The 67,907-nt window shown below is 53.6% G+C and overlaps 1 protein-coding gene and 22 non-coding genes across 23 annotated transcripts; 13 read left to right on the top strand and 10 right to left on the bottom strand.

The window, feature by feature from the left end:
- Positions 1-12,533: 12,533 nt before the first annotated feature.
- Positions 12,534-12,604, bottom strand: TRNAS-CGA. Its single transcript has one exon. It is a non-coding gene; the product is annotated as a tRNA-Ser (tRNA).
- Positions 12,605-12,938: 334 nt separating this feature from the next.
- LOC120375705 (DNA-directed RNA polymerases I, II, and III subunit RPABC2-like) lies at positions 12,939-13,355 on the top strand. Its single transcript, XM_039496536.1, has one exon. The coding sequence runs from the start codon at positions 12,939-12,941 to the stop codon at positions 13,320-13,322; it is 384 nt and encodes a 127-aa protein (XP_039352470.1). The 3' UTR covers positions 13,323-13,355.
- Positions 13,356-14,444: 1,089 nt separating this feature from the next.
- Positions 14,445-14,517, top strand: TRNAN-GUU. Its single transcript has one exon. It is a non-coding gene; the product is annotated as a tRNA-Asn (tRNA).
- A 766-nt stretch (positions 14,518-15,283) lies between these two features.
- Positions 15,284-15,355, bottom strand: TRNAM-CAU. The gene has a single exon. It is a non-coding gene; the product is annotated as a tRNA-Met (tRNA).
- A 1,595-nt stretch (positions 15,356-16,950) lies between these two features.
- Positions 16,951-17,024, top strand: TRNAN-GUU. The gene has a single exon. It is a non-coding gene; the product is annotated as a tRNA-Asn (tRNA).
- A 2,415-nt stretch (positions 17,025-19,439) lies between these two features.
- On the top strand, positions 19,440-19,513 carry TRNAN-GUU. The gene has a single exon. It is a non-coding gene; the product is annotated as a tRNA-Asn (tRNA).
- Positions 19,514-21,934: 2,421 nt separating this feature from the next.
- TRNAN-GUU lies at positions 21,935-22,007 on the top strand. Its single transcript has one exon. It is a non-coding gene; the product is annotated as a tRNA-Asn (tRNA).
- A 769-nt stretch (positions 22,008-22,776) lies between these two features.
- TRNAM-CAU lies at positions 22,777-22,848 on the bottom strand. The gene has a single exon. It is a non-coding gene; the product is annotated as a tRNA-Met (tRNA).
- A 4,060-nt stretch (positions 22,849-26,908) lies between these two features.
- On the top strand, positions 26,909-26,984 carry TRNAN-GUU. Its single transcript has one exon. It is a non-coding gene; the product is annotated as a tRNA-Asn (tRNA).
- A 3,236-nt stretch (positions 26,985-30,220) lies between these two features.
- TRNAM-CAU lies at positions 30,221-30,292 on the bottom strand. The gene has a single exon. It is a non-coding gene; the product is annotated as a tRNA-Met (tRNA).
- Positions 30,293-31,873: 1,581 nt separating this feature from the next.
- Positions 31,874-31,947, top strand: TRNAN-GUU. The gene has a single exon. It is a non-coding gene; the product is annotated as a tRNA-Asn (tRNA).
- A 771-nt stretch (positions 31,948-32,718) lies between these two features.
- TRNAM-CAU lies at positions 32,719-32,790 on the bottom strand. The gene has a single exon. It is a non-coding gene; the product is annotated as a tRNA-Met (tRNA).
- A 1,576-nt stretch (positions 32,791-34,366) lies between these two features.
- On the top strand, positions 34,367-34,440 carry TRNAN-GUU. Its single transcript has one exon. It is a non-coding gene; the product is annotated as a tRNA-Asn (tRNA).
- A 766-nt stretch (positions 34,441-35,206) lies between these two features.
- TRNAM-CAU lies at positions 35,207-35,278 on the bottom strand. Its single transcript has one exon. It is a non-coding gene; the product is annotated as a tRNA-Met (tRNA).
- A 1,570-nt stretch (positions 35,279-36,848) lies between these two features.
- On the top strand, positions 36,849-36,922 carry TRNAN-GUU. Its single transcript has one exon. It is a non-coding gene; the product is annotated as a tRNA-Asn (tRNA).
- Positions 36,923-37,691: 769 nt separating this feature from the next.
- TRNAM-CAU lies at positions 37,692-37,763 on the bottom strand. The gene has a single exon. It is a non-coding gene; the product is annotated as a tRNA-Met (tRNA).
- A 1,571-nt stretch (positions 37,764-39,334) lies between these two features.
- TRNAN-GUU lies at positions 39,335-39,408 on the top strand. The gene has a single exon. It is a non-coding gene; the product is annotated as a tRNA-Asn (tRNA).
- Positions 39,409-41,808: 2,400 nt separating this feature from the next.
- On the top strand, positions 41,809-41,882 carry TRNAN-GUU. Its single transcript has one exon. It is a non-coding gene; the product is annotated as a tRNA-Asn (tRNA).
- A 770-nt stretch (positions 41,883-42,652) lies between these two features.
- Positions 42,653-42,724, bottom strand: TRNAM-CAU. The gene has a single exon. It is a non-coding gene; the product is annotated as a tRNA-Met (tRNA).
- Positions 42,725-44,290: 1,566 nt separating this feature from the next.
- Positions 44,291-44,364, top strand: TRNAN-GUU. The gene has a single exon. It is a non-coding gene; the product is annotated as a tRNA-Asn (tRNA).
- Positions 44,365-45,137: 773 nt separating this feature from the next.
- TRNAM-CAU lies at positions 45,138-45,209 on the bottom strand. Its single transcript has one exon. It is a non-coding gene; the product is annotated as a tRNA-Met (tRNA).
- Positions 45,210-46,531: 1,322 nt separating this feature from the next.
- On the top strand, positions 46,532-46,605 carry TRNAN-GUU. The gene has a single exon. It is a non-coding gene; the product is annotated as a tRNA-Asn (tRNA).
- A 763-nt stretch (positions 46,606-47,368) lies between these two features.
- TRNAM-CAU lies at positions 47,369-47,440 on the bottom strand. The gene has a single exon. It is a non-coding gene; the product is annotated as a tRNA-Met (tRNA).
- Positions 47,441-67,907: the final 20,467 nt, after the last annotated feature.

Consider the following 67,907-nt stretch of genomic DNA (forward strand, 5'->3'; position numbering starts at 1 on the left):
GGAGTGAGGTGCACCAGAAGAGCTGTGAGTCTGCAGGTCTGGACTGGTATAGTAGGGGCTGTGGGTCGGGAGTGAGGGGCACCAGCAGAGCTGTGAATCTGCAGGTCAGGACTGGGATAGCGGGGGCTGCGGGTCGGGAGTGAGGGGCACCAGTAGAGCTCTGAGTCTGCAGGTCAGGACTGGGATAGCAGGGGCTGCGGGTCGGGAGTGAGGGGCACCGGCAGAGGTGAGGGTCTGGAGGTCAGGATTGGGATAGCGGGGGCTGCGGGTCAGGAGTGAGGGGCACCAGCAGAGCTGTGGGTCTGGAGGTCAGGACTGGGATAGCAGGGGCTGTGGGTCGGGAGTGAGGGGCACCTTATCACCAGGAACTGCTCCCGGCCAGGCACCATACCCCATTCACACGCCTTTGGTCACTATGCAGCTCAGTGGCAATCACTGCCCCGAAGTGACTCCGGCGCAGGCACCCACAGCACGAACTCCCCACACCGGATTCTGTCCATTCATTCATGCCCGTCACCCCAACCGGGGTATGGGCCGCCAACAACAGATCTCCATAGTCTTCTATCCTGGGCCATTCGCTCTAGCTGGTTCCAGGTATAGCCCATTTTTTTGCTATCAACCTGAAGGTCGCGTCGCCAGGTATTTCTTGGGCGGCCTCTTTTCCGCTTGCCTTGGGGGTTCCACTGCAGTGCCTGTCTGGTGATGTTGGTTGGCTGCTTGCGTAGTGTATGTCCTATCCAGCCCCACCTTCTCCTTCTAATTTCTTCCTCTGCTGGGAGTTGATGGGTCCTCTCCAAGAGGTGGATGTTACTGATGGTGTCTGGCCAGCGGATCTGGAGAATCCTTCTGAGGCAGCTATTAATGAAGGTCTGGATCTTCCTGGTGGTTGTTTTGGTTGTCCTCCAGGTTTCAGCTCCATACAGTAAGACTGATTTCACGTTGGAGTTGAACAGTCGAATCTTTATTGCCAAAGACAGCTCTCTGGAGCTCCAGATGTTCTTGAGCTGTAAGAAGGCTGCTCTTGCCTTACCAATCCTTACTTTGATGTCTGCGTCTGTGCCACCCTGCTGGTCGATGATGCTACCTAGGTAGGTGAAGGACTGCACTTCTTCCAGGGGGCTTCCATTCAGTGTGACTGGGTCGTTGCTGATGGAATTGATCCTAAGGATCTTGGTCTTGTCCTTGTGGATGTTGAGGCCAACCTGTGATGACGTGGCTGCCACTACGTTGGTCTTCTCTTGCATCTGCTGTTTACTGTGCGAAAGGAGTGCAAGGTCGTCGGCAAAGTCCAGGTCATCAAGCTGGGTCCACAATGACCATTGGATTCCATTCCTACACTTGTAAGTGGATGTCTTCATAATCCAATCGATGACGAGAAGAAAGAGAAGTGGTGACAACAAGCATCCTTGTCTGACTCCGGTTCGCACCTGGAAGCTGTTTGTGAGCTGCCCTCCATGGATCACTCTACAGTGTATGCCGTTGTATGAATTCTTGATCAGGTTGACCACCTTTGCTGGGATGCCATAGTGCCGAAGGAGGATTCTGTCCACACGCAGAGAATTCTCTCCGCCGGGCTCCTTCGGTTCCTCTCGCTGCTCCCCGTCCTGCCGCCAGACACTGCTCATCTGCATAGCCCCGCCCATGGACACGTGACACCTCCTGTCATTTTGATCTCAAGTGAATGAGTCGCCTGCGGGGAGTGAGCCCGTCACCGCACGTCACAGCCGCTGGGCGGGGATTGTCTGTGAGCCCCGCGCTGGGGGCGGGGCTTCAGGGAGAGACCCCGCCCCATAGACAGCCTGGGGCAGGGAGATATTGGGGAAAGGGATGAGGGGATGGGGGGAGAAGGGGGGAGGGAGAGACCCACCCCCATAGACCTGCAGGGGCAGGGGATATTGGGGGCAGGAGGGGAGAAGGGGGATTGGCAGAGACCCAGCCTGGGGTGCAGGAGAAATGGGGTGGGGTGGAGGGAGACATGTCGGGTGGGGGTGGGTGTGTGTGAAATGTTGGTCCAGGGAATCTGAGTCACTCCCAGGACATCGTGCAGGGGGGAGCACAGGGGCAGGGAGAGAGCCCCAGCCCCTGCCCCTGCCCCACAGAGCCCCAGAGGGATATTGGGGGCAGGGGAGGGGATGGAGGGGGGAGAGACCCAGCCCCATAGACCCCTAGAGGCAGCGGGATATGGGGCGGGGTAGGAGAGGGGATGGCAGAGAAGACACCCATCTCCATAGACAGGAAATTAGGGGAGAAGGGGGGTGGGAGGGATCCCGCCCTATAGACCTGCAGGGGCAGGGAGATATTGGGGGCAGGAGGGGAGAAGGGGGGTTGGCAGAGACCCAGCCTGGGTGCAGGGAAATGGGCTGGTTTGGAGGGAACTGGGGAGGAGAAGAGACACAGGGCAGGACACACCTTGGGACAGGGAAACTGACTCACTCCGAATACACGCGGAGCAGGGCAGGGCGGGGGCAGATCATGCTGGTCCCAGGGTAATTTCGGGGGGTTCTGATTCCCCACTCAGCCGGGGGGCTCCCCTCTGGGCTGAGGAGCCCTGGGGTGGGCGGGTGCAGGGGCTGGGTGTGTGTGTGTCAGGCTGGGGGAGCTGCCTGGGCAGAGGGGCTGGAACTGGGGGCGGCTCCAGGCACCAGCACACCCAGCGCGTGGTTGGGGGGGGCAAACTGCAGGGGGGGGGGCTCTGCTGGTCACCGCGAGGGCAGCAGGCACCCCAGCCCCTCCCCCACTCTGCCCCCCTCCCCTCCCAGAGCTGGGGGAAAACCCAGGAGTCCTGGCCCCCAGCCCTGCCCCAGCCCTGCCCCTGCCCCTCCCCCGTATTTCCGTATGGCTCCATCCAACAGCCCCGCCCCGCGAGTGGGGAGAGACGAGGCCAAGGGAGAAGCAGGCGGGGGGGGGGCCGCTGGGGGCGCGGGGCTGCGGGGGGGGGCCGAGACCCCGGGACACGCGAGTGCGGGTCAGGAGCCGGAGGGGGCGGGGCCGGGGCTCTCTGGGGGGCGGGGCGGGATGAGGAGTTGCGTTGGGGGGGAGGTGTCAGGTTGACCCAGGGACCCGCCCTCACCTGGGCTGGAGAGGACGGAGGCGCCCCGGGGCAGGCTGGGAGTTGTAGTTCCTGGCTCGTCTCAGAGCGGAAGTGACGGTCGGTTGCTCAGACAACGCCCCCTCCCGGTGCACTCTGGGAAGCGTAGTTCTCTCTCTCTCTCTCTCTCACACGCGGCCTCTATTGGAGGAGGGGCCGTAACTCGTCACTTCGCCGCGCCCCTCCCCGCTCCCTGATTGGCGGAGAGAGCGCGGGACAGAGACTCGGCGCGTGGGAGGCCCGGTTCCTCGCCCGAGGCCGCTGCCCCCGCCCGGGCGCGCGCTGCGGCCGTTGGGATTCGAATCCCGCTGGCGGCCGGGGGTCTGCGCGGCTCAGTCCCCGCGGGCGGCACCGGAGTGGGGGGGACGCGGCTCAGGGGCGGGGCCAGTCCAAGGGGCGCTGAGGTGGGACGGCAAGTGGCGGCTCCGCACTTGGCGCCGGGGGCTCAGATCCCAGTTCCAGGCGCCAGGCCCAGCCCCTGCCCCGGGAGCAGCCCCGGGCCCGTGGGATCCGGGCTGGGGGGGTGCCCAGGGCAGAGGCAGCGCGGAGTGAAAGGGCTTCACCCCCCCCCAGCTGGGCCTGGGGGGCTGCAGTGGGGGGGGGCTGAGCAGCCCCACAAGCGGCAGCCTGGGGCCGCGGGGCCCCTCAGCCCCCCCACAACCTCCCCGTGGTGCCCTGGTGTGGCAGTGCCCTATTGGTATCTCCCTCCCCCTATCCCCACACCATTGTGGTAGTGGCCACTTCAGGCAGTGGCCTGTTTATCATCCCCCCACACCACCACCACCACCACCATTGCAGCAGTGCCCCCTGGTGGCCATGTGCAGCAGTGCCCTGCATGTATCCCCCCCAACCATTGTTGGGTATCACCTCACCTGCCTTGTCTCCCTGGTATTCTGGCCAGTGTCCAACTTCCCCTTCGCTCTTAGTCCTCAAACCTCCTCCAAGCAACCCCCCCCCCCAGTCCCTTAAGATGCCAAACCTCCCCTGGAGCCCAACCCTGGGGGGGGGGCACCCCACCTGAAAACCCTACGGCACCATGGGAGTGGTCGTGTCCACTGCCTCCATCTCCCCCCAGCCAGGACGGGCCCCACAGCACCATGGGAGTGGTCGTGTCTCCTGCTTCCATTTCCTGACAGCCGCTGCCAGGCCCGGCCCAGACTTCCCATTTCTGGTGCGAGTCCCGAAGCAGATGCTGCCATGAGGCGGTGCTGGGAAGGGTGGTGCTGGTGTCAGGAGAAAGCAGGAGGAGTAGGTGGGGTCTGTGCTCCTGCGGGGAGGTGCTGCCCTTGCCTGCCCACCCAACAAGCGTTACACGCAGGAGCCTTCGTGCCCTGCGTGTTCAGATCCCTCCCATCGCCAGCTTTAAACTCCGCTGCTCAGTTCTAAGCTTTGGCCACACGGGGGCAACCCAGAACTCAGCCAACGCCTCCCGTTGCTGGTTGCGTTTCCCGCTCCTCGTGGCAGGTTCACACCCTGCAGGCAGATCTCTGAATCGGAGCCGAACCGTTCCCCAAATCCAGCGCTTTAGCAGCAGCTTTGCTAGGAAAGCGCTGACGTCCCCAAGTAAAGTAAGAGCCAAAGCGCTGTGTCCAGGATCTTCTCTTGGGCCCCTCACCGTGGTGTCTGTCAGGCGCAAGGAGAAACCAGGGAAATGTTTTCATGGCGTTTAAGGGCAGAAGGGGCCATTAGCTCAGCTAGTCTGACCCCCGAATAACACAGAATTACACCATGACACGTATTGATCCCACAGACCTTAGACAGATCAAAGCGTTTCAGCCCTCAGGAAGGAGGCTAAACTGGGTACCAGAGGCAGCGAACAAGGGGCCCCCAAGGCAATGGCAGGGAGCTGACGAGGTGAAATATGCCCAGATGATCCCAGCAGGCGACCCACCCCCATGCTGCAGATGTGGGAGTCCCTGTTCCTCCTGCCCTTAAGAATCTCTGGTGGTAAGTGGGTCCCCCCAGTTCCCCAGGTAAGAGTCCTCCATGTGGTTTCCCTGGCTTCACCTCCAAATAAGAACATTGTGTGGAGGGAGTGGGAGGAAGGTTGTCTGGCAGATATGTAAAGGGGGACTGTGTCTCCCTGTCTGGCCCAGGCTCCTGGGAGGAAGTGATCTCAGTGTGTCTGGCTGTCTCCATTCTTCCCGCCCATAAGAATCCCTGGTGTGTGGGTGCACCCTAGACCATTAATGATCTCTGGTGGGTGGGTGTCTCTCTCCCCTAGTCAGGATCTCTGGGGCGTGCCTGTATAAAAGGAGACTTTGACTCACCCAGGCTGGGCTGCCATCATGGAACAGACCAGGTCCTTCTGTGGAGGGTTTGCGTTCCTCCAAGGACGTGATCTCAGTGTGTGTGGGTGTCCCTGTCCCTTCAACCCTTAACAATCCCTGGTGCGTGGGTGCGCTGGGTCCCATTACAATCCCCTCTGTCTTACCCCCCATGAGGGATCCGGTGGCTGTGGGTGTTCTCCACACTACCGGGGGTGTCTGGTTCCCCTGTCCCTCCTGGTTAATAGTGGAGTGTGTGGGTATCCCCCCCGCCCGTTAAGGATCCGTGTTGTGCGGATGCCCCCGTTCTTCTCATTAAGAATGGTGCAACGGAGCATATGGGTGTGTCCCCCACCCCATGAACTAGCTCCCGTGTGTGGTTCCCCTACCCCCGTCCAGGCTCTGTGGTGTGTGGGTGTCGCTGTTCCTCTTTTCAAGATCTGTGTTGCAGGGGGCGTCCCTCCCCGCAAGTCAGAAGCCCCAGCGTGTGGGTGCTCCCATCCCCCCAGCCAGGCTCTGCGGGGGGGGGGGGTGTCTAAAAGGAGACCATGTCTCACCGAGGCTACGCTGCAGGGGTTACTCACAGGGACAATCAGACTAGTGATCAGCATGGGAGTTTTGACCTGCTCCATTTCCGACCTGGGTCGGTTCACCCCTCCTTAGGCAACCTGGAGACCCCAAGTTTCCCTGGGATCACCATAGTGATGCTGAACTTAGTGCGGACAACCGATCGGCACAGCCCCCTGCAGCCCAGAACTCCTGAACTCAAGCGATCCGCCAGCCTCAGCCTCCCCAGGTGCTGGGATCACAGGCACCAGCCACAGGGCCTGGCTTGTGTTATGGCCTGGCTTGTGTTCTAGCCTGGCAGCTGGAGCTTTAAACTCTGCTTGTGAGCTCTGTGCCTTGGCCAGACGGGGACAGCCTGGAACTGGGAAATGCTCCTGCTTCCCCCGCCCCCGTCTCATGTCGAGCTGCAGGCGCCGCTGTCCTCCCAGGTAAGATCCCGGATGTTTCGGTGCCCCCATCCCCTGTCCAGGTGTCCGGGTACCTCTGCCCCCCAGACAGAATCCTGGGTGTGTGGGTGTCCGTCCCTCTGCAGAGGATCCCGGAGTGTGGATGCCCTTGTCCCCCGCTACAAGATCCTGGGTGTGTGGGTGCCACTCTCCCTCCCAGTAGATCTCTGGTGGGTGGGTCCCCAGGGTGTGAGTGCTCCCATCCCCCAATACAGGCTGGGGGGGGGGGTAAAACTGGCTCTCCCTGTCCTGCCCAGGCGGTGCTACAGCAGCTGTTCACAGGGGCAGCAACCCCACTGTCACCCTGCAGCTTTAACCTGCTCCAGGGGTGACCTGCTTCCCCCTCCTTTGGGAGCCCGGGGACCCCGAACTTCCCAGAGTCACCTGATCGATGCTGAGCTGAGTTGTCCCTTGTGCAAAGCAGGGGGCCAAATTCCATGGAAACAATGGATAAGCAGGGGGCCCTAGGCACATCCAGCCCTGGCCGTGAGATGTTCCCTCCCCTTTTCTTTATGCCCCTGTTGTTATTTCATGGATTGTCTGGGATGGGGGAAAAGCTGAGTTCACTCCAGGTGGAGGGGGGAAGAACCCTGAAAATCTCAGGCCCCAACTCCTGCTACGAGGATCACTGAGGTGCTGGGAATCTGCATGGGAAAGGGACAGTGTGAATTGTCAAGGTGGGGAATGAATATCAATCTACAACAAGATCCACCTAATTAATCACTGACACAGGCTAATCCTGCCGCAGATAGAAGGGAAACTGGGAGTGATTCTTTGCTGTTCAGCCATGGAAACAGTGACCCAATTGCACCGCAGTGAATGTGCTGGGGAAAGCTGGACTTTACAGGGAGGTGGAAAGAGCAGATCCTAGAAACACCTGGAGCTCCCCACAGCACTTCTGCCACCGGGGTCAGGTGTTGAGCGACTCACAGCGCCCCTCCCTTCCCATTACATTCCAGGAGGGGGTGGCAGCACCCCCACCCAATGCAGGGAAGAGGGCTGAGTGTATCTCTGCACCCTGAGCCCAGGGCACCCACTCTCTCTGCCCCACACATCGAATCTGGCCCTGCAGCAGAGTGACCCCTAAGAACCAGCAACTTGCAGGACAGCAGATTTGGCCTCAGAGCAGGGAATGTGTCCCTCATGCTGCTTTTAGGTCACTAGGTGCTCTGGAAACAGGAGGGCTCTAAGTGTAACCTATAGCACAAATGGCCCATCTGGGGATGTAGCTTAGTTGTAGAGCACATGCTTTGCATGTATGAGATCCTAGGTTCAATCCTAGCATCTCTAGGTTCTTTTCACCCTGCTGCTTTGCTCATGCCCTGCAGGAGTTTCAATCCTGCTCAGTGAGGGGCTAGTGCCAATTGCATGGAAGGTCTGGGGGGGTTTCTGCTCCTAAGTCTCCTCTGCACATTTAAGATTCCCACCTGCTGTGCTGCTTGGGACAAGGGTAGATGAGAAGGAGAATCCTCCAGCACTGGAGGGAAAGGTCCCATCTGCACAGACTGAGAGGCAAAGACTAGACTTATTTCTTGTCTGGGCCCAATCTTTTCACCTGCTATAGCCCTTGTTCCAGCTCAGGTGGTAGCTAGGGGATGTCTCATGACTGCAGCCACATTTGTTCAGTTCCACCCTCTTATAGAGCTTTGGTACAAGGCAGGAATCTTTTGTCTCTCTCCTGGGGAAAAGCCCCAGGATTAAGATGGATTCCTGTACCAGGTGACATGGTCACATGTCCCGTGAGACACACACCCCCCCCCAAGCCTTCATTCTTCCTGGCCTGACTCACAGATGGTGACGGACAGAGCCATCTCCAGTAAATTGTCCTGGTTAATGGGCCATCAAGAGTCCAAACCACTATTAATGGCCCACACTTTGCATCATTACAACAGGACCTCAGAGTTATAGTTCATATTTCTAATTTCAGATCCAAGAATGATCGGTTCATACAAATAGGATGAACACACACCGTAGATTATAAGCTTTGTAATGATACCTTACAAGAGACCTTTTGCATGAAGCATTGTCCAGTCACTTTATATTCACACTCATTAGCATACTTTCATAAAATCCTATGGAGTGCAACTTCACAGCAGGGAAAGGGTTTTACTGTGGCACCTGGGAGCAGTTGAGTTTCATGTTCAGGCTGTGGTATGAGTTCCTTCACGTTTCTCGTAAGCACACAGGGACCTTCGCGGGTGCTCTCGATACAGGAATGGCCCAGATATGATAAAGTGATGGGAATTGCATTTTCCCCTTTTATTTCTGTATTTCCAATGACATTTCTGTTTGTGATTTCATTTTGCTTTGTATAACTGTGTTTTCTCCTGGATTTGATATTTAACAAAAAAAAGAATACGGCCTCAGGGCACCAGATGGAGGAGCAGGTGGGGCTAGGACTGCTAAGAGAGCGAGAGTAGCAGGTTTTCTGTATAGTTTCCTGCCCTCATTTTTCTTGACTAGTTTCTCTTCTGTACAAAATTTGCTTTTTGTAGAATGTGAGTCTAGCTAGCTCAGTTGGCAGAGCATCAGCCTTCTAATTTGAAGAGCCAGGGTTCAAGTCCCTGGTGAGGCAAAGAAACACTTTCCCCTGTGACATACCCACAGAGTTTTAGAAGGACTCTCCTTGACTTTAGTTTTTCCTTTTCAGGACATGGCCTTTCCCAGGAAGGGTCCTTTACTGCCTGGGACTGAAGGTGCTACTGCCTCACCTATCCACTGGCTTCACAGTCTGGAGGAAGAAAGGCCTCTGGGCCTGCAGCAAAGTGCTGTGTGCTGACTTTTTCAGCAAATGCAGGGCTGGCCAGAGAGGCATGTTCCCACTGAGACCTCCCTGCCAGAAAAAATTGTCCCCACAGACAGCGGCAGCTCCAGGCCCGGCACGCCAAGCGTGATTGGGGTAGCAAGCCGTGGAGGGGTGCTCTGCCGGTCACCGCGAGGGCAGCAGGAAGGCTGCCTTTGGCGGCATGCCTGCGAAGGGTCCGCTGGTCCTGCGACTTCGGCGGACCTCCCGCAGGCAAGCTGCCGAAGGCAACCTGTCTGTCATGCTTGGGGCAGCAAAATGCCTAGAGCCGCCCCTGCCCACAGAGTCCTCCCTGCTGGAAGTCTACAGTAATCAACAGGTGCTCTGCTTTGGGGGAAGAGGCAGCGTAGGAGCGGGGCCATGCGGAGAAGGGGTGGTGAAGGGGCGTGGAGTTGATTATCAGTGATGGGGCTACTGTTCGGGCTCTGGTGGCCGCTCCTTTTAGGGAGCCTGCCCCGCTCCTGGTGGGACCACAAGACGTCCCAGAGCAGAGAGGGTGGCCAGCAGAGCAGTGACAGGGGGGAATGGCAAGTGGCCGGCAATGTGGCCAGACAGCGGAGGGAGAAAGGGGCTTTCCCCCCGGGAGGTGAGAGGTGAACTCTGGGTTTTCACTGTCCCAGGACAGCAGCTGTGGGTGAGGTGCAGTGAAGGGAGGGGCACATCCACAGAGCTTCTGGTGTCTGGATTTAAGAGCCCGAGGCAAAAGGCCACTGCCCAGCGCACTGTGGGGGGGGGGGGGTGTTTTGCTCATAGTGTTGTGTTATGAATCCTGATTGTGGTGTTTTCCCAAGTTAATACAAGGTGATTTTCCTCCTTTAGTTTCTTTTCTACACTCAGTGCGTGTGAGTGGGGAAAGTATCGCCTCTTAGAGGCACCCAGTGGCCAGGGTTAGTTTCCCCAGGTTACTGGGTGGGGGCTTAAGCAGACCGGGTGTTGTATTGTTGAAGAGGAGCCCCAAGCACCCAGACAGGGTGATTTTCCTCCTTTTTATTAAAGTTTCTTTTCTACACTCAGAACAATGTCCGCCTTTTCCAAAGAAGTGCTTGGAGGGGGGTTTCTCATGTTACCATGTGGCCTAATGGATAAGGCATCTGATTTCGCATCAGGCGATTGAGGGTTCAAGTCCCTTCGTGGTTGTAATCGTGCAGTTTTACCTTTGGGCTGAAAGTCCTGCTCCCTTCAGGGCTGGAACCTCTTCTTGGCCGCTCAGGCCAATGCTCTGGCTTCAGCTAGAGCCCCAGGAAGGAGTTGGGGGGTGGGTGTCACAAAGGCTGGGGCATGAGCCCCAGGTGTTTCCAGTCTCACCTTTGCCCTTCCTGACTTGCCAAAGAAAGTGCGCGGCTGCCCGGGCTAGTGTGTGCGCCTGTCCCTGTGCTGGAGGGTACTTGCTACACAGCGTCTTTGGAGCCTGGGTGTTTCTCTGCTTCTTGCCAGCTGGGGAAAAGCCTCTTGGGGTAAAATCTCCTGCCCCACTGCAAAAGTGAGCACCTTGAGTGGGACCAGTCAGAGGCCCCACCGATGGGGGCTGGCCCTGCTTTCCTACCATCTTCTGATGTTGGCCACAGAGCATCAGCAGCCGCCCCACATGCTGGTGACCTTCAGTGGGTGTTTGGCATGGCAGGGAGCAGCCTGGCTGGGTGTTTTGGTGCCTGTCTGCTGGCCACACATAGGCATGGTCCTGACCTCCTCTAGCCCTGTGGCTTTTAAGCCTTCCCTTGGAGCTGTCAGCACCAGCTGCCTCTGCTCTAGGTGCCCAGAGGAGGAGGTGTTGCTGGGTCACTTTTACAGATGCCCCTTCCCTGGTACTGCCCTTGCTCAGCTGCACAGAGGAGCTTCCATCCCCAATCCCTGCCTGTCACTGCCCAGCAGCCCTCTGGCACCATTCCTGAGGGTCACCCTGCCTTGCTCTCTTCCTGCCATGTTGGGAAACACAGCTCCCATCTCGCCTTGTTAAAGGTCAGGTGGGCCAACTAAGGGCAGAAGCCCCTTCTATGTTTTCCTACTGCAGAGCCCAAGCTCAGGGACTCACCTTGGGTCAGGCACTGCAGTGCTCCCAGAAAACAAGCCACCCCTGTACAAAGAGGGATGAAAGGGCCTGCCAAAGCCTGGGATTGAACCAGGGACCTTTAATTCTTCAGTCTAACGCTCTCGTAACTGAGCTACTTTGGCAGCTGCATTGAAGTATTTTGGCCTGTTGCTTCTCTGTCTGGGATATTTTTGTCAGCAGTTGCACACAAAAAGAACAGGAAAACGAACGGCTGCTCCACACCCCCACCAGAGGAACCCGACGCCCTTAGCTGTGGGGAGTAAGAAGTGGCTGTTGGCTGACAGGGCCTGTCCCCGAGCAGCTGGAACAGCAGCTGCCGCCTCCCCCTCGGCTCCAGGCTGTGGGAAATGCTCATTGCCTGGCTGCATGGGCAGATGCTGCTCCGTGCTCTGGAGAGCGTCTGTATTGCTCTGTCAACCCCCCGTCTTCACTGAGCCAGTCTGGTAAGGTCCCAAGTGCCCCCTCCAGCCTGGCAGCTGAGAGTCTGTGCAGACATCAGCCCCCCTGCCAGCCCCACAGGCAGCAGCAGCGCCAGCCCCCCAGCACCACAGGGGCACTCAATGCACTTCCTGTGGGGAAATGGCTCCTTGGCGTCCAGCTGCTAGAGTGAGAGCCAGGAGAGAGCAGTGTCTGGCTCACCGTGGGGGAGAGAAGAGACCTGGTGAGTGCGGATCTCCCTCAGTCTCCCCCGCAATGCTGGTCACTTCTATTGTCACTGTGATAGTCGGTGCTTCCCTTCAGGGCTGGCCCTAGAGGGGTGCAGTCCCCGGAAAAAAAAACCCTTTCCTCCTCCACCCCTTCCCCCAAGCCCCCACCCCAGTCCCATTCCTCTCCCTCCCCCACCTCTTTCCATCTCTGCTCCTCCCCCTCCCTGCCCAGCGCCTCCTGCACTCCACTGAACAGCTGATCACTGGCAAGTGGGAGGTGCTGAAGGGGAAGAGGAGGAGCTTGTCAGCAAGGCCTGTAGTGGGTGGGGGGGGGAGCTGGCTGCCAGTGGGTGCTGAGCACCTATTTTTTCTCTGTTGGTTCTGCAGCCCCGTAGCTCCCATGCAGTCGCTGACTCAGCTCCTTTCACACGCTAGAGAGGAGCAGAACCAGGGCTATGGCTGATCTATGGGGCACCAGGTGAGTGGCAGAGGCTTCAGGTGCTGAGAGTTTGCCTGACCCCTCAGGGACACAGTGTGAGGTGGTGTCCCAGGCATCTCTATGAAAGGAGCAGAACAGGATTTACTTGGGGTGGGGAAAGAATTGAGAGTGGCTCAGGGGGTTGTACAGAGGTATTGCCCGGGTGAGAGACTGGCTAAAACACAGGCGTTGCTGTGAGCAGGATTTGAACCTGCCTATTGAATTTCGACTCCAACACCTTAACCACTTGGCCATCACAGCTGTGAGCACAAAATTGCCCCAGTGCCAGAGAAACTGGTAAAGAATCACAATGCCCAGGCATGAAGTCATCTGAGCTACAGAATTCCCACCGCAAACCTGGCTCCCAAAGCACAGGGGGGATTTGGGGTTCATTCTCTTTGCTTAGCCATGTGCAGTCGCACAGCAGGATGCAGCTGGTGGGACAGGGATACTGAATGCTCAAGGGTCAGACCCAGGAAGGTTGAAGCTGCATAAGCTTCTTGCCCTGAAGACAGCCTGCTCAGAGAAAGGAAACTCCCTTAGAGGGGTCTGCGGTTGGGATCGCATCGCAAGAGTCTTGCGCCGGGCTGGCAGCATGTCCGACAACGAGGACAACTTTGATGGTGACGACTTTGACGATGTGGAGGAAGATGAAGGGCTAGATGATTTGGAGAACGCAGAGGAAGAGGGTCAAGAGAATGTAGAAATCCTTCCATCTGGAGAGAGACAGCAGGCAAATCAGAAGCGGATCACAACTCCATACATGACCAAATATGAGCGAGCCAGAGTCCTGGGCACTCGTGCACTCCAGATAGCGATGTGTGCTCCAGTCATGGTAGAGTTGGAAGGAGAGGCAGATCCTCTGCTGATTGCAATGAAAGAACTCAAAGCTCGGAAGATTCCCATAATCATCCGCAGGTACCTGCCAGATGGAAGCTATGAAGACTGGGGTGTGGATGAGCTAATTATCACTGACTGACCTGCTTCCTGTCATTGTCCCTGGTTCCTCTTTCACCTGAGGATGCTTTTATTTTTGTTTATATTTGTGTAAATAAAAAATACCCCCCCATTTTTAAGCAAAAAAAAAAAATCCGGACTGGCTGTGTGTAGCGCACTTCCACAGCATTGCCTTCTACAGCCCCTGACGCAGCCACTGGCCCACCGGGGAGAGCTGGACCCAGCAGAGGCCCCGGCGGGGACCAGGCGGCACTTCGGCAAGTGCCCCTGGTGGGGCTGGCAGCCGGACTCTTAGCACCGAAGAGCCGGGGCTGGCCAGGGGAGTGCGCCAGGCCGGGCAGGTAGGCAGGGGGCGGGACCTGACTGGAGGGCTGGAGCCACGTGAGCAGGTGTGGGAGCAGAGCATTGTGGGAGAGGAAGCAGGAGTAATCAAGTGTATTTTCCTGTTTAGTTTGCATCAAGGACAGAGTAACTGTACCTGGCATTTGAAGCCTGAAAGCTTCACCCTCACCTGAAAAGTACTCACCATTAAGGGGTATGGGTTCCTAACGCCAAAACCTGTGGGGAGATAGGAATGGATGTTTGTTTAGAATCTGCTTGTATGAGTGGGTTCCTGCTGATTTTTTTTTTTTTTTTGCTGTTCCTGCTGTGTAAAGACAAAAGTATTTTGGGATCTCTTAGAATTGTTGTTAGTGCTGCACTGCTGAAATCATTAGTCCTAAGCTTATGCTATGTGATCTCCTTCATGGTATATTTTGGCCCTGGGAGATAAAAGGCTGCTCTGTGTGTGGTGTTAGGGAGTGAGGTAGCAAACATTGATGGCAGAGGTGGTGCATGTGCCACAGAAGTCGTGTGCCCCCCCTGCCCCCGCTCCTGTCCAAGAGTCCAGTATTTGCATAAACCCACCCACTGACCTGTGACTAACAATCTCGCTCTGCTAACTCTTCCAGCAAAACAGACCAAAGAAAGTGTATGCGAGCGCTGTACCACAGCCCGGTGCTCTTTCGGTTCCTTCCCACAGAACTTTCCTTCCATAGCAATCCAGTTCCTTGCTTTTGCTTGGCTAACCACTGTAGGCATGTGCTATACCGTACCCTGAGCTGATTCCCGGCTTTTGTGCTCAATACAGCCTTGCCCCCTCCATGTCTCTGTGGCGCAATGGGTCAGCGCGTTCGGCTGTTAACCGAAAGGATGGTGGTTCGAGCCCACCCAGGACGGCGCTAAGCCCCTGCTACTGCCTTGCTTTCCCGAGGCCTGTGGGGGAGCCTCAAAGGTCCCATTTTGCTACCTCTTGGCCTCAGAGCTTTCAGCTGGTGGTCCAAAGAGCAGGCTGGATGCCATTCAGAAACCCATCTGCCAGCAGCCGTGCCGGAGGCTCAGGCTTAATCCTCAAAGCCGAGCACAAAAACTTTCAGCCGGGACCATTTCGCTCCTTCCCGCCTCCGCCCAGCGGCAAGGGAGAAGCGGAGGAGACAGGCCGGCTCAAAGACACCTCCCTCCCACTTCCCTGTACGCTGTGCAAAGCTCTTGGCCTGCCTCATGCCTCATCAGGAAAGCACGGCCATGCGGCCCAAGCCTGAGTCACGTCCGCGGCCTGGCCCACCCCGCCCCGGCTGACGGCGCGCAGAGCCACGCGAGTCAATGGCAGGTCGAGTCGGGAGCCTCGGCTCTTTCCCCTGACAGCCACACACACAGCGCTGCCTAGCGCCCCCAGAGCCTCCCTCATGTTCTCCCGCAGCAGCCGCCTGCCGGTGTGGGTGGGAAAAGGGGACCAGGAAGCACTGCAGCCTCATTCCGGGACAGGAGGCCCTCGCCACGCCCAGGCCTGCCTCTTGCCTTCAGCCCAGGCAGCCAGAGGTGCCCGGGAGCTCCCAGGCCGCCGCTGTGCCTCAGCCACCTCTTGCCTCATGGCCTAGGCTCTTGGGGCTCTGCTGGTCACCGGCTCGCTTGAAGGCCCAGAGGGAAAAGAAACAAGCGCACGCGTAGCAGAGGATGGTTTCGATCCATCGACCTCTGGGTTATGGGCCCAGCACGCTCCCGCTGCGCCACTCTGCTGCTTCTTCACACTCTCCCCCTGTCACCTAGCTGCCACTATCCGGATTAGTGCCTTACATGCCCTCGCTCTGGCAGGCAGATGCGCTGGCTGCTAGGCAGCTGCCCTGGTCACAGGATTTTACAGCTAGCTTCTACAGGGTAAAAAGGATCTATTTGGGGTTTGGACCCCATTGGGAGCTGGGTAGCTGAGTGCCAGAGACGGGAGCACTTCTTAAACTGTTTTCAGTTACGCTTGTGGGGACGAGGGTCAGCCTTGGATCCGTGTCTGCAGCAGGCAAGCACCTCTGGCTCAATCGCCCCCCGCCGTATTAGCAGACTAAAACGCGGAGCGAACGCACACGCCTTGCAAAGGAAGAGGAGCCGGGATCTCGAACAAAAGTCAGCATTTTATTAAGATGAGGTTCAAAGAAAAAAAAGTGTACGGTACAGAGTTTTGGCGTAGAAGTTTCTGGTGCTCAGGGAACAACGTACAGCTTACCCAAGGGGTGCAAAGTTCGGTTTAAAATGGGGTGGCGTAAGGAATACATAATCTGCAATAGCCCTGAGGGGGGGTAAAAGGTTAACGTACAGACACTGAGTTAGGAGGGCATGTTGTCCATATGAGGGCTACGTTCGGGTGTGGAGTATAACGAGCGGTTACGACGATGAGGATGGATTGACCCGCGTTAGGTGAGTTTTAACGTTCGGTGTTTTGGAATCTTTGCCACAATCTAGTTGAAGCAGGGTCAGTATGAAGTCTACCCTGCCATCTGTTGGTGATCTGTCGTCAAGGCCTTTTGGGGCTGATGTCATTTGCATGGTTACACCCACCCCGGATTGCATGATGGGAGTGCTTGTCCAAACGGTCATTTCAGCTGCTGCGGGATCCCCAGTGTCTTTGTTATTGGGGCAGGAGTAATCCAGTGTATTTTCCTGTTGGTTTTGGATCAAGGACAGAGTAACTGTACCTGGCCTTTGAGGCCTGAGAGCGTCACCCTCGCCTGAAAAGTACTCACCATTAAGGGGTAGGGGTTCCTAACGGCAGCGCGTGGAGGGAGGTAGAAATGGATGTTTGTTGGTCTCTTGCAGGTGCTGTTGATGTTCTTTCTGCTGTCCCTGGTGTGGAAAGGCAGAGGCAAAGGTGGTTTTGAATCTCTTCAAATTGTTGTGAGTGCTGCAGTTGCTCACCCTAAGCTTATGCCGTTAGATCTTAGATCTCTTTCACGGTGTATTTTGGTCCTGAGAACTAAAAGGTGTGTTGTTAGGGAGTGAGGTAGCAGACGTTAGTTGCAGAGGTGGTGCATGTGCCACAGAAGTCGTGTTGATCCCCCCCGCCCCTGCTCCTGTCCAAGAGTCCAGTGTTTGCATAAACCCACCCACTCACCTGTGACTAACAATCTCGCTCTGCTAACTCTTCCAGCAAAACAGACCAAAGAAAGTGTATGCGAGCGCTGTACCACAGCCCCGGTGCTCTTTTCGGTTCCATCCCACAGAACTTTCCTTCCATAGCAATCCAGTTCCTTGCTTTTGCTTGGCTAACCACTGTAGGCATGTGCTATACCGTACCCTGAGCTGATTCCCGGCTTTTGTGCTCAATACAGCCTTGCCCCCTCCATGTCTCTGTGGCGCAATGGGTCAGCGCGTTCGGCTGTTAACCGAAAGGATGGTGGTTCGAGCCCACCCAGGGACGGCGCTAAACCCCTGCTACTGCCTTGCTTTCCCGAGGCCTGTATGGGGAGCCTCAAAGGTCCCATTTTGCTACCTCTTGGCCTCAGAGCTTTCAGCTGGTGGTCCAAAGAGCAGGCTGGATGCCATTCAGAAACCCATCTGCCAGCAGCCGTGCCGGAGGCTCAGGCTTAATCCTCAAAGCCGAGCACAAAAACTTTCAGCCGGGAACATTTCGCTCCCTTCCCGCCTCCGCCCAAGTAGCAAGGGAGAAGCGGAGGAGACAGGCCGGCTCAAAGACACCTCCCTCCCACTTCCCTGTACGCTGTGCAAAGCTCTTGGCCTGCCTCATGCCTCATCAGGAAAGCACGGCCATGCGGCCCAAGCCTGAGTCACGTCCGCGGCCTGGCCCACCTCCCGGCTGACAGCGCGCAGAGCCACGCGAGTCAATGGCAGGTCGAGTCGGGAGCCTCGGCTCTTTCCCCTGACAGCCACACACACAGCGCTGCCTAGCGCCCCCAGAGCCTCCCTCGTGTTCTCCCGCAGCAGCCGCCTGCCGGTGTGGGTGGGAAAAGGGGACCAGGAAGCACTGCAGCCTCATTCCGGGACAGGAGGCCCTCGCCACGCCCAGGCCTGCCTCTTGCCTTCAGCCCAGGCAGCCAGAGGTGCCAGGAGCTCCTGGCAGGCCGCCGCTTGCCTCAGCCACCTCTTGCCTCATGGCCTAGGCTCTTGGGGCTCTGCTGGTCACCGCTCGCTTGAAGGCCCAGAGGGAAAAGAAACAAGCGCACGCGTAGCAGAGGATGGTTTCGATCCATCGACCTCTGGGTTATGGGCCCAGCACGCCCCGCTGCGCCACTCTGCTGCTTCTTCACACTCTCCTGTCACCTAGCTGCCACTATCCGGATTAGTGCCTTACATGCCCTCGCTCTGGCAGGCAGATGCGCTGGCTGCCAGGCAGCTGCCCTGGTCACAGGATTTTACAGCTAGCTTCTACAGGGTAAAAGGATCTATTTGGGGTTTGGACCCCATTGGGAGCTGGGTAGCTGAGTGCCAGAGACGGGAGCACTTCTTAAACTGTTTTCAGTTACGCTTGTGGGGACGAGGGTCAGCCTTGGATCCGTGTCTGCAGCAGGCAAGCACCTCTGGCTCAATCGCCCCCCGCCGTATTAGCAGACTAAAACGCGGAGCGAACGCACACGCCTTGCAAAGGAAGAGGAGCTGGGATCTCGAACAAAAGTCAGCATTTTATTAAGATGAGGTTCAAAGAAAAAAAGTGTACGGTACAGAGTTTTGCGTAGAAGTTTCTGGTGCTCAGGGAACAACGTACAGCTTACCCAAGGGGTGCAAAGTTCGGTTTAAAATGGGGTGGCGTAAAAATACATAATCTGCAATAGCCCTGAGGGGGTAAAGGTTAACGTACAGACACTGAGTTAGGAGGGCATGTTGTCCATATGAGGGCTACGTTCGGGTGTGGAGTATAACGAGCGGTTACGACGATGAGGATGGATTGACCCGCGTTAGGTGAGTTTTAACGTTCGGTGTTTTGGAATCTTTGCCACAATCTAGTTGAAGCAGGGTCAGTATGAAGTCTACCCTGCCATCTGTTGGTGATCTGTCGTCAAGGCCTTTTGGGGCTGATGTCATTTGCATGGTTACACCCACCCCGGATTGCATGATGGGAGTGCTTGTCCAAACGGTCATTTCAGCTGCTGCGGGATCCCCAGTGTCTTTGTTATTGGGGCAGGAGTAATCCAGTGTATTTTCCTGTTGGTTTTGGATCAAGGACAGAGTAACTGTACCTGGCCTTTGAGGCCTGAGAGCGTCACCCTCGCCTGAAAAGTACTCACCATTAAGGGGTAGGGGTTCCTAACGGCAGCGCGTGGAGGGAGGTAGAAATGGATGTTTGTTGGTCTCTTGCAGGTGCTGTTGATGTTCTTTCTGCTGTCCCTGGTGTGGAAAGGCAGAGGCAGAGGCGGTTTTCAATCTCTTCAAATTGTTGTGAGTGCTGCAGTTGCTCACCCTAAGCTTATGCCGTTAGATCTTAGATCTCTTTCACGGTGTATTTTGGTCCTGAGAGCTAAAAGGTGTGTTGTTAGGGAGTGAGGTAGCAGACGTTAGTTGCAGAGGTGGTGCATGTGCCACAGAAGTCGTGTTGATCCCCCCGCCCCTGTCCAAGAGTCCAGTATTTGCATAAACCCACCCACTCACCTGTGACTAACAATCTCGCTCTGCTAACTCTTCCCGCAAAACAGACCAAAGAAAGTGTATGCGAGCGCTGTACCACAGCCCCGGTGCTCTTTTCGGTTCCATCCCACAGAACTTTCCTTCCATAGCAATCCAGTTCCTTGCTTTTGCTTGGCTAACCACTGTAGGCATGTGCTATACCGTACCCTGAGCTGATTCCCGGCTTTTGTGCTCAATACAGCCTTGCCCCCTCCATGTCTCTGTGGCGCAATGGGTCAGCGCGTTCGGCTGTTAACCGAAAGGATGGTGGTTCGAGCCCACCCAGGGACGGCGCTAAGCCCCTGCTACTGCCTTGCTTTCCCGAGGCCTGTATGGGGAGCCTCAAAGGTCCCATTTTGCTACCTCTTGGCCTCAGAGCTTTCAGCTGGTGGTCCAAAGAGCAGGCTGGATGCCATTCAGAAACCCATCTGCCAGCAGCCGTGCCGGAGGCTCAGGCTTAATCCTCAAAGCCGAGCACAAAAACTTTCAGCCGGGAACATTTCGCTCCCTTCCCGCCTCCGCCCAAGCGGCAAGGGAGAAGCGGAGGAGACAGGCCGGCTCAAAGACACCTCCCTCCCACTTCCCTGTACGCTGTGCAAAGCTCTTGGCCTGCCTCATGCCTCATCAGGAAAGCACGGCCATGCGGCCCAAGCCTGAGTCACGTCCGCGGCCTGGCCCACCCCGCCCCGGCTGACAGCGCGCAGAGCCACGCGAGTCAATGGCAGGTCGAGTCGGGAGCCTCGGCTCTTTCCCTGACAGCCACACACACAGCGCTGCCTAGCGCCCCAGAGCCTCCCTCGTGTTCTCCCGCAGCCGCCTGCCGGTGTGGGTGGGAAAAGGGGACCAGGAAGCACTGCAGCCTCATTCCGGGACAGGAGGCCCTCGCCACGCCCAGGCCTGCCTCTTGCCTTCAGCCCAGGCAGCCAGAGGTGCCAGGGAGCTCCTGGCAGGCCGCCACTTTGCCTCAGCCACCTCTTGCCTCATGGCCTAGGCTCTTGGGGCTCTGCTGGTCACCGGCTCGCTTGAAGGCCCAGAGGAAAAGAAACAAGCGCACGTAGCAGAGGATGGTTTGGATCCATCGACCTCTGGGTTATGGGCCCAGCACGCCCCGCTGCGCCACTCTGCTGCTTCTTCACACTCTTCCCCTGTCACCTAGCTGCCACTATCCGGATTAGTGCCTTACATGCCCTCGCTCTGGCAGGCAGATGCGCTGGCTGCTAGGCAGCTGCCCTGGTCACAGGATTTTACAGCTAGCTTCTACAGGGTAAAAAGGATCTATTTGGGGTTTGGACCCCATTGGGAGCTGGGTAGCTGAGTGCCAGAGACGGGAGCACTTCTTAAACTGTTTTCAGTTACGCTTGTGGGGGACGAGGGTCAGCCTTGGATCCGTGTCTGCAGCAGGCAAGCACCTCTGGCTCAATCGCCCCCCGCCGTATTAGCAGACTAAAACGCGGAGCGAACGCACACGCCTTGCAAAGGAAGAGGAGCCGGGATCTCAAACAAAAGTCAGCATTTTATTAAGATGAGGTTCAAAGAAAAAAAAGTGTACGGTACAGAGTTTTGGCGTAGAAGTTTCTGGTGTTCAGGGAACAACGTACAGCTTACCCAAGGGGTGCAAAGTTCGGTTTAAAATGGGGTGGCGTAAAAATACATAATCTGCAATAGCCCTGACTGGGGTAAAAGGTTAACGTACAGACACTGAGTTAGGAGGGCATGTTGTCCATATGAGGGCTACGTTCGGGTGTGGAGTATAACGAGCGGTTACGACGATGAGGATGGATTGACCCGCGTTAGGTGAGTTTTAACGTTCAGTGTTTTGGAATCTTTGCCACAATCTAGTTGAAGCAGGGTCAGTATGAAGTCTACCCTGCCATCTGTTGGTGATCTGTCGTCAAGGCCTTTTGGGGCTGATGTCATTTGCATGGTTACACCCACCCCGGATTGCATGATGGGAGTGCTTGTCCAAACGGTCATTTCAGCTGCTGCGGGATCCCCAGTGTCTTTGTTATTGGGGCAGGAGTAATCCAGTGTATTTTCCTGTTGGTTTTGGATCAAGGACAGAGTAACTGTACCTGGCCTTTGAGGCCTGAGAGCGTCACCCTCGCCTGAAAAGTACTCACCATTAAGGGGTAGGGGTTCCTAAGGGCAGCGCGTGGAGGGAGGTAGAAATGGATGTTTGTTGGTCTCTTGCAGGTGCTGTTGATGTTCTTTCTGCTGTCCCTGGTGTGGAAAGGCAGAGGCAAAGGCGGTTTTGAATCTCTTCAAATTGTTGTGAGTGCTGCAGTTGCTCACCCTAAGCTTATGCCGTTAGATCTTAGATCTCTTTCACGGTGTATTTTGGTCCTGAGAGCTAAAAGGTGTGTTGTTAGGGAGTGAGGTAGCAGACGTTAGTTGCAGAGGTGGTGCATGTGCCACAGAAGTCGTGTGATCCCCCTGGCCCCTGTCCAAGAGTCCAGGATTTGCATAAACCCACCCACTGACCTGTGACTAACAATCTCGCTCTGCTAACTCTTCCAGCAAAACAGACCAAAGAAAGTGTATGCGAGCACTGTACCACAGCCCCGGTGCTCTTTTCGGTTCCATCCCACAGAACTTTCCTTCCATAGCAATCCAGTTCCTTGCTGTTGCTTGGCTAACCACTGCAGGCATGTGCTATACCGCACCCTGAGCTGATTCCGGGCTTTTGTGCTCAATACAGCCTTGCCCCTCCATGTCTCTGTGGCGCAATGGGTCAGCGCGTTCGGCTGTTAACCGAAAGGATGGTGGTTCGAGCCCACCCAGGACGGCGCTAAGCCCGTGCTACTGCCTTGCTTCCCTGAGGCCTGTGGGGAGCCTCAAAGGTCCCATTTTGCTGCCTCTTGGCCTCAGTGCTTTCAGCTGGTGGTCCAAAGAGCAGGCTGGATGCCATTCAGAAACCCATCTGCCAGCAGCTGTGCCGGAGGCTCAGGCTTAATCCTCAAAGCCGAGCACAAAACTTTCAGCCGGGAACATTTCGCTCCCTTCCCGCCTCCGCCCAAGCGGCAAGGGAGAAGCGGAGGAGACAGGCCGGCTCAAAGACACCTCCCTCCCACTTCCCTGTACGCTGTGCAAAGCTCTTGGCCTGCCTCATGCCTCATCAGGAAAGCACGGCCATGCGGCCCAAGCCTGAGTCACGTCCGCGGCCTGGCCCGCCCCGCCCCGGCTGACAGCGCGCAGAGCCACGCGAGTCAATGGCAGGTCGAGTCGGGAGCCTCGGCTCTTTCCCCTGACAGCCACACACACAGCGCTGCCTAGCGCCCCCAGAGCCTCCCTCGTGTTCTCCCGCAGCAGCCGCCTGCCGGTGTGGGTGGGAAAAGGGGACCAGGAAGCACTGCAGCACCATTCCTGGACAGGAGGCCCTCGCCACGCCCAGGCCTGCCTCTTGCCTTCAGCCCAGGCAGCCAGAGGTGCCAGGGAGCTCCTGGCAGGCCGCCACTTCGCCTCAGCCACCTCTTGCCTCATGGCCTAGGCTCTTGGGGCTCTGCTGGTCACCCGCTCGCTTGAAGGCCCAGAGGGAAAAGAAACAAGCGCACACGTAGCAGAGGATGGTTTCGATCCATCGACCTCTGGGTTATGGGCCCAGCACGCTCCCGCTGCGCCACTCTGCTGCTTCTTCACACTCTCCCCCTGCCACCTAGCTGCCACTATCCGGATTAGTGCCTTACACGCCTCGCTCTGGCAGGCAGATGCGCAGGCTACCAGGCAGCTGCCCTGGTTACAGGATTTTACAGCTAGCTTCTACAGGGTAAAAAGGATCTATTTGGGGTTTGGACCCCATTGGGAGCTGGGTAGCTGAGTGCCAGAGACGGGAGCACTTCTTAAACTGTTTTCAGTTACGCTTGTGGGGGACGAGGTTCAGCCTTGGATCCATGTCTGCAGCAGGCAAGCACCTCTGGCTCAATCACCCCCCGCCGTATTAGCAGAGTAAAACCAGGAGCGAACGCACACGCCTTGCAAAGGAAGAGGAGCTGGGATCTCGAACAAAAGTCAACATTTTATTAATATGAAGATCAAAGAAAAAAAAAGTGTACGGTACAGAGTTTTGCGTAGAAGTTTCTGGTGCTCAGGGAACAACGTACAGCTTACCCAAGGGGTGCAAAGTTCGGTTTAAAATGGGGTGGCGTAAAAAATACATAATCTGCAATAGCCCTGACTGGGGGTAAAAGGTTAACGTACAGCCACTGAGTTAGGAGGGTATGTTGTCCATATGAGGGCTACGTTCAGGTGTGGAGTATAACGAGCGGTTACGACGATGAGGATGGATTGACCCGCGTTAGGTGAGTTTTAACGTTCGGTGTTTGGGAATCTTTGCCACAATCTAGTTGAAGCAGGGTCAGTATGAAGTCAACCCTGCCATCTGTTGGTGATCTGTCGTCAAGGCCTTTTGGGGCTGATGTCATTTGCATGGTAACACCCACCCCGGATTGCATGATGGGAGTGCTTGTCCAAACGGTCATTTCAGCTGCTGCGGGATCCCCAGTCTCTTTGTTATTGGGGCAGGAGTAATCCAGTGTATTTTCCTGTTGATTTTGGATCAAGGACAGAGTAACTGTACCTGGCATTTGAGGCCTGAGAGCGTCACCCTCGCCTGAAAAGTACTCACCATTAAGGGGTAGGGGTTCCTAACGGCAGCGCATGGAGGGAGGTAGAAATGGATGTTTGTTGGTCTCTTGCAGGTGCTGCTGATGTCCCTTCTGCTGTCCCTGGTGTGGAAAGACAGAGGCGGAGGCGGTTTTGAATCTCTTCAAATTGTTGTTAGTGCTGCAGTTGCTCACCCTAAGCTTATGCCGTTAGAGCTCTTTCACGGTGTATTTTGGCCCTGAGAGGTAAAAGGTGTGTTGTTAGGGAGTGAGGTAGCAAACGTTAGTTGCAGAGGTGGTGCATGTGCCACAGAAGTCGTGTGATCCCCCTGGCCCCTGTCCAAGAGTCCAGGATTTGCATAAACCCACCCACTGACCTGTGACTAACAATCTCGCTCTGCTAACTCTTGCAGCAAAACAGGCCAAAGAAAGTGTATGCGAGCACTGTACCACAGCCCCGGTGCTCTTTTCGGTTCCTTCCCACAGAACTTTCCTTCCATAGCAGTCCAGTTCCTTGCTGTTGCTTGGCTAACCACTGCATGCATGTGCTATACCGCACCCTGAGCTGATTCCGGGCTTTGTGCTCAATACAGCCTTGCCCCTCCATGTCTCTGTGGCGCAATGGGTCAGCGCTCGGCTGTTAACCGAAAGGATGGTGGTTCGAGCCCACCCAGGGACGACGCTAAGCCCGTGCTACTTCCTTGCTTCCTGAGGCCTGTGGGGGAGCCTCAAAGGTCCCATTTTGCTGCCTCTTGGCCTCAGTGCTTTCAGCTGGTGGTCCAAAGAGCAGGCTGGATGCCATTCAGAAACCCATCTGCCAGCAGCTGTGCCGAGGCTCAGGCTTAATCCTCAAAGCCGAGCACAAAAACTTTCAGCCGGGAACATTTCGCCCCTTCCCGCTTCCGCCCAAGCGGCAAGGGAGACGCGGAGGAGACAGGCCGGCTCAAAGACACCTCCCTCCCACTTCCCTGTACGCTGTGCAAAGCTCTTGGCCTGCCTCATGCCTCGTCAGGAAAGCACGGCCATGCGGCCCAAGCCTGAGTCACGTCCGCGGCCTGGCCCGCACCGCCCCGGCTGACAGCGCGCAGAGCCACGCGAGTCAATGGCAGGTCGAGTCGGGAGCCTCGGCTCTTTCCCCTGACAGCCACACACACAGCGCTGCCTAGCGCCCCCAGAGCCTCCCTCGTGTTCTCCCGCAGCAGCCGCCTGCCGGTGTGGGTGGGAAAAGGGGACCAGGAAGCACTGCAGCACCATTCCTGGACAGGAGGCCCTCGCCACGCCCAGGCCTGCCTCTTGCCTTCAGCCCAGGCAGCCAGAGGTGCCAGGGAGCTCCCTGGCAGGCCGCCACTTCGCCTCAGCCACCTCTTGCCTCATGGCCTAGGCTCTTGGGGCTCTGCTGGTCACCCGCTCGCTTGAAGGCCCAGAGGGAAAAGAAACAAGCGCACACGTAGCAGAGGATGGTTTCGATCCATCGACCTCTGGGTTATGGGCCCAGCACGCCCCGCTGCGCCACTCTGCTGCTTCTTCACACTCTCCCCTGCCACCTAGCTGCCACTATCCGGATTAGTGCCTTACACGCCCTCGCTCTGGCAGGCAGATGCGCAGGCTACCAGGCAGCTGCCCTGGTTACAGGATTTTACAGCTAGCTTCTACAGGGTAAAAGGATCTATTTGGGGTTTGGACCCCATTGGGAGCTGGGTAGCTGAGTGCCAGAGACGGGAGCACTTCTTAAACTGTTTTCAGTTACGCTTGTGGGGGACGAGGTTCAGCCTTGGATCCATGTCTGCAGCAGGCAAGCACCTCTGGCTCAATCGCCCCCCGCCGTATTAGCAGAGTAAAACGCGGAGCGAACGCACACGCCTTGCAAAGGAAGAGGAGCTGGGATCTCGAACAAAAGTCAACATTTTATTAAGATGAAGATCAAAGAAAAAAAAAGTGTACGGTACAGAGTTTCGGCGTAGAAGTTTCTGGTGCTCAGGGAACAACGTACAGCTTACCCAAGGGGTGCAAAGTTCGGTTTAAAATGGGGTGGCGTAAAAAATACATAATCTGCAATAGCCCTGACTGGGGGTAAAAGGTTAACGTACAGCCACTGAGTTAGGAGGGTATGTTGTCCATATGAGGGCTACGTTCAGGTGTGGAGTATAACGAGCGGTTACGACGATGAGGATGGATTGACCGCGTTAGGTGAGTTTTAACGTTCGGTGTTTGGGAATCTTTGCCACAATCTAGTTGAAGCAGGGTCAGTATGAAGTCAACCCTGCCATCTGTTGGTGATCTGTCGTCAAGGCCTTTTGGGGCTGATGTCATTTGCATGGTAACACCCACCCCGGATTGCATGATGGGAGTGCTTGTCCAAACGGTCATTTCAGCTGCTGCGGATCCCCAGTCTCTTTGTTATTGGGGCAGGAGTAATCCAGTGTATTTTCCTGTTGATTTTGGATCAAGGACAGAGTAACTGTACCTGGCATTTGAGGCCTGAGAGCGTCACCCTCGCCTGAAAAGTACTCACCATTAAGGGGTAGGGGTTCCTAACGGCAGCGCATGGAGGGAGGTAGAAATGGATGTTTGTTGGTCTCTTGCAGGTGCTGCTGATGTCCCTTCTGCTGTCCCTGGTGTGGAAAGACAGAGACGGAGGCGGTTTTGAATCTCTTCAAATTGTTGTTAGTGCTGCAGTTGCTCACCCTAAGCTTATGCCGTTAGAGCTCTTTCACGGTGTATTTTGGCCCTGAGAGGTAAAAGGTGTGTTGTTAGGGAGTGAGGTAGCAAACGTTAGTTGCAGAGGTGGTGCATGTGCCACAGAAGTCGTGTGCCCCCCTGTCCAAGAGTCCAGGATTTGCATAAACCCACCCACTGACCTGTGACTAACAATCTCGCTCTGCTAACTCTTGCAGCAAAACAGGCCAAAGAAAGTGTATGCGAGCACTGTACCACAGCCCCGGTGCTCTTTTCGGTTCCTTCCCACAGAACTTTCCTTCCATAGCAGTCCAGTTCCTTGCTGTTGCTTGGCTAACCACTGCATGCATGTGCTATACCGCACCCTGAGCTGATTCCGGGCTTTTGTGCTCAATACAGCCTTGCCCTCCATGTCTCTGTGGCGCAATGGGTCAGCGCGTTCGGCTGTTAACCGAAAGGATGGTGGTTCGAGCCCACCCAGGACGACGCTAAGCCCGTGCTACTTCCTTGCTTCCTGAGGCCTGTGGGGGGAGCCTCAAAGGTCCCATTTTGCTGCCTCTTGGCCTCAGTGCTTTCAGCTGGTGGTCCAAAGAGCAGGCTGGATGCCATTCAGAAACCCATCTGCCAGCAGCTGTGCCGGAGGCTCAGGCTTAATCCTCAAAGCCGAGCACAAACACTTTCAGCCGGGAACATTTCGCTCCCTTCCCGCCTCCGCCCAATCGGCAAGGGAGAAGCGGAGGAGACAGGCCGGCTCAAAGACTCCTCCCTCCCACTTCACTGTACGCTGTGCAAAGCTCTTGGCCTGCCTCATGCCTCGTCAGGAAAGCACGGCCATGCGGCCCAAGCCTGAGTCACGTCCGCGCCTGGCCCGCCCCGCCCGGCTGACAGCGCGCAGAGCCACGCGAGTCAATGGCAGGTCGAGTCGGGAGCCTCGGCTCTTTCCTGACAGCCACACACACAGCGCTGCCTAGCGCCCCCAGAGCCTCCCTCGTGTTCTCCCGCAGCAGCCGCCTGCCGGTGTGGGTGGGAAAAGGGGACCAGGAAGCACTGCAGCACCATTCCTGGACAGGAGGCCCTCGCCACGCCCAGGCCTGCCTCTTGCCTTCAGCCCAGGCAGCCAGAGGTGCCAGGGAGCTCCTGGCAGGCCGCCACTTCGCCTCAGCCACCTCTTGCCTCATGGCCTAGGCTCTTGGGGCTCTGCTGGTCACCCGCTCGCTTGAAGGCCCAGAGGAAAAGAAACAAGCGCACACGTAGCAGAGGATGGTTTCGATCCATCGACCTCTGGGTTATGGGCCCAGCACGCCCGCTGCGCCACTCTGCTGCTTCTTCACACTCTCCCTGCCACCTAGCTGCCACTATCCGGATTAGTGCCTTACACGCCTCGCTCTGGCAGGCAGATGCGCAGGCTACCAGGCAGCTGCCCTGGTTACAGGATTTTACAGCTAGCTTCTACAGGGTAAAAGGATCTATTTGGGGTTTGGACCCCATTGGGAGCTGGGTAGCTGAGTGCCAGAGACGGGAGCACTTCTTAAACTGTTTTCAGTTACGCTTGTGGGGACGAGGTTCAGCCTTGGATCCATGTCTGCAGCAGGCAAGCACCTCTGGCTCAATCGCCCCGCCGTATTAGCAGAGTAAAACGCGGAGCGAACGCACACGCCTTGCAAAGGAAGAGGAGCTGGGATCTCGAACAAAAGTCAACATTTTATTAAGATGAAGTTCAAAGAAAAAAAGTGTACGGTACAGAGTTTCGGCGTAGAAGTTTCTGGTGCTCAGGGAACAACGTACAGCTTACCCAAGGGGTGCAAAGTTCGGTTTAAAATGGGGTGGCGTAAAAAATACATAATCTGCAATAGCCCTGACTGGGGGTAAAAGGTTAACGTACAGCCACTGAGTTAGGAGGGTATGTTGTCCATATGAGGGCTACGTTCAGGTGTGGAGTATAACGAGCGGTTACGACGATGAGGATGGATTGACCCGCGTTAGGTGAGTTTTAACGTTCGGTGTTTGGGAATCTTTGCCACAATCTAGTTGAAGCAGGGTCAGTATGAAGTCAACCCTGCCATCTGTTGGTGATCTGTCGTCAAGGCCTTTTGGGGCTGATGTCATTTGCATGGTAACACCCACCCCGGATTGCATGATGGGAGTGCTTGTCCAAACGGTCATTTCAGCTGCTGCGGGATCCCCAGTCTCTTTGTTATTGGGGCAGGAGTAATCCAGTGTATTTTCCTGTTGATTTTGGATCAAGGACAGAGTAACTGTACCTGGCATTTGAGGCCTGAGAGCGTCACCCTCGCCTGAAAAGTACTCACCATTAAGGGGTAGGGGTTCCTAACGGCAGCGCATGGAGGGAGGTAGAAATGGATGTTTGTTGGTCTCTTGCAGGTGCTGCTGATGTCCCTTCTGCTGTCCCTGGTGTGGAAAGACAGAGGCGGAGGCGGTTTTGAATCTCTTCAAATTGTTGTTAGTGCTGCAGTTGCTCACCCTAAGCTTATGCCGTTAGAGCTCTTTCACGGTGTATTTTGGCCCTGAGAGGTAAAAGGTGTGTTGTTAGGAGTGACGTAGCAAACGTTAGTTGCAGAGGTGGTGCATGTGCCACAGAAGTCGTGTGCCCCCCTGGCCCCTGTCCAAGAGTCCAGGATTTGCATAAACCCACCCACTGACCTGTGACTAACAATCTCGCTCTGCTAACTCTTGCAGCAAAACAGGCCAAAGAAAGTGTATGCGAGCACTGTACCACAGCCCCGGTGCTCTTTTCGGTTCCTTCCCACAGAACTTTCCTTCCATAGCAGTCCAGTTCCTTGCTGTTGCTTGGCTAACCACTGCATGCATGTGCTATACCGCACCCTGAGCTGATTCCGGCTTTTGTGCTCAATACAGCCTTGCCCTCCATGTCTCTGTGGCGCAATGGGTCAGCGCTCGGCTGTTAACCGAAAGGATGGTGGTTCGAGCCCACCCAGGGACGACGCTAAGCCCGTGCTACTTCCTTGCTTCCCTGAGGCCTGTGGGGGGAGCCTCAAAGGTCCCATTTTGCTGCCTCTTGGCCTCAGTGCTTTCAGCTGGTGGTCCAAAGAGCAGGCTGGATGCCATTCAGAAACCCATCTGCCAGCAGCTGTGCCGGAGGCTCAGGCTTAATCCTCAAAGCCGAGCACAAAACTTTCAGCCGGGAACATTTCGCTCCTTCCGCCTCCGCCCAAGCGGCAAGGGAGAAGCGGAGGAGACAGGCCGGCTCAAAGACACCTCCTCCCACTTCCCTGTACGCTGTGCAAAGCTCTTGGCCTGCCTCATGCCTCGTCAGGAAAGCACGGCCATGCGGCCCAAGCCTGAGTCACGTCCGCGGCCTGGCCCGCCCGCCCGGCTGACAGCGCGCAGAGCCACGCGAGTCAATGGCAGGTCGAGTCGGGAGCCTCGGCTCTTTCCCTGACAGCCACACACACAGCGCTGCCTAGCGCCCCAGAGCCTCCCTCGTGTTCTCCCGCAGCAGCCGCCTGCCGGTGTGGGTGGGAAAAGGGGACCAGGAAGCACTGCAGCACCATTCCTGGACAGGAGGCCCTCGCCACGCCCAGGCCTGCCTCTTGCCTTCAGCCCAGGCAGCCAGAGGTGCCAGGAGCTCCTGGCAGGCCGCCACTTCGCCTCAGCCACCTCTTGCCTCATGGCCTAGGCTCTTGGGGCTCTGCTGGTCACCCGCTCGCTTGAAGGCCCAGAGGAAAAGAAACAAGCGCACACGTAGCAGAGGATGGTTTCGATCCATCGACCTCTGGGTTATGGGCCCAGCACGCTCCCACTGCGCCACTCTGCTGCTTCTTCACACTCTCCCCCTGCCACCTAGCTGCCACTATCCGGATTAGTGCCTTACACGCCCTCGCTCTGGCAGGCAGATGCGCAGGCTACTAGGCAGCTGCCCTGGTTACAGGATTTTACAGCTAGCTTCTACAGGGTAAAAAGGATCTATTTGGGGTTTGGACCCCATTGGGAGCTGGGTAGCTGAGTGCCAGAGACGGGAGCACTTCTTAAACTGTTTTCAGTTACGCTTGTGGGGGACGAGGTTCAGCCTTGGATCCATGTCTGCAGCAGGCAAGCACCTCTGGCTCAATCGCCCCCCGCCGTATTAGCAGAGTAAAACGCGGAGCGAACGCACACGCCTTGCAAAGGAAGAGGAGCTGGGATCTCGAACAAAAGTCAACATTTTATTAAGATGAAGATCAAAGAAAAAAAAAGTGTACGGTACAGAGTTTCGGCGTAGAAGTTTCTGGTGCTCAGGGAACAACGTACAGCTTACCCAAGGGGTGCAAAGTTCGGTTTAAAATGGGGTGGCGTAAAAAATACATAATCTGCAATAGCCCTGACTGGGGGTAAAAGGTTAACGTACAGCCACTGAGTTAGGAGGGTATGTTGTCCATATGAGGGCTACGTTCAGGTGTGGAGTATAACGAGCGGTTACGACGATGAGGATGGATTGACCCGCGTTAGGTGAGTTTTAACGTTCGGTGTTTGGGAATCTTTGCCACAATCTAGTTGAAGCAGGGTCAGTATGAAGTCAACCCTGCCATCTGTTGGTGATCTGTCGTCAAGGCCTTTTGGGGCTGATGTCATTTGCATGGTAACACCCACCCCGGATTGCATGATGGGAGTGCTTGTCCAAACGGTCATTTCAGCTGCTGCGGGATCCCCAGTCTCTTTGTTATTGGGGCAGGAGTAATCCAGTGTATTTTCCTGTTGATTTTGGATCAAGGACAGAGTAACTGTACCTGGCATTTGAGGCCTGAGAGCGTCACCCTCGCCTGAAAAGTACTCACCATTAAGGGGTAGGGGTTCCTAACGGCAGCGCATGGAGGGAGGTAGAAATGGATGTTTGTTGGTCTCTTGCAGGTGCTGCTGATGTCCCTTCTGCTGTCCCTGGTGTGGAAAGACAGAGGCGGAGGCGGTTTTGAATCTCTTCAAATTGTTGTTAGTGCTGCAGTTGCTCACCCTAAGCTTATGCCGTTAGAGCTCTTTCACGGTGTATTTTGGCCCTGAGAGGTAAAAGGTGTGTTGTTAGGGAGTGAGGTAGCAAACGTTAGTTGCAGAGGTGGTGCATGTGCCACAGAAGTCGTGTGCCCCCCTGGCCCCTGTCCAAGAGTCCAGGATTTGCATAAACCCACCCACTGACCTGTGACTAACAATCTCGCTCTGCTAACTCTTGCAGCAAAACAGGCCAAAGAAAGTGTATGCGAGCACTGTACCACAGCCCCGGTGCTCTTTTCGGTTCCTTCCCACAGAACTTTCCTTCCATAGCAGTCCAGTTCCTTGCTGTTGCTTGGCTAACCACTGCATGCATGTGCTATACCGCACCCTGAGCTGATTCCGGGCTTTTGTGCTCAATACAGCCTTGCCCCTCCATGTCTCTGTGGCGCAATGGGTCAGCGCGTTCGGCTGTTAACCGAAAGGATGGTGGTTCGAGCCCACCCAGGGACGACGCTAAGCCCGTGCTACTTCCTTGCTTCCCTGAGGCCTGTGGGGGGAGCCTCAAAGGTCCCATTTTGCTGCCTCTTGGCCTCAGTGCTTTCAGCTGGTGGTCCAAAGAGCAGGCTGGATGCCATTCAGAAACCCATCTGCCAGCAGCTGTGCCGGAGGCTCAGGCTTAATCCTCAAAGCCGAGCACAAAAACTTTCAGCCGGGAACATTTCGCTCCCTTCCCGCCTCCGCCCAAGCGGCAAGGGAGAAGCGGAGGAGACAGGCCGGCTCAAAGACACCTCCCTCCCACTTCCCTGTACGCTGTGCAAAGCTCTTGGCCTGCCTCATGCCTCGTCAGGAAAGCACGGCCATGCGGCCCAAGCCTGAGTCACGTCCGCGGCCTGGCCCGCCCCGCCCCGGCTGACAGCGCGCAGAGCCACGCGAGTCAATGGCAGGTCGAGTCGGGAGCCTCGGCTCTTTCCCCTGACAGCCACACACACAGCGCTGCCTAGCGCCCCCAGAGCCTCCCTCGTGTTCTCCCGCAGCAGCCGCCTGCCGGTGTGGGTGGGAAAAGGGGACCAGGAAGCACTGCAGCACCATTCCTGGACAGGAGGCCCTCGCCACGCCCAGGCCTGCCTCTTGCCTTCAGCCCAGGCAGCCAGAGGTGCCAGGGAGCTCCCTGGCAGGCCGCCACTTCGCCTCAGCCACCTCTTGCCTCATGGCCTAGGCTCTTGGGGCTCTGCTGGTCACCCGCTCGCTTGAAGGCCCAGAGCGAAAAGAAACAAGCACACGTAGCAGAGGATGGTTTCGATCCATCGACCTCTGGGTTATGGGCCCAGCACGCTCCCGCTGCGCCACTCTGCTGCTTCTTCACACTCTCCCCCTGCCACCTAGCTGCCACTATCCGGATTAGTGCCTTACACGCCCTCGCTCTGGCAGGCAGATGCGCAGGCTACTAGGCAGCTGCCCTGGTTACAGGATTTTACAGCTAGCTTCTACAGGGTAAAAAGGATCTATTTGGGGTTTGGACCCCATTGGGAGCTGGGTAGCTGAGTGCCAGAGACGGGAGCACTTCTTAAACTGTTTTCAGTTACGCTTGTGGGGGACGAGGTTCAGCCTTGGATCCATGTCTGCAGCAGGCAAGCACCTCTGGCTCAATCGCCCCCTGCCGTATTAGCAGAGTAAAACGCGGAGCGAACGCACACGCCTTGCAAAGGAAGAGGAGCTGGGATCTCGAACAAAAGTCAACATTTTATTAAGATGAAGATCAAAGAAAAAAAAAGTGTACGGTACAGAGTTTGGCGTAGAAGTTTCTGGTGCTCAGGGAACAACGTACAGCTTACCCAAGGGGTGCAAAGTTCGGTTTAAAATGGGGTGGCGTAAAAATACATAATCTGCAATAGCCCTGACTGGGGTAAAGGTTAACGTACAGCCACTGAGTTAGGAGGGTATGTTGTCCATATGAGGGCTACGTTCAGGTGTGGAGTATAACGAGCGGTTACGACGATGAGGATGGATTGACCCGCGTTAGGTGAGTTTTAACGTTCGGTGTTTGGGAATCTTTGCCACAATCTAGTTGAAGCAGGGTCAGTATGAAGTCAACCCTGCCATCTGTTGGTGATCTGTCGTCAAGGCCTTTTGGGGCTGATGTCATTTGCATGGTAACACCCACCCCGGATTGCATGATGGGAGTGCTTGTCCAAACGGTCATTTCAGCTGCTGCGGGATCCCCAGTCTCTTTGTTATTGGGGCAGGAGTAATCCAGTGTATTTTCCTGTTGATTTTGGATCAAGGACAGAGTAACTGTACCTGGCATTTGAGGCCTGAGAGCGTCACCCTCGCCTGAAAAGTACTCACCATTAAGGGGTAGGGGTTCCTAACGGCAGCGCATGGAGGGAGGTAGAAATGGATGTTTGTTGGTCTCTTGCAGGTGCTGCTGATGTCCCTTCTGCTGTCCATGGTGTGGAAAGACAGAGACGGAGGCGGTTTTGAATCTCTTCAAATTGTTGTTAGTGCTGCAGTTGCTCACCCTAAGCTTATGCCGTTAGAGCTCTTTCACGGTGTATTTTGGCCCTGAGAGGTAAAAGGTGTGTTGTTAGGGAGTGAGGTAGCAAACGTTAGTTGCAGAGGTGGTGCATGTGCCACAGAAGTCGTGTGCCCCCCTGGCCCCTGTCCAAGAGTCCAGGATTTGCATAAACCCACCCACTGACCTGTGACTAACAATCTCGCTCTGCTAACTCTTGCAGCAAAACAGGCCAAAGAAAGTGTATGCGAGCACTGTACCACAGCCCGGTGCTCTTTTCGGTTCCTTCCCACAGAACTTTCCTTCCATAGCAGTCCAGTTCCTTGCTGTTGCTTGGCTAACCACTGCATGCATGTGCTATACCGCACCCTGAGCTGATTCCGGGCTTTTGTGCTCAATACAGCCTTGCCCCTCCATGTCTCTGTGGCGCAATGGGTCAGCGCGTTCGGCTGTTAACCGAAAGGATGGTGGTTCGAGCCCACCCAGGGACGACGCTAAGCCCGTGCTACTTCCTTGCTTCCCTGAGGCCTGTGGGGGGAGCCTCAAAGGTCCCATTTTGCTGCCTCTTGGCCTCAGTGCTTTCAGCTGGTGGTCCAAAGAGCAGGCTGGATGCCATTCAGAAACCCATCTGCCAGCAGCTGTGCGGAGGCTCAGGCTTAATCCTCAAAGCCGAGCACAAAAACTTTCAGCCGGGAACATTTCGCTCCTTCCGCCTCCGCCCAAGCGGCAAGGGAGAAGCGGAGGAGACAGGCCGGCTCAAAGACACCTCCCTCCCACTTCCCTGTACGCTGTGCAAAGCTCTTGGCCTGCCTCATGCCTCGTCAGGAAAGCACGGCCATGCGGCCCAAGCCTGAGTCACGTCCGCGGCCTGGCCCGCCCCGCCCCGGCTGACAGCGCGCAGAGCCACGCGAGTCAATGGCAGGTCGAGTCGGGAGCCTCGGCTCTTTCCTGACAGCCACACACACAGCGCTGCCTAGCGCCCCAGAGCCTCCCTCGTGTTCTCCGCAGCAGCCGCCTGCCGGTGTGGGTGGGAAAAGGGGACCAGGAAGCACTGCAGCACCATTCCTGGACAGGAGGCCCTCGCCACGCCCAGGCCTGCCTCTTGCCTTCAGCCCAGGCAGCCAGAGGTGCCAGGGAGCTCCCTGGCAGGCCGCCACTTCGCCTCAGCCACCTCTTGCCTCATGGCCTAGGCTCTTGGGGCTCTGCTGGTCACCCGCTCGCTTGAAGGCCCAGAGGGAAAAGAAACAAGCGCACACGTAGCAGAGGATGGTTTCGATCCATCGACCTCTGGGTTATGGGCCCAGCACGCTCCCGCTGCGCCACTCTGCTGCTTCTTCACACTCTCCCCCTGCCACCTAGCTGCCACTATCCGGATTAGTGCCTTACACGCCCTCGCTCTGGCAGGCAGATGCGCAGGCTACTAGGCAGCTGCCCTGGTTACAGGATTTTACAGCTAGCTTCTACAGGGTAAAAAGGATCTATTTGGGGTTTGGACCCCATTGGGAGCTGGGTAGCTGAGTGCCAGAGACGGGAGCACTTCTTAAACTGTTTTCAGTTACGCTTGTGGGGGACGAGGTTCAGCCTTGGATCCATGTCTGCAGCAGGCAAGCACCTCTGGCTCAATCGCCCCCCGCCGTATTAGCAGAGTAAAGCGGAGCGAACGCACACGCCTTGCAAAGGAAGAGGAGCTGGGATCTCGAACAAAAGTCAACATTTTATTAAGATGAAGATCAAAGAAAAAAAGTGTACGGTACAGAGTTTCGGCGTAGAAGTTTCTGGTGCTCAGGAACAACGTACAGCTTACCCAAGGGTGCAAAGTTCGGTTTAAAATGGGGTGGCGTAAAAATACATAATCTGCAATAGCCTGACTGGGGTAAAGGTTAACGTACAGCCACTGAGTTAGGAGGGTATGTTGTCCATATGAGGGCTACGTTCAGGTGTGGAGTATAACGAGCGGTTCTGACGATGAGGATGGATGGACCCGCGTTAGGTGAGTTTTAACGTTCGGTGTTTGGGAATCTTTGCCACAATCTAGTTGAAGCAGGGTCAGTATGAAGTCAACCCTGCCATCTGTTGGTGATCTGTCGTCAAGGCCTTTTGGGGCTGATGTCATTTGCATGGTAACACCCACCCGGATTGCATGATGGGAGTGCTTGTCCAAACGGTCATTTCAGCTGCTGCGGGATCCCCAGTCTCTTTGTTATTGGGGCAGGAGTAATCCAGTGTATTTTCCTGTTGATTTTGGATCAAGGACAGAGTAACTGTACCTGGCATTTGAGGCCTGAGAGCGTCACCCTCGCCTGAAAAGTACTCACCATTAAGGGGTAGGGGTTCCTAACGGCAGCGCATGGAGGGAGGTAGAAATGGATGTTTGTTGGTCTCTTGCAGGTGCTGCTGATGTCCCTTCTGCTGTCCCTGGTGTGGAAAGACAGAGGCGGAGGCGGTTTTGAATCTCTTCAAATTGTTGTTAGTGCTGCAGTTGCTCACCCTAAGCTTATGCCGTTAGAGCTCTTTCACGGTGTATTTTGGCCCTGAGAGGTAAAAGGTGTGTTGTTAGGGAGTGAGGTAGCAAACGTTAGTTGCAGAGGTGGTGCATGTGCCACAGAAGTCGTGTGCCCCCCTGGCCCCTGTCCAAGAGTCCAGGATTTGCATAAACCCACCCACTGACCTGTGACTAACAATCTCGCTCTGCTAACTCTTGCAGCAAAACAGGCCAAAGAAAGTGTATGCGAGCACTGTACCACAGCCCCGGTGCTCTTTTCGGTTCCTTCCCACAGAACTTTCCTTCCATAGCAGTCCAGTTCCTTGCTGTTGCTTGGCTAACCACTGCATGCATGTGCTATACCGCACCCTGAGCTGATTCCGGGCTTTTGTGCTCAATACAGCCTTGCCCCTCCATGTCTCTGTGGCGCAATGGGTCAGCGCGTTCGGCTGTTAACCGAAAGGCTGGTGGTTCGAGCCCACCCAGGGACGACGCTAAGCCCGTGCTACTTCCTTGCTTCCCTGAGGCCTGTGGGGGGAGCCTCAAAGGTCCCATTTGCTGCCTCTTGGCCTCAGTGCTTTCAGCTGGTGGTCCAAAGAGCAGGCTGGATGCCATTCAGAAACCCATCTGCCAGCAGCTGTGCCGGAGGCTCAGGCTTAATCCTCAAAGCCGAGCACAAAACTTTCAGCCGGGAACATTTCGCTCCCTTCCGCCTCCGCCCAGCGGCAAGGGAGAAGCGGAGGAGACAGGCCGGCTCAAAGACACCTCCCTCCCACTTCCCTGTACGCTGTGCAAAGCTCTTGGCCTGCCTCATGCCTCGTCAGGAAAGCACGGCCATGCGGCCCAAGCCTGAGTCACGTCCGCGGCCTGGCCCGCCCCGCCCCGGCTGACAGCGCGCAGAGCCACGCGAGTCAATGGCAGGTCGAGTCGGGAGCCTCGGCTCTTTCCCCTGACAGCCACACACACAGCGCTGCCTAGCGCCCCCAGAGCCTCCCTCGTGTTCTCCCGCAGCAGCCGCCTGCCGGTGTGGGTGGGAAAAGGGGACCAGGAAGCACTGCAGCACCATTCCTGGACAGGAGGCCCTCGCCACGCCCAGGCCTGCCTCTTGCCTTCAGCCCAGGCAGCCAGAGGTGCCAGGGAGCTCCCTGGCAGGCCGCCACTTCGCCTCAGCCACCTCTTGCCTCATGGCCTAGGCTCTTGGGGCTCTGCTGGTCACCCGCTCGCTTGAAGGCCCAGAGGGAAAAGAAACAAGCGCACACGTAGCAGAGGATGGTTTCGATCCATCGACCTCTGGGTTATGGGCCCAGCACGCTCCCGCTGCGCCACTCTGCTGCTTCTTCACACTCTCCCCCTGCCACCTAGCTGCCACTATCCGGATTAGTGCCTTACACGCCCTCGCTCTGGCAGGCAGATGCGCAGGCTACTAGGCAGCTGCCCTGGTTACAGGATTTTACAGCTAGCTTCTACAGGGTAAAAAGGATCTATTTGGGGTTTGGACCCCATTGGGAGCTGGGTAGCTGAGTGCCAGAGACGGGAGCACTTCTTAAACTGTTTTCAGTTACGCTTGTGGGGGACGAGGTTCAGCCTTGGATCCATGTCTGCAGCAGGCAAGCACCTCTGGCTCAATCGCCCCCCGCCGTATTAGCAGAGTAAAGCGGAGCGAACGCACGCCTTGCAAAGGAAGAGGAGCTGGGATCTCGAACAAAAGTCAACATTTTATTAAGATGAAGATCAAAGAAAAAAAGTGTACGGTACAGAGTTTGGCGTAGAAGTTTCTGGTGCTCAGGAACAACGTACAGCTTACCCAAGGGGTGCAAAGTTCGGTTTAAAATGGGGTGGCGTAAAAATACATAATCTGCAATAGCCCTGACTGGGGTAAAAGGTTAACGTACAGCCACGGAGTTAGGAGGGTATGTTGTCCATATGAGGGCTACGTTCAGGTGTGGAGTATAACGAGCGGTTACGACGATGAGGATGGATTGACCCGCGTTAGGTGAGTTTTAACGTTCGGTGTTTGGGAATCTTTGCCACAATCTAGTTGAAGCAGGGTCAGTATGAAGTCAACCCTGCCATCTGTTGGTGATCTGTCGTCAAGGCCTTTTGGGGCTGATGTCATTTGCATGGTAACACCCACCCCGGATTGCATGATGGGAGTGCTTGTCCAAACGGTCATTTCAGCTGCTGCGGGATCCCCAGTCTCTTTGTTATTGGGGCAGGAGTAATCCAGTGTATTTTCCTGTTGATTTTGGATCAAGGACAGAGTAACTGTACCTGGCATTTGAGGCCTGAGAGCGTCACCCTCGCCTGAAAAGTACTCACCATTAAGGGGTAGGGGTTCCTAACGGCAGCGCATGGAGGGAGGTGGAAATGGATGTTTGTTGGTCTCTTGCAGGTGCTGCTGATGTCCCTTCTGCTGTCCCTGGTGTGGAAAGACAGAGACGGAGGCGGTTTTGGATCTCTTCAAATTGTTGTTAGTGCTGCAGTTGCTCACCCTAAGCTTATGCCGTTAGAGCTCTTTCACGGTGTATTTTGGCCCTGAGAGGTAAAAGGTGTGTTGTTAGGGAGTGAGGTAGCAAACGTTAGTTGCAGAGGTGGTGCATGTGCCACAGAAGTCGTGTGCCCCCCTGGCCCCTGTCCAAGAGTCCAGGATTTGCATAAACCCACCCACTGACCTGTGACTAACAATCTCGCTCTGCTAACTCTTGCAGCAAAACAGGCCAAAGAAAGTGTATGCGAGCACTGTACCACAGCCCCGGTGCTCTTTTCGGTTCCTTCCCACAGAACTTTCCTTCCATAGCAGTCCAGTTCCTTGCTGTTGCTTGGCTAACCACTGCATGCATGTGCTATACCGCACCCTGAGCTGATTCCGGGCTTTTGTGCTCAATACAGCCTTGCCCCTCCATGTCTCTGTGGCGCAATGGGTCAGCGCGTTCGGCTGTTAACCGAAAGGCTGGTGGTTCGAGCCCACCCAGGGACGACGCTAAGCCCGTGCTACTTCCTTGCTTCCCTGAGGCCTGTGGGGGGAGCCTCAAAGGTCCCATTTTGCTGCCTCTTGGCCTCAGTGCTTTCAGCTGGTGGTCCAAAGAGCAGGCTGGATGCCATTCAGAAACCCATCTGCCAGCAGCTGTGCCGGAGGCTCAGGCTTAATCCTCAAAGCCGAGCACAAAAACTTTCAGCCGGGAACATTTCGCTCCCTTCCGCCTCCGCCCAAGCGGCAAGGGAGAAGCGGAGAGACAGGCCGGCTCAAAGACACCTCCCTCCCACTTCCCTGTACGCTGTGCAAAGCTCTTGGCCTGCCTCATGCCTCGTCAGGAAAGCACGGCCATGCGGCCCAAGCCTGAGTCACGTCCGCGGCCTGGCCCGCCCCGCCCCGGCTGACAGCGCGCAGAGCCACGCGAGTCAATGGCAGGTCGAGTCGGGAGCCTCGGCTCTTTCCCTGACAGCCACACACACAGCGCTGCCTAGCGCCCCAGAGCCTCCCTCGTGTTCTCCGCAGCAGCCGCCTGCCGGTGTGGGTGGGAAAAGGGGACCAGGAAGCACTGCAGCACCATTCCTGGACAGGAGGCCCTCGCCACGCCCAGGCCTGCCTCTTGCCTTCAGCCCAGGCAGCCAGAGGTGCCAGGGAGCTCCCTGGCAGGCCGCCACTTCGCCTCAGCCACCTCTTGCCTCATGGCCTAGGCTCTTGGGGCTCTGCTGGTCACCCGCTCGCTTGAAGGCCCAGAGGGAAAAGAAACAAGCGCACACGTAGCAGAGGATGGTTTCGATCCATCGACCTCTGGGTTATGGGCCCAGCACGCTCCGCTGCGCCACTCTGCTGCTTCTTCACACTCTCCCCTGCCACCTAGCTGCCACTATCCGGATTAGTGCCTTACACCCTCGCTCTGGCAGGCAGATGCGCAGGCTACTAGGCAGCTGCCCTGGTTACAGGATTTTACAGCTAGCTTCTACAGGGTAAAAAGGATCTATTTGGGGTTTGGACCCCATTGGGAGCTGGGTAGCTGAGTGCCAGAGACGGGAGCACTTCTTAAACTGTTTTCAGTTACGCTTGTGGGGGACGAGGTTCAGCCTTGGATCCATGTCTGCAGCAGGCCAGCACCTCTGGCTCAATCGCCCCCGCCCGTATTAGCAGAGTAAACGCGGAGCGAACGCACACGCCTTGCAAAGGAAGAGGAGCTGGGATCTCGAACAAAAGTCAACATTTTATTAAGATGAAGATCAAAGAAAAAAAGTGTACGGTACAGAGTTTCGTAGAAGTTTCTGGTGCTCAGGGAACAACGTACAGCTTACCCAAGGGGTGCAAAGTTCGGTTTAAAATGGGGTGGCGTAAAAATACATAATCTGCAATAGCCCTGACTGGGGTAAAGGTTAACGTACAGCCACTGAGTTAGGAGGGTATGTTGTCCATATGAGGGCTACGTTCAGGTGTGGAGTATAACGGCGGTTACGACGATGAGGATGGATTGACCAGCGTTAGGTGAGTTTTAACGTTCGGTGTTTGGGAATCTTTGCCACAATCTAGTTGAAGCAGGGTCAGTATGAAGTCAACCCTGCCATCTGTTGGTGATCTGTCGTCAAGGCCTTTTGGGGCTGATGTCATTTGCATGGTAACACCCACCCCGGATTGCATGATGGGAGTGCTTGTCCAAACGGTCATTTCAGCTGCTGCGGGATCCCCAGTCTCTTTGTTATTGGGGCAGGAGTAATCCAGTGTATTTTCCTGTTGATTTTGGATCAAGGACAGAGTAACTGTACCTGGCATTTGAGGCCTGAGAGCGTCACCCTCGCCTGAAAAGTACTCACCATTAAGGGGTAGGGGTTCCTAACGGCAGCGCATGGAGGGAGGTGGAAATGGATGTTTGTTGGTCTCTTGCAGGTGCTGCTGATGTCCCTTCTGCTGTCCCTGGTGTGGAAAGACAGAGACGGAGGCGGTTTTGAATCTCTTCAAATTGTTGTTAGTGCTGCAGTTGCTCACCCTAAGCTTATGCCGTTAGAGCTCTTTCACGGTGTATTTTGGCCCTGAGAGGTAAAAGGTGTGTTGTTAGGGAGTGAGGTAGCAAACGTTAGTTGCAGAGGTGGTGCATGTGCCACAGAAGTCGTGTGCCCCCCTGTCCAAGGGTCCAGGATTTGCATAAACCCACCCACTGACCTGTGACTAACAATCTCGCTCTGCTAACTCTTGCAGCAAAACAGGCCAAAGAAAGTGTATGCGAGCACTGTACCACAGCCCCGGTGCTCTTTTCGGTTCCTTCCCACAGAACTTTCCTTCCATAGCAGTCCAGTTCCTTGCTGTTGCTTGGCTAACCACTGCATGCATGTGCTATACCGCACCCTGAGCTGATTCCGGGCTTTTGTGCTCAATACAGCCTTGCCCCTCCATGTCTCTGTGGCGCAATGGGTCAGCGCGTTCGGCTGTTAACCGAAAGGCTGGTGGTTCGAGCCCACCCAGGGACGACGCTAAGCCCGTGCTACTTCCTTGCTTCCCTGAGGCCTGTGGGGGGAGCCTCAAAGGTCCCATTTTGCTGCCTCTTGGCCTCAGTGCTTTCAGCTGGTGGTCCAAAGAGCAGGCTGGATGCCATTCAGAAACCCATCTGCCAGCAGCTGTGCCGGAGGCTCAGGCTTAATCCTCAAAGCCGAGCACAAAAACTTTCAGCCGGGAACATTTCGCTCCCTTCCGCCTCCGCCCAAGCGGCAAGGGAGAAGCGGAGAGACAGGCCGGCTCAAAGACACCTCCCTCCCACTTCCCTGTACGCTGTGCAAAGCTCTTGGCCTGCCTCATGCCTCGTCAGGAAAGCACGGCCATGCGGCCCAAGCCTGAGTCACGTCCGCGGCCTGGCCCGCCCCGCCCCGGCTGACAGCGCGCAGAGCCACGCGAGTCAATGGCAGGTCGAGTCGGGAGCCTCGGCTCTTTCCCCTGACAGCCACACACACAGCGCTGCCTAGCGCCCCCAGAGCCTCCCTCGTGTTCTCCGCAGCAGCCGCCTGCCGGTGTGGGTGGGAAAAGGGGACCAGGAAGCACTGCAGCACCATTCCTGGACAGGAGGCCCTCGCCACGCCCAGGCCTGCCTCTTGCCTTCAGCCCAGGCAGCCAGAGGTGCCAGGGAGCTCCCTGGCAGGCCGCCACTTCGCCTCAGCCACCTCTTGCCTCATGGCCTAGGCTCTTGGGGCTCTGCTGGTCACCCGCTCGCTTGAAGGCCCAGAGGGAAAAGAAACAAGCGCACACGTAGCAGAGGATGGTTTCGATCCATCGACCTCTGGGTTATGGGCCCAGCACGCTCCCGCTGCGCCACTCTGCTGCTTCTTCACACTCTCCCCCTGCCACCTAGCTGCCACTATCCGGATTAGTGCCTTACACGCCCTCGCTCTGGCAGGCAGATGCGCAGGCTACTAGGCAGCTGCCCTGGTTACAGGATTTTACAGCTAGCTTCTACAGGGTAAAAAGGATCTATTTGGGGTTTGGACCCCATTGGGAGCTGGGTAGCTGAGTGCCAGAGACGGGAGCACTTCTTAAACTGTTTTCAGTTACGCTTGTGGGGGACGAGGTTCAGCCTTTGATACATGTCTGCATGAGGCATGCACATCTGGCTCAATCGCCCCGCCGTATTAGCAGAGTAAAGCGGAGCGAACGCACGCCTTGCAAAGGAAGAGGAGCTGGGATCTCGAACAAAAGTCAACATTTTATTAAGATGAAGATCAAAGAAAAAAAGTTACGGTACAGAGTTTGGCGTAGAAGTTTCTGGTGCTCAGGAACAACGTACAGCTTACCCAAGGGTGCAAAGTTCGGTTTAAAATGGGGTGGCGTAAAATACATAATCTGCAATAGCCCTGACTGGGGTAAAAGGTTAACGTACAGCCACTGAGTTAGGAGGGTATGTTGTCCATATGAGGGCTACGTTCAGGTGTGGAGTATAACGAGCGATTACGACGATGAGGATGGATTGACCAGCGTTAGGTGAGTTTTAACGTTCGGTGTTTGGGAATCTTTGCCACAATCTAGTTGAAGCAGGGTCAGTATGAAGTCAACCCTGCCATCTGTTGGTGATCTGTCGTCAAGGCCTTTTGGGGCTGATGTCATTTGCATGGTAACACCCACCCCGGATTGCATGATGGGAGTGCTTGTCCAAACGGTCATTTCAGCTGCTGCGGGATCCCCAGTCTCTTTGTTATTGGGGCAGGAGTAATCCAGTGTATTTTCCTGTTGATTTTGGATCAAGGACAGAGTAACTGTACCTGGCATTTGAGGCCTGAGAGCGTCACCCTCGCCTGAAAAGTACTCACCATTAAGGTGTAGGGGTTCCTAACGGCAGCGCATGGAGGGAGGTGGAAATGGATGTTTGTTGGTCTCTTGCAGGTGCTGCTGATGTCCCTTCTGCTGTCCCTGGTGTGGAAAGACAGAGACGGAGGCGGTTTTGGATCTCTTCAAATTGTTGTTAGTGCTGCAGTTGCTCACCCTAAGCTTATGCCGTTAGAGCTCTTTCACGGTGTATTTTGGCCCTGAGAGGTAAAAGGTGTGTTGTTAGGGAGTGAGGTAGCAAACGTTAGTTGCAGAGGTGGTGCATGTGCCACAGAAGTCGTGTGCCCCCCTGGCCCCTGTCCAAGAGTCCAGGATTTGCATAAACCCACCCACTGACCTGTGACTAACAATCTCGCTCTGCTAACTCTTGCAGCAAAACAGGCCAAAGAAAGTGTATGCGAGCACTGTACCACAGCCCCGGTGCTCTTTTCGGTTCCTTCCCACAGAACTTTCCTTCCATAGCAGTCCAGTTCCTTGCTGTTGCTTGGCTAACCACTGCATGCATGTGCTATACCGCACCCTGAGCTGATTCCGGGCTTTTGTGCTCAATACAGCCTTGCCCCTCCATGTCTCTGTGGCGCAATGGGTCAGCGCGTTCGGCTGTTAACCGAAAGGATGGTGGTTCGAGCCCACCCAGGGACGACGCTAAGCCCGTGCTACTTCCTTGCTTCCCTGAGGCCTGTGGGGGGAGCCTCAAAGGTCCCATTTTGCTGCCTCTTGGCCTCAGTGCTTTCAGCTGGTGGTCCAAAGAGCAGGCTGGATGCCATTCAGAAACCCATCTGCCAGCAGCTGTGCCGGAGGCTCAGGCTTAATCCTCAAAGCCGAGCACAAAAACTTTCAGCCGGGAACATTTCGCTCCCTTCCCGCCTCCGCCCAAGCGGCAAGGGAGAAGCGGAGGAGACAGGCCGGCTCAAAGACACCTCCCTCCCACTTCCCTGTACGCTGTGCAAAGCTCTTGGCCTGCCTCATGCCTCGTCAGGAAAGCACGGCCATGCGGCCCAAGCCTGAGTCACGTCCGCGGCCTGGCCCGCCCCGCCCCGGCTGACAGCGCGCAGAGCCACGCGAGTCAATGGCAGGTCGAGTCGGGAGCCTCGGCTCTTTCCCATGACAGCCACACACACAGCGCTGCCTAGCGCCCCCAGAGCCTCCCTCGTGTTCTCCCGCAGCAGCCGCCTGCCGGTGTGGGTGGGAAAAGGGGACCAGGAAGCACTGCAGCACCATTCCTGGACAGGAGGCCCTCGCCACGCCCAGGCCTGCCTCTTGCCTTCAGCCCAGGCAGCCAGAGGTGCCAGGGAGCTCCCTGGCAGGCCGCCACTTCGCCTCAGCCACCTCTTGCCTCATGGCCTAGGCTCTTGGGGCTCTGCTGGTCACCCGCTCGCTTGAAGGCCCAGAGGGAAAAGAAACAAGCGCACACGTAGCAGAGGATGGTTTCGATCCATCGACCTCTGGGTTATGGGCCCAGCACGCTCCCGCTGCGCCACTCTGCTGCTTCTTCACACTCTCCCCCTGCCACCTAGCTGCCACTATCCGGATTAGTGCCTTACACGCCCTCGCTCTGGCAGGCAGATGCGCAGGCTACTAGGCAGCTGCCCTGGTTACAGGATTTTACAGCTAGCTTCTACAGGGTAAAAAGGATCTATTTGGGGTTTGGACCCCATTGGGAGCTGGGTAGCTGAGTGCCAGAGACGGGAGCACTTCTTAAACTGTTTTCAGTTACGCTTGTGGGGGACGAGGTTCAGCCTTGGATCCATGTCTGCAGCAGGCAAGCACCTCTGGCTCAATCGCCCCCCGCCGTATTAGCAGAGTAAAACGCGGAGCGAACGCACACGCCTTGCAAAGGAAGAGGAGCTGGGATCTCGAACAAAAGTCAACATTTTATTAAGATGAAGATCAAAGAAAAAAAAAGTGTACGGTACAGAGTTTTGGCGTAGAAGTTTCTGGTGCTCAGGGAACACCATGAAGTCAACCCGAAGTCAACCCTGCCATCTGTTGGTGATCTGTCGTCAAGGCCTTTTGGGGCTGATGTCATTTGCATGGTAACACCCACCCCGGATTGCATGATGGGAGTGCTTGTCCAAACGGTCATTTCAGCTGCTGCGGGATCCCCAGTCTCTTTGTTATTGGGGCAGGAGTAATCCAGTGTATTTTCCTGTTGATTTTGGATCAAGGACAGAGTAACTGTACCTGGCATTTGAGGCCTGAGAGCGTCACCCTCGCCTGAAAAGTACTCACCATTAAGGGGTAGGGGTTCCTAACGGCAGCGCATGGAGGGAGGTGGAAATGGATGTTTGTTGGTCTCTTGCAGGTGCTGCTGATGTCCCTTCTGCTGTCCCTGGTGTGGAAAGACAGAGACGGAGGCGGTTTTGGATCTCTTCAAATTGTTGTTAGTGCTGCAGTTGCTCACCCTAAGCTTATGCCGTTAGAGCTCTTTCACGGTGTATTTTGGCCCTGAGAGGTAAAAGGTGTGTTGTTAGGGAGTGAGGTAGCAAACGTTAGTTGCAGAGGTGGTGCATGTGCCACAGAAGTCGTGTGCCCCCCTGTCCAAGAGTCCAGGATTTGCATAAACCCACCCACTGACCTGTGACTAACAATCTCGCTCTGCTAACTCTTGCAGCAAAACAGGCCAAAGAAAGTGTATGCGAGCACTGTACCACAGCCCCGGTGCTCTTTTCGGTTCCTTCCCACAGAACTTTCCTTCCATAGCAGTCCAGTTCCTTGCTGTTGCTTGGCTAACCACTGCATGCATGTGCTATACCGCACCCTGAGCTGATTCCGGGCTTTTGTGCTCAATACAGCCTTGCCCCTCCATGTCTCTGTGGCGCAATGGGTCAGCGCGTTCGGCTGTTAACCGAAAGGATGGTGGTTCGAGCCCACCCAGGGACGACGCTAAGCCCGTGCTACTTCCTTGCTTCCCTGAGGCCTGTGGGGGGAGCCTCAAAGGTCCCATTTTGCTGCCTCTTGGCCTCAGTGCTTTCAGCTGGTGGTCCAAAGAGCAGGCTGGATGCCATTCAGAAACCCATCTGCCAGCAGCTGTGCCGGAGGCTCAGGCTTAATCCTCAAAGCCGAGCACAAAAACTTTCAGCCGGGAACATTTCGCTCCCTTCCCGCCTCCGCCCAAGCGGCAAGGGAGAAGCGGAGGAGACAGGCCGGCTCAAAGACACCTCCCTCCCACTTCCCTGTACGCTGTGCAAAGCTCTTGGCCTGCCTCATGCCTCGTCAGGAAAGCACGGCCATGCGGCCCAAGCCTGAGTCACGTCCGCGGCCTGGCCCGCCCCGCCCCGGCTGACAGCGCGCAGAGCCACGCGAGTCAATGGCAGGTCGAGTCGGGAGCCTCGGCTCTTTCCCCTGACAGCCACACACACAGCGCTGCCTAGCGCCCCCAGAGCCTCCCTCGTGTTCTCCGCAGCAGCCGCCTGCCGGTGTGGGTGGGAAAAGGGGACCAGGAAGCACTGCAGCACCATTCCTGGACAGGAGGCCCTCGCCACGCCCAGGCCTGCCTCTTGCCTTCAGCCCAGGCAGCCAGAGAGCTCCCTGGCAGGCCGCCACTTCGCCTCAGCCACCTCTTGCCTCATGGCCTAGGCTCTTGGGGCTCTGCTGGTCACCCGCTCGCTTGAAGGCCCAGAGGGAAAAGAAACAAGCGCACACCTAGCAGAGGATGGTTTCGATCCATCGACCTCTGGGTTATGGGCCCAGCACGCTCCCGCTGCGCCACTCTGCTGCTTCTTCACACTCTCCCCCTGCCACCTAGCTGCCACTATCCGGATTAGTGCCTTACACGCCCTCGCTCTGGCAGGCAGATGCGCAGGCTACTAGGCAGCTGCCCTGGTTACAGGATTTTACAGCTAGCTTCTACAGGGTAAAAAGGATCTATTTGGGGTTTGGACCCCATTGGGAGCTGGGTAGCTGAGTGCCAGAGACGGGAGCACTTCTTAAACTGTTTTCAGTTACGCTTGTGGGGGACGAGGTTCAGCCTTGGATCCATGTCTGCAGCAGGCAAGCACCTCTGGCTCAATCGCCCCCCGCCGTATTAGCAGAGTAAAACGCGGAGCGAACGCACACGCCTTGCAAAGGAAGAGGAGCTGGGATCTCGAACAAAAGTCAACATTTTATTAAGATGAAGATCAAAGAAAAAAAAAGTGTACGGTACAGAGTTTTGGCGTAGAAGTTTCTGGTGCTCAGGGAACACCATGAAGTCAACCCTGCCATCTGTTGGTGATCTGTCGTCAAGGCCTTTTGGGGCTGATGTCATTTGCATGGTAACACCCACCCCGGATTGCATGATGGGAGTGCTTGTCCAAACGGTCATTTCAGCTGCTGCGGGATCCCCAGTCTCTTTGTTATTGGGGCAGGAGTAATCCAGTGTATTTTCCTGTTGATTTTGGATCAAGGACAGAGTAACTGTACCTGGCATTTGAGGCCTGAGAGCGTCACCCTCGCCTGAAAAGTACTCACCATTAAGGGGTAGGGGTTCCTAACGGCAGCGCATGGAGGGAGGTGGAAATGGATGTTTGTTGGTCTCTTGCAGGTGCTGCTGATGTCCCTTCTGCTGTCCCTGGTGTGGAAAGACAGAGGCGGAGGCGGTTTTGAATCTCTTCAAATTGTTGTTAGTGCTGCAGTTGCTCACCCTAAGCTTATGCCGTTAGAGCTCTTTCATGGTGTATTTTGGCCCTGAGAGCTAAAAAGTGTGTTGTTAGGGAGTGAGGTAGCAAACGTTAGTTGCAGAGGTGGTGCATGTGCCACAGAAGTCATGTGCCCCCCCCCCGCCCCCATCCAAGAGTCCAGGATTTGTATAAACCCACCCACTGACCTGTGACTAACAATCTCGCTCTGCTAACTCTTCCAGCAAAACTTTTTTGCCAGGTTCTCATTCCCAACTCTATTCCTATGAACTTAAGCTTTTAAATAGCATCACAGTCCACTTCCTTCAGTATATCTCAATTTTTTACTTATCTGTCTAAGATTTTAAGTGTATGCTTTAACACACTATTTGTAGTGGAATAATAATTAATTCTATTTTTCAACTAAAGAGAGAAGAAAACGATAAAATGTGTATTTAGAGAGTTCCGCAGAATCTCAGGATGTTAAACACATATATTTTCAATCTTTCTTAAATTGCTATTCTTTGGAACCCATGTCCCTTGTCTATCGATTTTTATGTAGGTTCGGGTGAGTCCCGAAATCATGAACTGCTAAGTACCGTTCTACTGTTTTTGATTCATATGACCAGGATTACTACACTTTATTACTCCTGCCCTATTAAGAAAGTGTTTGGGGATCCCACAGCAGCCAAAATCACCATTTGGACAAGCACCCCCATCATGCAATGTGGGGTGGGTGTGACCATGCACATCAGCAACCAAAAGCCTTTACAACACATCACCAACTGATGGCAGGGTAGAGTTCATTCTGACCCTGCTTACATCCTCCCCACAGCCAAGAGTTGGTGGTCCTGATAAATCACACTCCCTATTATACCAGCTCATTGGTATTGAATGCTGAAGTTATGGCTAGCAAAAGTAGCCACCCATCTCTGCCCTGTAGCATCCAGCTTAGCCCTTCTTAACACATAAGTCAGTGGATTGTTCTCTGTGCATACCTGAAACTGAGCACCAGACAAGTAGTCTCGAAATTTCTCAATGATGTCCCATTTCAAGGCCAAGAACTGCAGCTGGTGGATGGGATAGTGAGTTTCGCTATCAGACAGTCCTCAGCTGGCAAAGGCTACAGATTTATATTTACTTTCCACTTCCTGGTAGGAGAGTGCTCCCAGACCCTCCAAATTGGCATCAGCATGCAGGATACTGTTTGTTTGGTCAGCACGGACTAGGACTGGCACATGAATCAGGCAAATAATGATTTCCGTAAAGCCCTGTCACATCTCTCATCCCGCCATGTCCCCAATGGAGAGGATAGGAGCCCCTCCCCTGTCCCAGGCCAGGCGTACCAGATCTGTGGGGGGCAGATGTCCATGGCCCAGCCCAGGTGAGCTGGACCTGCTGGGGAGAGAAGTTCCTTCCTCAGCCCAAGCCCACCAGAGTTGATGTTGCAGTGGGGGAGAGGTATTTCTCACCTGGTTTTTAGATGCTCTGATGAGAGGGAGCAGAAGAAAGATTTTTCTTCTCCTTACATTTCAAATTCTCCACCCCCACCCCTAACCATTTTCTGCTCTAGCCTGATCTCTCTCTTATGTGTCCAGGGCCGTCCTTACCCATAGCCAGCTGCCTAGGGCACCACTAGGTGTGGGGGCACTGCTCTGATGGGAGCCTGGACAGACGGGAAGCAGTGGAGCATGTAAGAGCAGGGCTGCTGGGTCCTAGAGAGAGCCGAATGCAGCACAGTCTGAGGGAGGGGATTGGCTGCTGGGGTCTCTGGGAAGGGGAGGGGTTGGGGAGGGAGCTCACCTGTGAGTGTGACTCTTTCCCCCGGCTGAGGTGAGGTGAGGCCGCGGCTCTGGAACCAGTATCCTCTGTTGTCCCCCATAACATCCATTCTTCTCCCACCCTGCCCCATGGAGCACCCCCTCCTTTCTCCCTCCTCCCCAGGAGCATCCCTCTCTCTCTCCTCCCTCCCCTCCATCAGGGATGGGTTGGGTGAGGTGCTGGGGGGTAGGTGGGGGGAGGAGGCTGGCTCCCTGCCTGCTGAGGAATGAAAGTGAAAGTAACTCACTTCCTGGGCAGTGAGCCAGGATTGGAATGTCACACGGGGCTGGGCTGGGGTTAGCCAGATGTGTGAAAACTCAGGACAGGGGGTTGGGATAGGGTGAGCAGATATCCCTATTTTATAGGGCCAGTCCCAATTTTGGGGTCTTTTTCTTATATAGGCTCCTTTTACCCCCCACCCCCACCCCCTGTCCTGATTTTTCACACTTGCTGTCTGGTCACTCTGGGTGGGGGTAATTGGTGCCTATATAAGACAAAGCCCCAAATATCGGGACTGGCCCTATAAAATCAGGACAGCTGGATCTGGTCAACCTAGCTGGGGAGCGTGTCTCCCCCGGGCTGGCAGCTGCCACCGATCCACCTCATCCGGGGGGAGCTGTACAGGGCAGGATGAGCTGCTGTGGCTCCATGGGTGACCTGTCCCTGAGATCAGATGCTGTGCTAACTTCACCATGGTCCGTAAGGCTGGTGGTGGTGCCCATTGGCGTGTGATTGGACCTGAGGGTTTGCTGCTGCTGTTGCCACTCTGCACCCCAAGAGGTGGATTTTGGGGTCTACTGCAGCTGTTGGACCAGCAGTATGAAAGCAGTACTGTGTTGCCATTTAGATTGTCATTTAACAACTTTGTTTGCCAAAAATTCTTGCTAACAATCCTGAATCCAATTTCAATATTTAAAAAAAAAAAAAGTCAATCTCTTAGCCAAAAACAGAAAATTAAGTTGTTGACAATTATTAGTGACAGGTTTGGTTTGAGGCAGGGAGTAGGCCAGTTTTCATCAGAGAAACAAAAAATGTTGACTGACTTTCCTATAGCCTGTTACTCCTGATAAGAGCCCTCCAACAACTGTAATATGCTCATCTCCTTACTAGCGTATAAAGCAGGGGTCGGCAACCTACGGCACACATGCCAAAGGTGGCAGGTGAGCTGATTTTTGATGGTACGCAGCGGCAGGCTGAGTGGCTCAGCCCATCACTGCTCTGGGGTTCCGGCTGCTGCCCTATTGCCAGCTGGGATACCGGCCATCGGCCCCTCTCAGCACCTGCTGCTGGCCTGGGGACCCCCAAGGAACCCCAGGCTGGCAGCGGGCTGAGCAGGCCGGCAGAACCACTCAACCTGCTGTCAGCCTGGGGTTCCATTCACTCAGCCGGCAGCAGGCTAAGTGGGCTGGAGGCGGGCTGAGCAGGGCCGGTGGGGGGTTGAGTGGCTCAGTCTGCTGCCAGTCTGGGGTGCCGGCAGTACTCAGCCTACTGCTATGCCGGGGTTCCTGCTGCCGGCCCCTTGCCAGTGAGGAGCCCAGCCGCCGACCCCTGTCTGCCTCCTGCGAGCCTGGGTGAGCAGAACCCCAGGTTGGTAGCGGGCTGAGGGGGGTTGGCGGCCGGGATCCTGGCTGGCAGGAGTTGGTGGTCAGAACCCCAGACCAGCAGCAGGCTGAGCAGGGCCTGGGATCCTTGTCTAGGGTTCCAGCCACCAGTCCCACTCAGCCCGCTGCCGGTCTGGGGTTTCATTTACTCAGCTGGCAGTGGCCTGAGCAGGACCGGTGGCCAGGACCTCAGATAATAGTTTATTTATATAATATACACATAGAGAGAGACCTTCTACAAACGTTAAAATGTATTACTGGCACTAGAAACCTTAAATTACAGTGAACTTGGCACACCACTTCTGAAAGGTTGCCGACCCCTGGTATAGACTGACCATATGTTGTACTAAGATTCTCCTGCTTTTTTTTCCCTGTGAGTCAGTATAGCTTTTGCCAGCCCAGAAGTTGGGCAGCCAATGTTTTACGTTTTCACAATATTTTCTCCAACTTTCATAAAGTAAATACATAGTTAATATGAGTTAAAAAGGCCAGGGACACTTCCTTGTGAAGAATCTGTACAGCAGATCATGCTAGAGCTGTGAAAATGTCAGTTTTTGATGGAACTTTAGAGGCAGTGATTTATCATGTATTTTATCATGTGAATGTGCTGCTATTGCTAATGTCTTTCCAAACAAAAATAAGGCACAATAGGACTTCTGTAACATTTCTGTGCTACCTTAATCTAGATGAGATGATTCTGTGCTGACTTCATTTTGGTCACTTTGTGCTTTACCTAGCAGTAAAACTAGGGTTATATTTTCCCACTGTTTGGAAACCCAGCTTATTAAACTGATTTTGCAGCCAAAAAAGCCAGAAAGATTGCTTTTAATTAAAAACAAATCTTTGTTTCAATACCTCTTCATTTTGACAAATTAAAAAAATTATATTATTTGCATCATTCTGTCAAATCAGAATTTTTTCTATAGTGCTACTTCTTTAGTGCTAGACCATCAGCATTACAGTGTGCTTAGTTAAGTAAAACTGGTTTTAATAACGTGAATGTGGCAAGTTTTCCAATACTGTATGCTTATGTTTGTGTTGCTAAGAGCAGAATAGGCACAGGGGCACCAGTTTAATAATCTCACCTAGGGCATCATAAATCCTAAGGATGGCCCTGCTGGTGAGTGCGGATCTCCCTCAGCCTCCCCCGCAATGCTGGTCAGTTTTATTGTCACTGTGATAGTCGGTGCTTTGCTTCAGGGCCGGCCCTAGAGGGGTCTGTGACAAATCCCCCCTTTCCTCCCCAGGCCCTGCCCCCACCCCACCCCTTCCCCCAAGCCCCCACCTCTGTCCCATCTCTTCCCAGCTTGCACCTTCCTGCCCCATTCCTCTCCCTCCCGCACCTCCTCCAGTCCCTGCTCCTCCCCCTCCCTGCCCAGCGCCTCCTGCACCCCACTGAACAGCTGATCACTGGCAAGTGGAAGTCACTGAAGGGGAAGAGGAGGAGCTTGTCAGCAAGGCCTGTAGTGGCGGGGCGGGGGGAGCTGGCTGCCAGTGGGCACTGAGCACCTATTTTTCCTCTGTTGGTTCTGCAGCCCCGTAGCTCCCATGGAGTCGCTGACTTGGCTCCTGTCACACTCTAGAGAGAGGAGAAGAACCAGGGCTATGGCTGATCTATGGGGCACCAGGTGAGTGGCAGAGGCTTCAGATGCTGAGAGTTTGCCCGACCCCTCAGGGACACAGTGTGAGGTGGTGTCCCAGGGATCTCTATGAAAGGAGCAGAACAGGATTTACTTGGGGTGGGGAGAGAATTGAGAGTGTCTCGGGGGTTGTACAGAGGTATTGCCCCAGTGAGACACCTGCTAAAACACAGGCTTCGCTGTGAGCAGGATTCAAACCCACCTACTGGATTTCGACTCCAACACCTTAACCACTCGGCCATCACAGCTGTTAGCACAAAATTGCCCAATGCCAGAGAAACTGGTAAAGAATCACAATGCCCAGGCGTGAAGTCATCTGAACTACAGAATTCCCACCGCAAACCTGGCTCCCAAAGCACAGGGGGTATTGGGGGTTTGTTCTCTTTGCTTAGCCATGTGCAGTCGCACAGAGAGCGCGTTTAAAAGTCTCCCTTCCCACAGAGCGGGAAGGGGAAATGATTCTCAACTTGAAGCCTGATGTAGGGTGACCAGACGTCCCGATTTTATCGGGATTGTCCCGATATTTCCCTGTTTGTCCCACGTCCTGACCGATGTTTGGTCGGGACACTGGACAAACAAACAATTTTGCCCTCTGCTCCGGCACACAGGCAGAGCCTGGAGGGACACTCGCCCCCCCAACTCCACCCCCTCTTTCCCCCATTGGATCCCTCCCCAAATCCCCACCCTGGCCCTGCCCCCAGCCCCACCCCCTCACTGCCCCATTGGATCCCTCCCCAAATCCTCGCCCTGGCCCTGCCTCTTCCCCAAGCAGGCGGCATCCTCCTCCCTCCCAGGTTTGCACACAGGCCATGGCCATGGCCAGGAGCGCAGCACGGAGGCTGCTCCAGCCCTGGAGCCTGCAGGGCAGCGCAGTGGGGCTGGGGGCAGTGCGGAGCGGACAGTACCCATGTGGGTGGGGGGCGGAGACATATGTGGGGCAGACACGCTCCTGCCGGGAGGACCCGGGCCCGGCTGCCTGGTTCGCCCCTTGCCCGGGAGCTGCAGGAGGGACCTGGAGCGCAGATCGGCCGCAGAGCTCGGAGCCCAGGCTGGGCCCAGGAGCGAGGGGATGGGGGAGCAGGGGGTGTATCGTGGGTCGGAGCCGAGAGTTGGGTGGAGACGGGGCTGTGCCACTGCCACCTGGCGGTGTGGGGGGAGCCTCCGGCTTTTTTTTTTTTGCTCCGCCCTCCGCGTCCCAATATTTCATCTTTGACATCTGGTCACCCCAGCCTGGTGTGAATGAGGATGTCTGGACCAAGGGGCCAGGGACTGGCCTTTGCTAGAGAAACCACTGTCAAGTTTGAGCCAATTAGGACAAGTCAGCAAATAAGAACAACCTCAGGTCTCAGTAACTGCTGCAGGTAGCAAAGTCCTACAGGGAGCAGTTTCTGGCACTACACCTGCACAGCTCTGCTCCCCGGCTCTTCTCGGGCTCCTGCTCTCTCCTTAGCTCCGCCCCACTCTGGCCCAGGCAGTTCCAGCTCCCACGGAGGATGGGACCCCCTGGCCTGGTGACTCCCTCATTACACTGCCTGGCCTGTCAGTGCGGCGAGCTTGGAGCTTTGGCCTCTCCCCATTGCCCCTGGGGACTGTCAGTCTCAGGGTCCTGATTTCCCATTGGCCCTTCCCCCCTCTACTGGTGCTGGGAACTAGCCAACCCCCCCCCCCCCCCCACACACACACTAAGTTTTAGTAAAGGGCCAAGAGCCCCTTACACAAGCCAGCCCCATGAGGGTCACTGATGTGCAGAGAAGGCAGCATGAGCTGGTCCCATGGTGTAACGGGCAGCTCTCAGGACTCTGAATCCTGCAATCTGAGTTCAAATCTCAGTGGGACCTTGTGTTGGCTTGTGGTAAAGCCCTGGAGCTCCCAGTGCTCAACTTCCCTGTCTCCAGCTGTGCAAGAGCAAATCTTTCCCCTCCTGCTGGGTGACTCACCCCTCCTAGAGTCTGGCTGGGGTGGCCACAATGGGTTGGGGCTCTAGAACTTGCTACCCTGGTGGTTGGGATTCTTGCTGCTTCACCTGGTGCCCACACATTTGGCCCTTGTGCTTCCTACCACACTTTTCCTTGGGCCCACATGGCGCTTGAAGAAAGGAGGGCCAGGGCCGGGATTGATAGTCAGGGCTTGGCAGGAGGGAGGAAGATTCCCAGGCTGGAGCCCCACACACCTTCCCTCCCACTCTGGGCACCTAGAGTAGGGGCGGCCCAGCTCTGTCTGCTGGACACCTCGGCAGAGTAGGTGAGTTCATGTAAATACAGTCTGGTCCCAAAGCCTCCCCCAACCCTGGCTCATCACTAGCTGCCAGGGGAGAGCTCATTCACACCTTGCTTCCAAATCGTCATTTGAAATTCTGAGGTTGGCCACACATTGCCGAAGCCAAGGCACCGACATTGTCAGCAAACACAACAGCTGGGGGAGGAAACCCGGCTTTGTCCAGACTTTTCAAACCTATTTTACTTTCTGAGGTACAAGTATTTTTCATACGTTGGATCTGCTTTTAAAGTGTGTGTTAACGTTTCAATTGCCATTCAGATTTGCAACCAGTGACAACACTGGCAGCGCTGCATGTAACTACCTGACCACTGGGGGGTGTTGGGGAAATTCGGAGGAGGGGTGCACAGCCCCCTGGCTGGGGGGCGTACAGGGAATGCCCAGTTTCAGTGAATTGAGTCTCCTACTGCAGCACCTCAGTAGGTTACATCAGAGAGGAGCTGCAGTGTCTAGGCAGTGGGATGCCTGTGCCTTTAAGAGCCCAGCCCTGGGAAGCCCATGCTGAGAGGTGCTGCCTGTGGGAGGGGAAATAGAAAAGCCCCTCTGCTCCCCTCACCCTGTTTTTGCAAACACTGGAGTCTCAGCCCCCCGGGGTAACTGTTACCCCTCTGCCCCTGCCTGTGCCAGGGTTTAACCCTCTGGCAGCGCCTCCCCCTGGGCTTAACCCGGCTCCTTCCCCCCTCCCTGACTTTGCCCTTCAGCCCCTCTCCTAACTCTGCCTCCAGCTGCTTGACCCCCCGACCTGTCAATTTCCACCCCCTGCTCAGACCCCGGCCACCCCCCTCCTCTGATTTGTCCCCCTTTCCCCCTCTTTAATCTCTGTAAAAAGTAGGGGGGGGCTCGGTCCCATTCTCTGGGGGGGGGGGCTGGGCGCCTGGCCCCTGCCTGCCCAATGCTCAAAGCGCCCCCCACGATCTTGCGGATGTTTGCCGAGTGCTGCAGGGTCACCTGCAGGGAGAGAGAGACGCGGTTAGGAGGTGATGCAGCCAAGGGTGCCTCACCCAACACTGAGATGCAGCCACCTCTGGGGTGGGTAGCACAAGTCAGCAAATGAATTTGGAACAGGAAACGCACTGAAAGGACCGAGGCAGTTGCAGGAGATGGAGAAAACCAGAAAAAGCAGGAGCCCTGGATCCCAGCCCTGCCCCTCCCCCACTCTACCTCCTAACCCCGACTCCCCTCCCACATTTGATGGGAGAACCCAGGAGTCCTGGTCCCCAGCCTTGCCCACCCCCATATTTCAATATGGCTCCATCCAACAGCTGCCCCCACAATTGCAGGGCAGCATCACGGGGCACACCAGGACCTGCCTGTTTGCACAGGACGGGCGATGCCAGTGCCGCAGGGTGGGGAGAGATGATGCTAAGGGAGAAGCAGGCAGCAGACACCCCCACAACAGAGGAAGAAGTGCTAGGGGGCGCCGTGCTGCAAGGAGTGAGGGGGGTTGGCAGGGAATGGGAGGATCTCCCCTCACAGCGGGTGCATCTGCCCCCCCCCTCAATTCCTCCCCAGCCCTACCCTGGCCCAGGCTAATCCCGGCCCAGCTACCAGGGTTACATTTGGCCTGGATTCCCCAGCTGCTGGGGGAGGGGCGTGGGGCTGGGGAGCATGAGCCTCTACTCCCCTTTCCCCTGACACAGCTGCGTGGGAACTGACCAAAGGAGCCTGCAGCACTGCTGCCTAGAGGAAACTGAGGCACCAGCCAGTGACAGACACATCATGGCTCTCCTCAGCCTCATCCTCTTTTCCATATACAACCCGGGGTGGGTGGGGGGAAACTCAGGGCAGTTGCATAGTTAACCTGTGGAACTCCTTGCCAGAGGCTGTCGTGAAGGCCAAGACTATAACAGGGTTCAAAAAAGAACTAGATAAATGAACAGAGGACGGGTCCATCAGTGGCTATTAGCCAGGCTGGGCAGGGATGGTGCCTGTAGCCTCTGTTTGCCAGAAGCTGGGAATGGGCGACAGGGGATGGATCACTGGATGATTCCCTGCTCTGTTCATTCCCTCTGGGACACCTGGCAGGAGACAGGAGGATACTGGGCTAGATGGACTTTGCGTCTGAACCAGTCTGGCCGTTCTTATGTCTCCCTGTGCGCAGCAGTGACACCCAGTGGCCAATCAGGGTAATGCACAGAAGGTGTCTCCGTTGGCGCAGCAGTGACACCTCGTGCTCATTGAGGGTAATGCACAGAAGGTGTTTCCCTTGATATAGCAGTGACACCCAGTGGCCAGGTGGCGTAATGCACAGCGTGTGTCTGCCTTCTAGGAGCAGTGACACCCAGGGACCGGTCACGGTAATGCACAGAGTGTGTTTCCCACCAATCTGGGTAATTCACAGAGCATGTTTCCCATGGAGCAGCAGTGACACCCAGTGACCAGCAGGTGGCATCAGACTCTTCTCGTTTGGTGGGGGACTGAGATGGGCTAGACAAAAAAAATTGAGGGGGCGGTAACCCCCATCATCTGGCCCCACCCTTCACGGGGGGCCATGCCTCCCATGCCTCTGCTCCTTCCCACTTAAAGGTCAGGCTCATCTCCTCTCCCCCCGGCCAGGGTTTACAGCAATACAACCTTTATTAAAATAAAATAGTAAACAGGGTTTACTTTAATAATCTAAATCTGTCCAAATTTTAATACTATGAGCTCAGATCAAGTGTGAGTAGTCTCTTGGTCTATCCAAGGACATGATCAAGTGTCTTGATGTTTTTGGTCTTTTGGCCTCAAGATGAAAACCTTGTCTGAGTCTTTGGAACCTTGAGATAAAAATATTATTTAAATCCAAAGTTCTTAAAGATCCCATCAACAACAAAAACCTAAATGAAAAATTGAAACAAAAAACAATGCTTAATTTAAAACCCAAACATTAAGAAAAACTTTGTTTTTAAAAATAAAAACTAACAAATGCCATAAATTAATAATTTCAACATTTTATCAAAAAGGTGTGCTACAGCAGGATGAGCAAATAACATAAAATAAATAAGCCTGACCACTAAAACCTCCCATAAAGGAATCACATCCTTGAATACTGGCCAAATCTGTATAAAATATGCAGAACTATGTCAAAACTGGTGTTGCAGGTCAGTCATTCGAATCCAGCAAATGTCAATTAAAAGCTCCATTCCAATTAAAAAAAAACAAAACAACCCAATAAACCAAAACAGTCACAGCCTGAAACAAACCTACACAGAAGCAAAATTAAACCTGTGCCAACACTGGAACAAACTATGTAAATTTCTAATTCTAACTTCTTGTTTCTCCCAGGAGGAAAGTGTTTTGCATCTCAGTAACCAGGCTGTCACTGCAGCTTTCCTTTCACTAAATAAGAAGTGGCAGTATCATAGCCAATGAGGTTAATCTGAGGCGTGATTATTGCTGTAGTAAGTGCAGGCCCTGATAAAGGCCCAGTATGAGGCCTGAGGCCTGAACTAAAGTAATGGTCAAGACTTTGCTAACATAAAGCAAAGTTAAGCTGTGAGCCAGAGGTAGGCCCTGCTCACAGAAGCTGGCACGGAAAGGGCTGATGCTGCATTCACCTAGCATAAACACAGCACTAGAACACACTATACTGAAACATTCCATAGATAATAAAAGGACAGGCCGACCCATCCCAATGACAGGGGCAAAAGGGTAAAATGATGGATAGAGTTGTTTTGTTCGAACCAACATGTACAAGGTAGAAGGCGGTGCCTTAATACGTAGAAGGGTTGTAACTTGCTACGTAGAGAGGTTGTACCTCAATACGTCAGGTGTGATGTGTAACTTGTTTGTATCGGTGTATAAGAATGCATCCCTGGGGAGGTGTCTTTGTCCGGCCGTAGGGGGAGTGGAAAGTCCCGCCACTAAGCCGGGTCCTTGCCAAGAGGCACTTTCTCGTAGTATGCCCTGAATTAGGCTAAGAAACCTACAGGGAACTGCAATTGTGTCCGAGGTCGCAATAAACCTAGCCCGATGTGGCTTTGCATCTTACTGGACTCTGTGGTCATTGGGGATTCTCGTCGGGTCTGCTGTGTCAGCTTCTGCAGAGCTGGGGCAGCACACAGAGGGACTCACACACGCAGCCGAGTGATATCAACAAGGAGACAGCAGAGCACCACACCGGTACCGCTCTGACAACACTGGTGACCCCGACCGCTGATCTGGTGAGTAAGCGAGCCTGCCGTGGTAAGAATCGCAATCCAACATGGCAGTAAACCTCGAGCTAGGGAACCCCCTTATCCCCTCCCTTTTAATCCCCACGGAGTTTGATAACTCCTGGACCCGCTGGATTGCCAGTAAAGGGGGTCCTTATGAATTTAAAAAAGAGAGTGGGGAAACATGGACTGGCATATGTAGAGCGACGGTACAGACCGAGACTCTGAGAAATAGTAATAAAAGTAAAAAAGCAGTGAAATGGCTTAAACAGCATGCTGGCATGCTGGCCAAACAAGTAACAGTAACAAAGAAAGAGTTAAAAGAATCAAAAGAAGCTACACAGCCCTGGAATGCTCCCACCCCCCTTGCAGGGTGGCAAGCAGCCCAGAGACAACCAGTACAGGAACAGAGTGAAACACTGGAAACAGCTGTAAGGAACCTACAAAAAATACCTGTGCCGTCCCCTGTTATAAATATAAATATTGGTGGTAAACAGCAGGCTTCAGGTAGCTACTCTCTGCCTGAAGAATGGGGACAGAAATGGAAAAAGGTGACCCTAGTAAAATTAAAACATGAAACAGGGTCCACTGCATTGCAACCATCACCTTATGATAAAAGCCAGGTTCCAGTTAAACTTAAACCGGAACCTAGACGGGTGCCTGTCAGAATGGGACAAGTAAGTGTACAGAAGGAAAGAGTAGGAAACAATACTCTCACTGAATTGGTAAATCAAATGAAGGAAAAAATGGAACAGTTCACAGAGCACATTAGGAGACAGGAGCTGCGACTCGATCGCAGGGGAGTGAATAAAAAAGAATTTCAAAGTAAAAAACTGAAATTAAGCGGGTTAACACCTAGAATTGATGCATTAACACATGGAGCTGCCCAAAACCAGTTAACTGCAGCAAAAAAGGGCACTCCCACTATCCATTTGGCATGCACACAAAAGCAACAAACACTGGGGGAACAAATTCAGGTTTTACAAGAGCAGGTAACTACCCCCAATCTCCTCTCACAGCCAGGATAAAAACCAGGGGCGCAATTCCCAACTGTGCAGGTTCCCAATTGCTTTGACCCATGGAACCACACTCGCGCTCATATCTAAAAATATAACCTTGTTTCTTAAATATTTGTACATACCAATTAAGTTTTGTCCTTTATATGTTAGGACAGTTTGCTAAATTTGCTGCTGCTGCTTGTACTTTCAAATACCTTGATAGAGTTAATCTCTCTTGGCTCAGGTCTCGCTACCTTCCTAGGTTGCTCTTCACAAACCCCCTTTCCCCCCCCCCCTCCACCTCTCCTCACTTCGGCTCTCTCTTTTTGTTTTAAAAGTTAAAAGTTATAGTTTTTACAAAAATCTCCAAAAAATAAAGCAATTGAAAACAGAACCAAACAAGAAACAAAAAGAAAACAAGGTAAAAACTTTAAATCCAGTAAATTAATTATTTTAACCCTTCAGGAATGCAACAGCTGGAATTATTCCTAACTTTCTTGAAGATATGGTTGCCAAGCAACAGAAATGCACTCTCTGCTTCTAATCCTAAGCACTAATTAATATTTGAAACGTGGGATTTTTTTTTTTATTTCCATATAGCAGAGTTTTAAAATAATGTTAAAAATAAAGTAATGCAAAATTCCTGGTTACCAAATTAATACAATACATTTGGCAAATATTAATATATTTTTATCAAATTTATGCTACAAGTTTTAAATAAGGTAATAACTTTTTATTTTTTTATTTTTGGTTGTGTTATTTTGTATAGTTATGAATAGAATTTTGGCGCCATTTGTTTTTAATTGTAAGTTGGTCCTGTATGTTATGTTGTGTCTTGTGTCTATGCTGTGTGTGTCACGTGACTATATTTTAAAAAATTATTTTTATTTTGTTGCAACAAAAGTCAATTTTATACCCTTTTAAAAATATATATAAAATGTGGTACCACAATATTTTAAGATCATGGTTGGGGTATAATCATATTATTAACACCAATTTTTTGTGCAAAGTTCAAAAAGGTTTCAGTTACAAATATATGTACATATATTTCTGCCTCAACAAATAATGCAATTGCAAACAAAAATAATTATCTTTATCAATCACAGTTTTGTTTTTTAAGTTTTTTTTTAATTGTTATTCAAATAAAAAATGTAAGGGAAAACCTCAACATTAAGGTAAAGATAATATTAACAAATGTCAATTTCTTGTTTGGGCTTTTTATAAACTTGTTTGCACTTTTAAATATAGTTATAAGAATGTCATAACCAAAATGTTTTAAAATAACAATTTATGCATAAAGCTAACCAAACAATTTTAACAGGTTTTAACATTTTCAACAGGTTTCCACCTTTGGCTCCCAAACATAACAAAGCATCATAAAAATATACCCTCAAATACTCTCAAAGTATTTGCATGTATCTGTATTTAAAATTTATTTTGGTTTAATTTTATAGTTGGTTTAGTTTTATATGCTTTTCTTTTATGTTATGTTATGTTAATGGGAAGCAATGGTTGTTAAGGTTTGTGCTCCTAAACAGTTAACAAGAATAAAGTTGGTATCACAAGCAAATTAACTCTAAAAAGCTAGTTAAAATTATGTTACTAACTCTTTTGCTGAAACAAAGTGTTCAGCAAAGGAAAGTAATACACCTTCTCATGGAAGATTGTGAGCATTTATTTTAGCTGTTAAGCGTTATATTTAATATGAAATATTAGTAATGCACCCCAAATGAAAATGAATGTCTATACAACAATTGCAAAAGTATAGCTTGTGTTATAAAAGACTCGGTCCCTATAACTGTGTATTAAGTTTGGGTTACTAAAAAGCAAACAAAACAAAAAAACTTTACTATGTTAACTAACAAAAGTTGTTTAAGTTGCATCCCACAGACCAAAAACACCAGAAAATATCACACCCTGAAAACACCAGTTCATATCTGTATACAGTGAAGAAACCCCCAAGCATCAAGAAAAGAAAAATGAAGTGTTTTATAAATAAGAGACTGGTCAATTACACCTCTATTTACAATATATGGACAATTAATTTAACAATCAGCTAAAAACCACTAGCTGGACCAGAAAAACTGTCATTTAATTTCAAGTTGGTTATTGTGTAAAAACAACTGTATGATGGCTGTATTACTGTATTATCACTGTACTGCTGTATTATTGCTGTACTACTGTATTATTATTGTACTACTGTATTGTTGCTGTATTGTATGATTGCTGTACAACATGTACAATGTGTATAACCTTGCTAAACTGTTTAACCAACACACAGGTACAAATCAACAAACGAATGGCAGCAAACAACATGAAGACAAGAAAAGAACAAATTGGTAAAGAAACTAAGTTACATAGTAACTACAAATTGGGTAAACAAATTGCCTGTTAGTACCAGTCATAATTTGGGTCAGTAACACTGCATCCTAACTAAGGCACATGTTATTCAAAACAATCTTGTTCAGTGTCTGGGTACCAATATTAAATCCAGACACAGCAATATTTGATAAATTGGTTACTGTCCATTCAGTAGGTTATCTGGAAGACAGCATCCATAATAAACAACTGGATCTACATCAACCAATGGAACAGAGAAGATACCCACTTCTGTTTCCTGCCCAGTAAAGCTGACCAAAGGGTGACAACCAGTTTAAGGATAACCTATAATATCAATGGACAGTACTGTGTAGTAACTAATTACAATATATTTATATATAAAGGCCTCAGTGGTAGTGTCACTACTCCAAATTTCTGTTTTACTTCTCATATACACTGTGGGACACACTATCATAATCCCTATCCCAGTATTTTAAAACATTCAGCCTACTACTAATAATGAGAGAGATAGTCACTGAAATTGCCCTAATAGGGGTGTGTGTCTATCTGTATCACCAAAGTAAAAGGGGCACAGTACACCAGCAAATTGGAAAAACATGGTTATGCTTGGCTATAAGGTGGTGTCATATGTACACATACATACTATACATATATGCCCATACACGCTACAAATATATATGCTATAACTATATAATTTATATATATTAATTATTTGGGAGTGCCTCTAAGGCTCAATCATAATACTACCTTTATATTTTACATTTACATTTACATTGGTATGGTCTCACGAGGCCCTCAATAAAACACTAGAAAGGCTACTTACCCCCTATGAATCTATGGTCCCGGGCCTAACATTCCCAGGCCCAACATAAGGGACTAAAATAATTGAATAATAAAATCTGCCTAATAGTCGTACGAGGGAATGTGCAGACTAAACAGACAGATGGGGCATAAGTGTATGGATGGTAAAATAAGGTAACCACATAACAGTGTTTAGCCCACTGGGTTATCTTTAGTCCATACATTATGCTTTTCCGGGACGATGGGTAAACATCCTCCCCATAAAAAGACAAAAAGCGGGGGAATGTAGTAAGTGCAGGCCCTGATAAAGGCCCAGTATGAGGCCTGAGGCCTGAACTAAAGTAATGGTCAAGACTTTGCTAACATAAAGCAAAGTTAAGCTGTGAGCCAGAGGTAGGCCCTGCTCACAGAAGCTGGCACGGAAAGGGCTGATGCTGCATTCACCTAGCATAAACACAGCACTAGAACACACTATACTGAAACATTCCATAGATAATAAAAGGACAGGCCGACCCATCCCAATGACAGGGGCAAAAGGGTAAAATGATGGATAGAGTTGTTTTGTTCGAACCAACATGTACAAGGTAGAAGGCGGTGCCTTAATACGTAGAAGGGTTGTAACTTGCTACGTAGAGAGGTTGTACCTCAATACGTCAGGTGTGATGTGTAACTTGTTTGTATCGGTGTATAAGAATGCATCCCTGGGGAGGTGTCTTTGTCCGGCCGTAGGGGGAGTGGAAAGTCCCGCCACTAAGCCGGGTCCTTGCCAAGAGGCACTTTCTCGTAGTATGCCCTGAATTAGGCTAAGAAACCTACAGGGAACTGCAATTGTGTCCGAGGTCGCAATAAACCTAGCCCGATGTGGCTTTGCATCTTACTGGACTCTGTGGTCATTGGGGATTCTCGTCGGGTCTGCTGTGTCAGCTTCTGCAGAGCTGGGGCAGCACACAGAGGGACTCACACACGCAGCCGAGTGATATCAACAAGGAGACAGCAGAGCACCACACCGGTACCGCTCTGACAACAATTGCTAGTTGAAAACTTTTCCCAATGCCCTCAGTTTTCTCTATGAGAAATTGAAATTGTATCTTTGCACTAATATCCCAAATGTGCAAGTCCATCCCCTCAGAGCAGCCCCACACCCTGAGCCCAGGGGAGAATCTCAACTGGTTTGTGCATTTGTAACCCTGGGGCCTGAAGCTGATGAGAGAAAGGGAAGTGAGCGATCTTGGAGGTTTCCGATACCACCTGCTGGGAGCAGAGGGAATTGACTGAGCAACGTCCTGGTTAATTTTCACCTTGTTCTCTGCCAGCAGGCTCAACTGGAGAGCTCGGGAGTGACTTGACAATGGCAGCACCCTATGTACATTTTGGAGCCATTGGGGTGAAATGTGAGTACTTTTGGGGTTGGGACCCACATGAGAATGGATGTGCACAAACTGGAGAGAGTCCAGCAGAGGGCAATAAAAATGATTAGGGGGCTGGGGCACATGACTTAAGAGAACCTACAGGCCATATCCTGTATGTTAAGCTAAGGCAAAGTTAGCATCTCTATAGTGTGACCTTTTACACTATAGAGATGCTATAGAGAAAGGAAAATTGATCTTTATCTTGTTAAATAAAGAGAGAAGTATCCATGCCTGTCTAAGACCTTTACCTAGACCAATCGACAATGGAGAATGGCATAAGGGGTTTTTCAGTGTTGTACCCACAGAATTAACACGTACACCACAAGGGAACTTATGTGCATATGTACATGTCATCAACACGCACAAACATACCAGCCTATGAAGTAAGCGTACCCTAATGTTTTGTGGGTAAGGAATGAAATTTGGGCATAGGAGGAAGGATTTCAGGCGCTTGTGCCCTATAAAAGAGGTAACCCACCTCGCTAGATCACGTTGCTCTATCATTCTGACTTACTTCCTCCACTCTCTCTCTATCTACTATCAGTAGGCTGTACTTGTTCTTAAACTTTAAGTTTCAAAGTAACTCGGCTAAGCTTGGTTTCCCTACGTTTTTATTCTTTGTTTATTAGGATTTGATTTTAAGTTTAACTTATTCAAGTAAACCCAAAGTAACATTAGCTTTTTCTAAGCACTGCATCTTTCACTCAAGAATTGAGAAACCTGAACTGCAAGGCTGGTCCCGTGTCTCTTACCACCAGGTTATCAAGGAAGGGTGTGAGTATATTAACCAAAACTTTGTTGCATATAATGCCATATGTATCTTTTGAATAGCAGTAATGCAACTGTAACTTTATAACTCAATTAAATTAAATAAAATGTAAGCTAATAAATTACATTTTCATCATATTTTCCAAATTAATATTATTAGTACACCCTAAATCAGGCTACATGGGACAGAGAGTTGGAGTGCAGGGCGATGAGAGCACTGGCTAGGGGGTGCAGGCTTTGGGGTGGGGTTGGAATGAGCGGTTCAGGGTGCAGTAGAGGGCTCAACGTTAGGGCAGAGAATTGGGCTGTGAGGGCTCTGGAACAAGGCCAGGAAAAAGAGAATTGAGGCACGCAGGGCCGTCCTTAGGATTTATGGTGCCCTAGGTGAGATTATGAAACTGGTGCCCCTGTGCCTGATCTGCTCTTAGCAACAGAAATATAAGCTTACACTATTGGAAAACTTGCCGCATTCACGGTATTAAAACCAGTTTAACTTAATGAAGCAATCTGTAATGCTGATGCACTAGCACTAAAGAAGTAGCACTATAGAAAAAATTCTGATTTGACAGAATGATGCAAATAATATAATTTTTTTAATTTGTCAAAATTGAATTGGAAATTTATATGAAGAGGTATTGAAACAAAGATTTTTTTTAATTAAAAGCAATCTTTCTGGCTTTTTTGGCTGCAAAATCAGTTTAATAAGCTGGGTTTCCAAACAGTGGGAAAATATAACCCTAGTTTTACTGCTAGGTAAAGCACAAAGTGACCAAAATGAAGTCAGCACAGAATCATCTCATCTAGATTAAGGTCACACAGAAATGTTACAGAAGTCCTATTGTGCCTTATTTTTGTTTGGAAAGACATTAGCAATAGCAGCACATTCATATGATAAAATACATGATAAATCACTGCCTCTAATGTTCCATCAAAAACTGACATGTTCACAGCTCTAGCATGAGCTGCTGTACAGATTCTTCACAAGGAAGTGTCCCTGGCCTTTTTAACTCATATTAACTATGTATTTACTTTATGAAAGTTGGAGAAAACATTGTGAAAACGTAAAACATTGGCTGCCCAACTTCTGGGCTGGCAAAAGCTATACTGACTCACAGGATAAAAAAAAAAGCAGGAGAATCTTAGTACAACATATGGTCAGTCTATACCAGGGGTCAGCAACCTTTCAGAAGTGGTGTGCCAAGTTCACTGTAATTTAAGGTTTCTCGTGCCAGTAATACATTTTAACGTTTGTAGAAGGTCTCTCTCTATGTCTATATTATATAAATAAACTATTGTTATTATCTGAGGTCCTGCTCAGCCCGCTGCCAGCTGAGTAAATGGAACCCCAGACCGGCAGCGGGCTGAGCGGGACTGGTGGCTGGAACCCTAGACAAGGATCCCAGGCCCTGCTCAGCCCGCTGCTGGTCTGGGGTTCTGACCACCAACTCCTGCCAGCCAGGATCCCGGCCGCCAACCCCCCTCAGCCCGCTACCAGCCTGGGATTCTGCTCACCCAGGCTGGCAGGAGGCAGAGTGGGGCCGGCGGCTGGGCTCCTGACTGGCAAGGGGCCGGCAGCCAGAACCCCGGAGTAGCAGCAGGCTGAGTGCTGCCGGCACCCCAGACTGGCAGCAGACCGAGCCACTCAGCCCTCCACCGGCCGTGCTCAGCCCGCCACCAGCCCACTCAGCCCGCTGCCGGCTGAGTGAATGGAACCCCAGGCTGACAGCAGGTTGAGTGGTTCTGCCGGCCTGCTCAGCCCGCTGCCAGCCTGGGGTTCCTTGGGGGGTCCCCAGGCCAGCAGC

The sequence above is a fragment of the Mauremys reevesii genome, linkage group 12 (assembly GCF_016161935.1).
Source record: "Mauremys reevesii isolate NIE-2019 linkage group 12, ASM1616193v1, whole genome shotgun sequence".
Taxonomy (NCBI): Eukaryota; Metazoa; Chordata; order Testudines; family Geoemydidae; genus Mauremys; species Mauremys reevesii.

Bases quoted from the DNA above. Each gene is read 5' to 3' on its own strand.
- LOC120375705 (XM_039496536.1), top strand. From the start codon at position 12,939: ATGTCCGACAACGAGGACAACTTTGATGGTGACGACTTTGACGATGTG.